Raw genomic sequence first — 67,020 nt, forward strand, 5'->3', positions numbered from 1 at the left:
TTCGACAGGGGTCCTATTCTCAGTTCAGTGGTTTGCTGCTGGCATTCACCTCTGTATTTGCTGTATTCTGACTGTGTCTCTCAGGAGAGATCTACATCCGGCTCCTGTCGCCCTGCACTTCTTTGCTTCATCCATCTTGTCTAATTGGGTGGCTGTATATGTATGGGCCACAGGTGGGGCAGGCTCTGAATGGGTGTTCCTTCTGTCTGTTTTAATCTTTGCCTCTCTATTCCCTGCCAAGGGTATTCTTGTTCCCCTTTTAAAGAAGGAGTGAAGCATTTACGTTTTAGTGATACTTCATGAGTTTCATGTGTTCTATGCATCTAGGGTAATTCAAGCATTTGGGCTAATAGCCACTTATCAATGAGTGCATACCATGTATGTCTTTCTGTGATTGGGTTAGCTCACTCAGGATGATATTTTCCAGTTCCAACCATTTGCCTACGAATTTCATAAAGTCATTGTTTTTGATAACTGAGTAATATTCCATTGTGTAAATGTACCACATTTTCTGTATCCATTCCTCTGTTGAAGGGCATCTGGGTTCTTTCCAGTTTCTGGCTATTATAAATAAGGCTGCAATGAACATAGTGGAGCACGTGTCTCTTTTATATGTTGAGGCATCTTTTGGGTATATGCCCAAGAGAGGTATAGCTGGATCCTCAGGCAGTTCAATGTTCAATTTTCTGAGGAACCTCCAGACTGATTTCCAGAATGGTTTTACCAGTCTGCAATCCCACCAACAATGGAGGAGTGTTCCTCTTTCTCCACATCCTCGCCAGCATCTGCTGTCACCTGAGTTTTTGATCTTAGCCATTCTCACTGGTGTGAGGTGAAATCTCAGGGTTGTTTTGATTTGCATTTCCCTTATGACTAAAGATGTTGAACTTTTCTTTGGGTGTTTCTCAGCCATTCGGCATTCCTCAGCTGTGAATTCTTTGTTTACTTCTGAACCCCATTTTTTAATAGGGTTATTTGTTTCCCTGCGGTCTAACTTCTTGAGTTCTTTGTAGATTTTGGATATAAGGCCTCTATCTGTTGTAGGATTGGTAAAGATCTTTTCCCAATCTGTTGGTTGCCGTTTTGTCCTAACCACAGTGTCCTTTGCCTTACAGAAGCTTTGCAGCTTTATGAGATCCCATTTGTCGATTCTTGATCTTAGAGCATAAGCCATTGGTGTTTTGTTCAGGAAATGTTTTCCAGTGCCCATGTGTTCCAGATGCTTCCCTAGTTTTTCTTCTATTAGTTTGAGTGTGTCTGGTTCGATGTGGAGGTCCTTGATCCACTTGGACTTAAGCTTTGTACAGGGTGATAAGCATGGATCGATCTGCATTCTTCTACATGTTGCCCTCCAGTTGAACCAGCACCATTTGCTGAAAATGCTATCTTTTTTCCATTGGATGGTTTTGGCTCCTTTGTCAAAAATCAAGTGACCATAGGTGTGTGGGTTCATTTCTGGGTCTTCAATTCTGTTCCATTGGTCTATCTGTCTGTCTCTGTACCAATACCATGCAGTTTTTATCACTATTGCTCTGTAATACTGCTTGAGTTCAGGGATAGTGATTCCCCCTGAAGTCCTTTTATTGTTGAGAATAGTTTTAGCTATGCTGGGTTTTTTGTTATTCCCGATGAATTTGCAAATTGTTCTGTCTAACTCTTTGAAGAATTGGATTGGTATTTTGATGGGGATTGCATTGAATCTGTAGATTGCTTTTGGTAGAATGGCCATTTTTACTATTAATCCTGCTAATCCGTGAGCATGGGAGATCTTTCCATCTTCTGAGGTCTTCTTCAATTTCTTTCTTCAGAGTCTTGAAGTTCTTATTGTACAGATCTTTTACTTGCTTGGTTAAAGTCACACCGAGGTACTTTATATTGTTTGGGTCTATTAAAAACATGACTTTCCTTATTGACATTCTTCAGAATATCAGTTACCAGACATTGCGAGTGATTCCCTTCTAAGGAGTAGTGGACTCATTGGACTGATAGGGAATCTCTTCCTGTGGGAAGAATCTCTTCCCTGGGGACTTAGGGTATTATTCTTGAGTATGGAAAGGGCAAAGTCACAAGGAAAACAAGTGATGGGAGCTAGAAAGAAAGGGAAGGTTTGAGCCATGAATGTTTCAGATATATTTGTGTCATGGAAGTTTGCTGACACCAAGCTGAAAGTCTTCCTGTCACATCAAGATAAAATTGGAGCTAGGGTGTTAGGAAGTGTGTGGACTCATGCATGCCTGTCTGAGATAAGCACTTTTCACAAAGGCTTCAAAGAGAGCTTGTCTCCACCCACCCCATGCTGAACACACCTCCCACACATGCACAGCCTTCTATACCAAAGTTTATCTTTAGAATTCTGTAAGACTGCAACAATTCAGACACGATTCTGAGCAGAACACTTGCCCAGCAACAGCCCTTACCACTCCTGCATTGGGTTTCAAAGACCAATGAACTTTGTATTAAGGTAGCTTATGTAATTTCCTTCTGTTTTGCCTTTGAAACTTTCCTCCATTTAAATCTCCTAAAAAAAAGACCCATCATTTATAATGGTTTTCAAGTTTCTCTTCCAATTCTCCCATTATCAAATAAATGGTATTATTCTTTGGATGATATCTCACTGGTTGTTTAGATTGGCCATGTACAGGATAAAATCACAAGCATCCCTTAGTTCCTAGAGAATGGAGGTTGACCTAAAATCCAAGAGACACATGACTGTACAGCACTTGATAAAAGGTTGACATTTTTAGATGTCTAGCTGGCATTTGTTTCCTCTTGTTTTCCTAGATTCCTGTATCAAGAATATGGTTTGCAACACTCTGGATCTATGATGAATGTCAACAGTTAAGTCTAAGACTTTCACAACTAAAGTTGTCTTTGCATCTGTAGGTACCTGGAGACAAAGCACTACCTGGAAGTAAAGGGTTGTACTATCCAAACCAATTTCCATCCTTATACTCACTACAACACCCAGAGGCATGTGTACAAGAAAGCTCAGAGAAACACTGGGAAAATAGCATGGCTCTTCTCTGAAGTCAGTATGCTATTATTTATTGAATGTTGAAACTGTTACTGCATAGAAAGACACAAGACAGCTGACTGAGAAGAAGATAAAAAACCCAAACTATGCTTAGAAAGACCTATGAATGGAGCCATGAGCAGAAACAATATCACAGGCATATGTGTACCAGACTCAGAGGCTCGGAGCTCTCAGCTTTGCCCCTACAGAACTGAAAGTCTCATATGGTCATGTGGATATTGGATCTGCTTTTGAAATTTAACTTTAAGTGTACAAAACCTTACTACAGGAGCTATACACACCAAAAATAAAATGGACTGAAAATGAGATTCCTTCTCTAAGGTATTTTAAGAGTCTGTTTTCCTCTGCTTGACTACCCTTTGTGTCTTCAGAAGAGGTGGCAGCCAAAACCCTTGGAAAAAAATTCAGAATATACAACTGCTGAACTTCCTTTTCTCCATACATGGGTATGCTAACCACCATACTGACGCTGCATAGGCCCAATACCATCCTTGTTCAGACCCTTTGAAAACAGATGATGGAGGATAGAGAGAACAGACATCCCTATAGCAACATCTCCAAGCAATAGCACAAGCTGGAACCATGCAGACAAGATAGTGGAATACCTCATGGTGAAGATTTGTTATAGCCTCCAAGCTGATCAACTTCTGTTAGTTGGTCTCACTCTGTAAACAGACCATGGCTTCCCTGAAAAAGGGGCTCAACAGGGTCTCCCCAAACAAAAAGCAGACTGAGCTGAGCCATCTCTGCTTTTTAAACTATTGCCTAGGTTCGTAATCATCTTTTCAAACAAATCCAGCTTCCCTACAGTGACAAGAGCTGTTATTATTGTTCCTCTCATAAAGGGCTCCATCTGTAAAGCTGTGTGAATCAAACTAGTAGTGGTAACAAACTATTAATTACTTATCATGCGAACTGTGAGGAAACCGACACCACTTTCCCATTTTTATTGTCCTGTTAGAGTGTTAAGGTAACAAGATCTGACTCCTCTGAAAGTAACATTTTGAAACATCTTTTAGAAACGTCATTGAAAGCCAAGAGATATCTTAATAAAATTTTGAGGACCAATAACCACATGAAAGTGTGGAGATTAATAAATTAGTAGTGAATATTTTAACCCTTTAAGATTAATTAAAGATTGCTAATTGAATTGGTGTCTGTCAGAGGCAGAATTTGTTCTCTTGCTGTTATGAATCAATTCAAATTGCTTTTGGGATAACAATTTATTATTTCCTTCATTCAGCCTCAAATAACTAGTGCTCCTTTGAAAGCATAAATAGGGACAGGTGAATTCAGGAACAAGATCAGAAATAAGACCTCTCTGATGGTGGGTGGAAGGCAGCATTTAGATCTCTGATGTGAGGTGGAATTGAAACATCTAGGTGGCAAGAGCCAACTGTCAATGTGAAAAAGGAAAGAATGAACTAAATGGGACCATGGCTGCATGGGACAGCCAAGTGGTGTGCTCAGAATCAACATGTGTTAAAATTAAACCACAGTTTTACATTGCTTTGAATTCCATGCCATTCCATATTCATCTTCTAGCATTTCCTACAATAGCAGTACCTTACTTCCATCCTCCAAACGTTATCAGCTGATAGAGAATAGAATGACACACCTCAAACTCTGATAGACTAGGCTGATTATTAGTCCCAAGGCTCATTAATGTCACTGTGAGAACAGCCACATGGACAAAATGGATACCTCTTCTACTCTCTACTGCTCACAGTGACGCAGATCTAAGAAGTTGCCATCCTCTGCTGATCCTGCTGTGGATACCAGGCTCTTCTGATATGTGGTCATTTGTTTCCTGGGGACAGGTGAGTCCTCAGAAGATCATCTGTCTGTCTCTCTGTCTCTGTCTTTGTCTCCCTGTCTCTCTGTTTCGCCCCCCCCCCTCTGTGTGTATGTGTTAAATATATATACTTCCAGTCTCCTACTCATCACCAAAAAGTGACAGGATATATATTTCAGGTGTGATCCAATTTTAGGACACTCGTCTTTACTGGTATTGATAGATCTTGGGGCAGAGCCAGAGTTTCTGACTTGTTTCCAGAATGAAGCTGCACTAGACAAATCAGGGTTGCCTGGTCATAACTTCTCTGTAGAGCGGTCTGAAGGCTCCTACTCTGTTCTGAAGATACAGCCTGAGAAGCAGGAGGACTCAGCAGAGCACCTCTCTTTCAGTAGCTTAGCCACAGCGTACATAGCACAGTCACCCTCTGTTCCCAAACCCCAGATGCTCAGCCTTCCTCATTGCTGTCTTAAATTCTGAACAAGTGAGGTGGCTGTTCCTCTTCAAAGGGAGGAAATAATAGTGACAAACAGATGCTTTCTTACAAACCTGTGAATTTGGATTGTATTTACACACAATCCTGCTCTCAGTCTCACTACCTCGGTCTGTACTATGTTAAGCAGTAGCCTAGCCAGAGCAAAGTAATGTCAAGGTCAGCCTTAAAAAAATATCATGAACTGTCTCTGAGTCTGTTGTATGATACATGATATAATAAGTATATGATATGCAACATATGACATCTGTCATGTGACATATATTTATTATATGGTATATAGTATATAATATACAATGCTGTGTGAGAAGTCTTTTTTAAATTAGTTCCTCTAAACATTTGCTTTCTTATCTCCACCTAGTTCCAGAAGCTTTAGATTGCCAACACTACACTTCAAGTCTATAGTTCATGCCACATGAAAGAGTTTGAGGTGTGTCATTCTATCCTGTATCAATTAATAAAGTTTGCAGGATAGAAGTAAAGTACTGTTATGTAATTATGTATAATATATAAATGACATATAAATGATATATAATTTATGACATGAAATATTATATAAAATATATTATATATTAAATGTGTTATATTTTATATATATGTATATATATATATATATATATATATATATATTGCAAAGACAAGCAAATATCTGCCAAGATTTTCCCCGATTTTAATTTTTCAGTGAATTGAGCACATTACAGAATAAAGCTATGTATAAGTGTACTCATGAGAAAACTATGGCATCTAGCAACACAAAACATGAATATACCATTTGGTATCTAAAGGAAGATTACAGCTATGCAGAGTAGGAAAAATGGGAGCTTATTACTAGGATAAAAATCAATCACAAGAAACCAACCTATCTTTTTGACAAATTGTTTGACAATGCCATTACAGTGTAACTGCGACACATACCTTCACCAATTTACTGAAATGAGGGAGATAGTTGAAACCAAAGTTCCAGAAGTAAAAGTTGCAGTCTCTATTATGAGAAATAGTTGACTATAACAGTAGCTTGGTGCTTTAGAGGGAAAGGTTGATGAATTTCAAGATGGTTTTCATGAGGAAACACAGAAAATGAGAGCAAGGAATAAGTGAGACAAGGATAACTGAAATAGTCAAAAATGCAATCTGAGCTTCTAACAAAAATTTTAATATATAAACTTGAAACCTAACTAGGTGTCTACAACAATAATTTCAACCTTCTACAGGGCTAATCCTTCCAAAGGCACCTGACACCTAGTGACTAGTGTCAGGTCTAATTCCTGCAGCACTGTGACAGGAATTAGAAATTATTCCTTCTTAAATGAGCTTCTCGCTCACTGGCACAGATAATATTTTTCCTGTTTATAACAGATCCCTGACTTGGAGAGCTTCTGGCCTCTACAACTAACTGTCTTTAGAGGTACAGCCCAGTGATTGCACAGCTGGTCACTAAGGGGCTCTGAAGAACCCACTAGGGAGCTTCTGGCATTGCATCAGAAGGTGAATGCGGGCAGAGCTTTCGTTTGGGGGCACAGTAGGGTATTAGCTGTGGAACCAGAAACAGTGCTGGTTCAGGAGGCACAGTGCTGGGAGGGGTAGTCAATCATTTTTACACACACACACTGTATACCACTATAGGGAGCATGAACTGTAGACTTGAGCTGTATGTAGTTTTGGCAATCCAAAGCCTCTGGAACTAGGTGGAGATAGGAAAGCAAGTGTTTAGAGGAACTAGACTTCTCACACAGCATTATTTATTAAACACAGCCATCTCCCTTCCATTAAGCATGATAGACCTAAAGGGGGAAGGGCTTAGCTAGCAGAGTATGCCCAAGTGAGACTGTGGAATTCAACAAAATTACTGATCTCAGAACCTGACATTACAGGCAATGAGATGAAAGGAGGAGCTAACTCCTGCTTTCTCACAGAGGGGACCAGCGTCCTGAAAAGAAGCAGTTCTAACTGCCCTCCCTGACTTTGCCTGGAGCCACACCCTGCTCTTTTGGGTTGCTATCTTTCTCCCGGGAACAAGAAAGTCCTGAGGGCAGATAGGACTACTCCTGAGCTCCTTCACTGCTGCTGGTAGTTCACAGATCTACTCTTTCTCTAGATGCTCACTTCTGTCTCCTTTCTCCCCAGAGTCAGCAAATTCTGACGTTGTATAGTTTCCAAGATGCATAATCAAAAAAGGGAGAAAGTCCCATTCTAAAATGCATTCCCATCTCTGCACATAGCAATGTGATCTGGTACCAACAGACTTTGTGGCAGGAACTAACATTCCTCATTCAGCATTAGAAAAAATAAATGGAGGAAGAAAAAGAAAATCTGCCAACTGATTCTGAGTCCAGCAGTTCGGTGACAGTCACTCTGAGATGAACATGAGTGCCTTGGAGCTGAAGGACTCTGCTGTGTCCTTTTGTGCTAGCCCTCTCCACAGCCTTACAGAGCTATTGTCATACGGAGTCCTGCCTCTCTGCTTGGGATGCCAGTCTGATAGGCATGCAGGGCAAAGGCTGAAATTGGGACTCCACAGTGGTTCCCATTCTCTTCTCTGGTTACTCAGGCACCAATGGTGTACTGCGCGAGGTAATCAGGAACGAGGTATCTCAGGCCTACCTTTTTCTCTCCTAGTACTTGTATGCCAAGATGAGAGGGGGCTGCAGAGCCAGGGATGAGTGGAATCCCATCTTATTCGAAGTTAGTGCTGAGAGTACTGGAGGGGATGGAGAGGAAAAGCATTCATGGAGTCTTTGGAGCAGTTTTTCAGTCTGAGGCCTTTCCAGCTGCAATCCTCAATGAAGCAGCCCCCTGAGACATGTCCTGCCTCTTCCTATTTGTTTATTTGATGGTAGATGTGAATGCATACACTTCATTTGGGGTGAGTCAGGGATTATATACCTCTTACAGGAAGGGATGTACAGAAAGCAAAGGTCATTGACTGAAGGCTCAAGGCTATTTTGATGTCTCAGTAGCATGGAGAAGAGCTCCGGGTGTTAAAATTTGTCCAAGTATGGGAACAGGTAGGGAATGGCTGCACTTCTGCTGGTCTCGGATCTCTGAGATTCCCAGGGTCTGAGTTCACTCAACCTTGCTGGTTCTTATGCCTGTCTGGTGGCACGGTCCACTTGCCCTACACATTACTTGCCTTTTGTATTTTAATTTTCCTGTTCCAAGTGGTGATGTACTATAGAGCTGTAGGTAGATGCATTACAGCCTTAGCCAAGGCCTAAGAACTCTTTACCAATCCCCTCAATGATTAGCTGAGCTCACACAGAATGCTTCTATACACTGAGTTGGGCCCCAAGCCCTCCAGATATTCTCAGAAATCTGCCAGTACCTTCAGGCTCATAAGCAGTACTGAGAAACCTAACCTGTCATGGGTTATAGACATAGGCAACATGTTTTAATACAAGAGTAGACATTAAGATATCCATTTTCTCAGTGAGGATTTACATGCATCGCTTCAATAGGAATCAGTAACTTATGAAATTTCCCAACATTTCATGTTCAAGTATATCAGCCCTAGGATTGAGACCTACATCTCCTCACCTTCTAAGTCAAAGCTCTGAGTTTTTCTGATGTTCCTCGCTTAGTTAAAAAAAAAGTGTGGCCACTCCCTGACTCTTGTATTATAAGTTTAGCTGAGATTAGTGTGAATGAATGCATGTATCTGAGTGGGGGATTGTGTGACAGATTATAGATGAATAATATCAAGCCAGATAGTGTTGGTGTTCTCATAGTTTCAACATGAGCTTTACATTTTCAACCGAAGAAAATTTGCTACTCAACAATTAAAAACGCAATTCAAAGGGAATGGAAAGGAGTTATTTAAACGGATTTTTCTTTCTCCAAAGAAATCAGAGTATTGATCAGAAGACTAACATCATACATTATTTTGAAATGGTCCTAAGACCTATGAAATTTCATGTTTCCCACTCCTGCCATTTAAGTCTAAAATAGAAAGTACCTCCTTTTTGGTCTGATCCAACTGTGAGCAATGGTCTCATTTGTTGATGGGTCTTGGTCTCAGGTGAAGTAGCCAAGCTTTGGCCATACAGGACAATGTCTTTTCTGGTACAACCAGCCCCTATTGCCATCTTCTTCATATGAGAGCTCTGCTGATCCCCTTTGTCTCTGCTTCTGCTTGTGAGTCCTTTCTCAGCAGGGCAGAATTATAGAAAGTTTCTATCAAGATCCCATTAGGATGTGTGGCCACAGAAAGGAGGCTTCATCCTGAGATATTATCTGTGTAGGGAGTAACTGAGCTATTCTTCACTTAGAAAGGAACCTTTAGTGTTATTGAGTAGAGGTAAGAATTTCATGTTAGCCAAATTATGAAAAAGGTGATACAAGAGTTTGGGATGATTTTGGTACAATTCCCTGGGTCCCTTGAAGCACCAGCGTTCACATTACTAGGCAAACTACTTGCGCACATTGCTGAAGGGGATTTCCTCTTTACAGAAAGCACAGCAACAAAAACAGCTCCACCATCCAAAGTGTCATATGGAACAAATAGAGAATTTGTATCTATAAGAACACACTGAGGGCTGAGTCTAGAATACAGAGGCTGTGTCCCTGGATAGGCTAAAGAGTTCTTAAAACAATTGTTCAATTTGTAATGCCTTTAACCTTCATGTTTCATAAGCTCTCTGGCTGTCAATCTATCTTTGTAATCATAGATAGCACTGAAGTTTTTCTTCAAGTATTTAGACAAAGTACAGAATTAGAGGAGACCTCCTAGAACTCAGCATGTTGTGAGACTGCAGCTGAGATTACAGAAATGGTAAAAAAAGAACCATGTAAAATGAGCAATAGAATTATGGTAGAAATAAAATAATATGCTAACTACAATCAGAGAAATGGCACATGCATATAGCAATAAACAAAGCAGGCGTGCTTTCATGAATAATTTTCATATGTTTACTATAACTGTTATATAATGCAGCTTTGAGACTATGCTTGAAAAGTGGTTTGCTTATATAGAGAAGCAGTGGAGTGTGCTAACTGTGCAGCTAAAGTATTTGAAACAGTGGCATCAGTAAGTCACTGAAAGCCCCAGCTCTAATTTCCCAAACAGGGCTAGAACAAATGAGTGACTGCCTTGATCCTGATTTGGGTTCGAGGTTCTTGTTTATGGTCTCCAGTCTCCTGTGTTCAAGTGAGTGGTGGTCAGGCTAAGGGTCCTTCTCTTCCCAGAATTCCCAGGTCTCTTTGCTAAGATGACATCATCAGGCTTTGTCTTTATTACAGAACACATGGAGGCTGAAGTCACCCAAAGCCCAAGAAATGAGGTGGCGGTAATAGGAGGAGAGGGGACGTTGAGCTGTCACCAGACTAAGAACCACGACTACATGTATTGGTATCAACAGTACATGGGACACAGACTGAGGCTGATCCATTGCTCTTATGGTGCTGACAGCACTGAGAAAGATGTCCCTGATGGACATAAGGTCTCCAGACCAAGCCAAGAGGACATCTTCCTCATTCTGGAGTTGTCTGTCTGTCTCTCCGATAGCTGTATACTTCTGTGTCACAGTGGTGTGCAGCAATACATGGCCACTTAGGAAAATAAGTGGCCTGTGTGCCCCAGGAAGTCCTTGCCTATGTTAGAGTCACTGAGTTCTAATGGGCTAGGGACCTTACAACATGGATGTCTGCCTGACAGCCACTCTAACAGATTTTCAAGGATGTTTGTCTCATTTCCAGCATTTGTTTATGCTTTCAGAAAGGAAAGTGAATTTTTAGTTGACGTTCATGATGACTCCGTTAGTGCTCTCATAGCTGCCATGACCTTACCAGTGGCCTTTAGTGACTTTGTTAACCACTTTGCCTCCATCTGAGTCACTCATATGATATCTTCCCTGACTACATTTATTCTACAAGTCATAGCCCATCATGTGGTATGACATTGTCCTGGGTTCTTTTCTCTCCAGGTAAAAGTATCTGCATTCAGTTACTTCCTCATGTTTGCTGTGTTGTTTTCAGCTCCGGAGAGATTTTTCCCAGGACATTTCTTATTTTCTGAAGATGCCTTTCCAGCTTGTGCCTGGATCTCCTCTTCACATAAAAATATATTTCCAGTTAGGATTAGTTCTCTTTTATGGTTTTAAGATTTTATTTATTTTTGTTCTTCTCTTGAATATTATATCTGGACCACCATTTCTCCACAGGACTTTCTCTTTCCTCCCCTCCCCTCCCCTTTACTTTCCCTCTTCCCACCCAACTCTCCACTCCCTCAGATTCCCTCCAACACAGCCTCCCTTCAGAAAAGAAAGGCCTTGCTCGCTTCTTCCAGCCCCTCCTATGCTTCTCTCTGCTTTCAATTTCAGGTCCTCTTATTCTTCATTTTCTTATTTTTGATCTGTTTTTTATTTGTGTGGTATGAACAAATAAATAAATCCATGCAACCTGCTGAATCTGTTTAGCGTTACTTGTATATTTTTAGGGCTGCTTGCTTGTGACTGGACAACCATGTAGGGGATGGGTACGAGGGAAGACTCACAACCCCTCTCTCAGCAATCTTCAACTGCCTTGAAAATTTCTGGAGGAATTACCAGGCCAGATTTTAAAATATATTACTCTTTTCCCACGTTTTGATGAATTTACAAATAAAAGTGTCATATTCTCTTGTCATAATATGTAAGTCTTGGTTCAGTGGAAGCTAATTGGGTGGACAGCTGCACGAAGCTCCCAGGCCACACTGAATTTTGTAGAATGGGCAATAAAATGGAGTCATCCTTGTTTTTGAAGATTCATGTCATAGTCACCTTTCTTGAATCATGACAGATTTGAGAAAAATCTGAGAAAAGGAAGAAGGCATATTTTGGATTTTGGCTCAGTGTTTCTTAAAGATTTGGTCTATGATTAATTAGACCTGTTATTTTTGGCCCTTTGGTATGGCAGAACAGACTGGCAAGAAAAATGTGGCAGAGCTCAGCTGCCTGCCTCATGACTGTGAAGGAAGTGAAAAGAAGAAAGGGGGGAGGGGGAGGAAGGAGGAGGGGGAGAGAGGAGGGGGAGAGGGAGAGGAAGGAGGAAAGGGAGAGGGAGAAGGAGAGGGAGAGGGAGAGGGAGGGGGAGAGGGAGAGGGAGAGGGAGAGGGAGAGGGAGAGGGAGAGAACAAGCCTTTAACTGCATGATTCTGGTGACCTAAATCCTCCTAAGAGGCCCTGCCTTCAGCAGTTGTTTCCACACTCAATGCTTCCTCTACCATTAGTCTTTCCATAGATTAGCCATCAGTGCAGGGTCTCATATTTCTCAATTTTCCTCAGTGCACAGTATAGACAAGTAAGCCTTTGGTATGTTTATCTTTGGGAAATGCTTTCTGTCTAAACCAAATAAGCATAAGTTTGCTTTGTAATATAGCAAACCTTACCTAATATAATTCTTACCCCAAATGAAAAATGATTTATTTATTTTGTTAATGGAAAATAGATTCTTTCCTTATACAGTACATCCCAACCAGTTTTCTTTCCCTCTCTCCTCTTCTCCTATCTCCCTTCACATCCCTTCTCTCCCAGATCCACTCCCTCTCTCTTTTCTCTTCCAAAAAATAACTCATGTCCAAGAAACTACAGCCAAATAGGGACAACTGAGAGAATAATTATAACAAAAATTAAAACTTGGTAAATGCTCTCATACTGGGGCTGGACAAGGTAACCCAATAGGAGGAAAGGAGTCTCAAAAGCAGGCAAAGGAGTCAGATATGTAAGTGTTCCCACTGTGAGGAGTCCCACAAAACACCAAGCTGACATAACATACATGCAGAGAACCTGGTACAGGTTAATCAGGCACCATGTGTGTTGTTTCAGTCTCTGTGAGGCCATGTGAACCATGCTTAATTGATTTGGTGAATTACGTTTTCCTGGTGTCCCCCATCCCCTTTGTCTCTGCCAGTGTTCCTTTCCCCTCTTCCGCAGAGTTCCCCAGTCTCCAAGGGGAGGGATCTGAGGGAGACATCCAGTTTAGATGATTTCTCCACATAAAATCTGACTGCGGGTCTCTGCACCTGCTCCATCTGCTTCTGGAAGAAGCCTCTCTGATGATTTGTGTATCCGATCTATGAGTATAGCAGGGTAGTATTAGTAATAATTTCATTGAATTTTTACATTAATGAATATTACCCCATAAACACATCAATACTCCTCCTAAATTGTCAGGCCATGCAAGAGTAAGCAGAATAAGCACAAACATTACCTATTTTTCATATTTAGACATAATCACAGCGGAAGTGAGGAGACTTGACTTTCAACTCACCAGAGAGGAACACTTTCTAATGAATTACAGTAGAGAATGTCATGGAACTGTGGTCTGCTATGAACTGTGTTACACCACAGAAGAAAACTACAGTCATCGCAGAAACCCCTTCATGGAATGTTTTTTGATAAACACTACTCTTTTAGTTACCAATGTACCTTAATTACTTGGGTTCTTTTTCTTTAAGTACCCCTTAGAGGTTTCAGCTACTAATACTCATATTTATTAACTTTTCTCATTTTGAAAATAGTCTCTCTCTTTCTCCCTCCCTTTCCTACTTTCCCTCTCTCCCACTCTCTTCCTCCCTCCCTTCCTTCCTATCCCTATGAGCATTCATTCACCTCTGTATTCATCATGCTTAGGCAGAGCCTTTCAGGAGACAGCTATATTAGGCTTCTGTCAGCATGCACTTCTTGTCATCAGCAATATTGCCTGGGCGTGGTAGCTGTATGTATATGAGCTGTATCTCCAGGTGGAGCAGTTTCTGAATGGCCATTCCTTCAATATCTGCTCTAAACTTTGTCTTCATATCTCCTCCTATGAATATTTTTGTTCTCCCTTTTAAGAAGGAAAGAAGCATCCACACTTTGGTCAACCTTCCTGAGCTTCATGTGGTCTGTCGAATGTATCTTGGGTAATCCAAGCTTTTAGGCTAATATGCACTAGTCATTGAGTGCATACCGTGTGTATTTTTATGATTGGATTACCTCATTCAGGATGATATTTTCTAATTCTATCCATTTACCTATATGAATTTCATTAAGTTGTTTTTAATAGCTGATTAGTACTCTCAATTGTGCAAAAGTACCACATTTTCTTTCTGTTGAAGGACATCTGGGTTATTTCTAGCTTCTGGCTACTATAAATAATGGAGCATGTGTCCTTGTTATATGTTGGAGCATCATTTGTGTATGTGCCCCGGATAGGTATATCTGGGTCTTCAGGTAGTAATATGTCCACTTTTCTGAGGAACTTCCAAACTGATTTCCAGAGTAGTTATACCAGCTTGCAATCCTACCAACAATGGAGGAGTATTCCTCTTTCTCCACATCCTCACTAGCATCTGTTGTCACCTGAGATTTTGATCTTAGCCATTCTGACTGGTGTGAGGTAGAATCTCAGGGTTGTTTTGATTTGCATTTCCCTGATGACTAAGGATATTTGTTGAACATTTCTTTAGGCACTTCTTAGCCATTCGATATTCTTCAGCTGAGAATTCTTTGTTTAGCTCTGTACCCCATTTTAATAGGGTTATTTGATTCTCTGAAGTCTAACTTCTCGAGTTCTTTGTATATATTGGATATTAGCCCTCTATCTGATGTAAGATTAGTAAAAATCTTTTCCCAATCTGTTGGTTGCCATTTTGCCCTAATGTCAGTGTCCTTTGCTTTACAGGAGCTTTTCAATTTTATGAGGTTCCATTTGTCAATTCTTGATCTTAAAACCAAAGTCAATGGTGTTTTGTTCAGGAAATTTTCCCCAGTGCCCACGTGTTTGAGGCTCTTCCTCACTTTTTAGGGAGCCGTATTGGATTTGGGTCTGGCCGTTTTGTGACTGCATGGCTCAAAGTGGCTTGGTGACTCTGGGCTGTTTGGCCACAGATATTCACCCCTAAGATGACTGCCATAAAGTCTTGAGATTGTTGGACAAAAGCCTCTCCCATGAATTTACGGCACAGGAAGATAACATTCAAGGGATGCCTCAGCTCGAGCAGATACCAGTTATCTCCTGAGTCAACACCCGGTGTCTCCACCGCCTGACCTCATCGTCTACCGCCTGACCTCTTTGCCTCTGCTATCACTGCCTATACCCTCATCCCTCCATCCTTCGTGTTTCACAAAGGACACTCCCCCTACCTGAAAGTCTTAAAAGCTGTAACGTTCACCCCAATAAATGAGACCTTGACAACAGAACTTTTGTTTGATCTCCTTTTTCTCTTCACCCCCCATTTGGCCCACAGGTAGAAAGCCTCTTCAGGACGCTGAATAACTGGGTCCCCGCTGGCGGGGACATCAGTTTTTCTTCTATTAGTTTGAGTGTATGTAGTTTTATGTGGAATTCCTTGATTCACCTGGACTTGAGCTTTGTAAAGAGTGATAAGAATGGATCGATTTGCATTCTTCTACATGCTGGCCTCCAGTTCAACCAGCACCATTTGTTTAAAATGCTATCTTTTCCACTGGATGGTTTTAGCTCCTTTGTCAATGATCAAGTGACTATAGATGTATGGGTTTATTTCTGGGTCTTCGATTCTATTCCATTGATCTACCTGCCTGTCTCTATACCAATACCTACAGTTTTTATCACTATTGTTCTATAATACAGCTTGAGGTAAAGGATGGTGATTCCCACAGAAGTTCTGTTATTTTTAAGGATAGTTTTCGCTTTTCTTGTTTTTTTGTTATTCCAAATGAATTTGCAAATTCTTCTTTCTATCTTTATGAAGACTTGGGTTGGAATTTTGATGGGGATTGCATTGAATCTGTGGATTGCTTTTGGCAAAATGGCATTTTTACACTACTAATCCTGCCAATCCATGAGCGTGGGAGATCTTTCCGTCCTCTGAGATCTTCTTCATTTTCTTTCTTCAGAGACTTGAAGTTCTTGTCATGCAGTTCTTTCACTTGCTTGGTTAGAGTCACCTTTATTCAACAAATCTAGAAAATCTGGATGAAATGGACAATTTTCTAGACAGATGCTAGCTACCCAAGTTAAATCAGGATCAGATAAACCATCTAAACAGTCACATAACTCCTAAAGAAATAGAAGCAGTTATTAAAAGTCTCTCAACCAATAAAAGCCCAGAACCAGATGGGTTTCAGTATAGATTTCTAGACCTTCATAGAACACCTAATACCAATACTGTTGTTGTAAAATTATTTTTAAAAATTGCTTTCTTTTGCCCTGCTAGATGTGGCACCACAGTGCCCCAAGATTTCTGCTAGACATCTTGCCAGAAGCACACATCCCAACTCTATGATGGCCCAGTGTCTCTGTCACCACACACTCTCCCAATTCAATTCTCCACAAGAAAGAACACGCAACCCAATAACCTTTGATCCAATTGATAAGATATAACTGCCTACGTAAACATAGAAAGCCCTGTACACATCTATCCCTTAAGAACACTCATAACAACCGGTAAATGTACAGTGTGGAATCTTAATGTCAGCCTCCATGTTCTCTCCACAGCTTCTCCACAGCCTTCTCCTGTCTCTTCCTCCTTTCCATTCCAGTCTCCTCCCTTCCCTCAAACTTTTCTCCCACCCATCCTTTTTTCTTGTCCAATGACAGGCTTCGTTCTATCCTGTATCTGCCTCACCTGTATGATCATCCCACACAATACTTTCCAAACTATTACACAAAATAGAAACAGAAGAAATTTTCATTTTTTTCACCTTTTTAAATAGGAAGTATTCTTCCTTCATAGTCTTCATCTTGTCTATTTTAGGAAGTGTATGTTCAGAATTACAATTTTTTTTCTTTGTGCCTCATTTCTTCCAGTTCACATAATATTTCTTTTATTTGTCATGTGTATAAAAACTAGATTTATGTCAGTACATTGTATTAAAGCTGTACAGTTTTCTATCTCACAATCACTTTACAGAGTTTTAAAATATCACCATATCTATGTTTTATATCTATTTTCCCAAAGCCTACAAGAAACATTAACAATCTGCTAAAAATGTCTCTGACTTTTGTTTCTCCGTGACATAGGGCACACTGCAGAATAAATGTATGAATGTATTAATAAGACCATGATGTCCCACATCCTCAAACATAAGATATACAGTTTGGCATCTAACAAAAATCTAAGCTTTGCAAAGAAGGAAGTAAATAGGACTCATCACTAGGAGAAAAATTAATCACTAGAAACCAGCCTGTTTCTAAATCAGCTGACTGTGACATTAAATAGTGTAACTGTGGCATTTACCTCAACCTGTCTGCAGAAATGAGGAGACATGCAAAGAACCAAACCAAACTTCCAGAGTAGAAACTGCAGTGTCCGTGGTGAGAAATAGCTCCCGTAAGTAACAGTAGACTGGATGTTCCAGAAGGAAGGATTAATGAAGTTGAAGATGATGTTGAAAAGGAAACACAGAGAAAATGAGAATAAGCTATAAATGAAGTGAAGATACACAAATAGTCAAATATGCAATCAGGGATTGCAACATAATTTTTTTCCATCTTTATTAACTTGGGTATTTCTTATTTACATTTCGATTGTTATTCCCTTTCCCAGATTCCGGGCCAACATCCCCCTAACCTCTTCCCCTCCCCTTCTACATGGGTGTTCCCCTCCCCATCTTCCCCCCATTACCACCCTTTCCTCTAACAATCATGTTCACTGGGGGTTCAGTCTTGGCAGGGACAAGGGGTTCCCCTTCCACTCGTGCTCTTACTAGGCTATTCATTACTACCTATGCGGTTCCCTAAAGGATAGCTAGCTGTCTGCAACAACAATTTCAAACTTCTACCTTCCTAGCTTTCTCTATTGTAGGTTGGTTTGTGTTTCCAAATGCCCATAGGCTTCTCCACTGACAGCATCCAACATCAGGCATTCTGGGTATTTGCTTTTACCAGGTCCTACTACTTCCAGGGGCAGCGGATATCTAATGATTAGTTTATGCCCACAGGCAAAATTTGAGATTTCAGCAAGTACCTGGTACTGTCAACAACTCTGTGATGTTTTCTGAACCACCACTGATGCTTGATTTGGAGAGCTTCCTTCCTCTCAGCCTGTGGAGGTACAGTAGGGTGACTGCACAACTGGTCACTAGAGGGAGCTGTGGACTCACTGAGGAAGCTGCTGCCATTTCCTCAGAAAGTGAACGCAGAGAGCTCTGATTTGGAGTTCACAGTAGGGTATTAGCTGTGGAACCAGATATAGTGTTGGCTCAGGAGACTCAGAACAGGGCAGGCATGGTCAGTCATATCTGCAAGCCCACTTTGCATCAGCACAGGCAGCTTAAACTATAGTCTTGGCAATCTAAAACCATTTAAAGCTAGGAGAAGGGAGGAAAGCAACTGCCTCAGAGAAAAGCATGAAGGGAATTTCCCACGCACCGCCCTATTTATTCAGGACAGACATCTCTCCTTCCACTAAGCAGGCTGAGGATAAAGGCAGAAGGGGGCAGACAGCAGTGTATACTCAGGAGGACAGAGAGCCTGTGGGAGTAAGCAATCACTGACCTCTCAGAACCTGACATCACAGGTAATGAGATGAAAGGAGGAAAGAGAAAGGAGGAGCTGCTTCTTGTTTTCTCACCAAGGGCCCCAGCATCTTGAGAAGAAGGATGTGTAACATTGCATTCCCTGACTCTGCCTGGGGCCCCACCCTGCTCTCTTGGGTTGCTGTCTTTCTCCTGGGAACAAGTAAGTACTGGGTGCTGGCAGGATTGATCCTGAACTCCTCTGCTTCGGCTGCTGCTGTGGCTGCTGTTGCATAGACCTACTCTTTCTCTAGCTGCTCACCCCTGTCTCCTTCCTCCACAGATCCAGCAAATTCTGGGGTGGTCCAGTCTCCAAGACACATAATTAAAGAAAAGGGAGGAAGGTCCATTCTGAAATGCATTCCCATCTCTGGACATAGAAGTGTGGCCTGGTACCAACAGACTCAGGGACAGGAACTAACGTTCCTCATCCAGAAATATGAACAAATGGACAGAGGGAAAGGAAACCTGCCCAGCAGATTCTCAGTCCAGCAGTTCAGTGACTATCACTCTGAGATGAACATGAGTGCCTTGGAGCTGGAGGACTCTGCTGTGTATTTCTGTGCTAGCTCTCTCCACAGCCTTACAGAGCTACTGGCTTTCTGTAATGTAATCTTCCCTTCACAGCTGGTGACACACTAGAGAGGGGTTGGGCAATGCCATGAAGGCCTGAACATGGCCCAGAAATGATTTTACTTCTATTCTAATTTCCATATGGTCTACTGGAGCCAAAATAGGTAATTCTAAACACTGAGATTGGCCTCAACCCCACCAGATGTTCATTCCTCTCTGACAATATGCTTCAGCTCCTTGACAGTTGTAGAAAACCATATTCTGTGCTGGGTGTTACCCTAAGCCACATTTTTTATGACAAGGATAGACATTAACATGCCCATTTGGGAGATGAAGATTTCTTTGAATTTCAGTAGAATTCTGAATTGAAACATACACCTCTTTGCCTTCAAAGTCATAGTTCTGAATATCCTTTGTGCTCCTCAATTTGGGTAAAAAATAAAAATGGAGCAGCTTGGTCTCTTGTATTACAGTACCTACACAGTTTAGTTTGTGAGTGGTGGGATCCTGACAGCTTATAAATATATTATATTAAGCCAGATAATATTTTCTTGAAAATCAAGATGAGGCTTACATTTTCAACAAAAGGAAATTTGCTATTCGACAATTAAACTATAAATTAAAAAGGAATGCAAAGGACAGTTTTATGCAGATGTTTCTATGTCCAATGAAATCAGGGTAATGAGAAAACTCTCATTAGTGGTAGATCAGCCCTTATTTTTGAAATGTTTCTGAGACCTATGAAATTTTATGTCCCACTTTCCAACCAAGTCTAAAATAGAAATCGCCATTTTCTTGACCTGTCTCAACCATGGCAATGGCCTCATTTGCTGATGGCTCCTGGTTTCTGGAGATCAGCCATGTTTTGGACATGGAGAACAATGTCCTTTTTGGAATGGTCAGACCCTGTTGCCACCTTCTTCATATGGGAGCTCTGCTGATCCATTTTATCTCTGTTTCTGGGTGTGAGTCCTTCCTCACCAGGGCAGGGTTATAAAAAGTTTCCATCAAAACCCCAACAGGATGCATGGACAAGAAAAGAAAGTTATTTCTGAGATATTAGCTATGAAGGGAGTAACTGAGAAATGCTTTATCTAGGAAGGACCCTGTACTGCCTTTGAGTAGTGGTAAGTATTGTAGTTTGGTAAAGTAATGACAAAAGTGATACAAGAGCTCTTGGACTATGATAAAATTCCTTGGGACACTAAACACACAATTTGTACTACTAGGCAAACCACTTACTCACATGACTGACTTGGATTTTCTCTTGAGAGAAAACACAGGAAAAAAGACTTGGACCCACTATCCATAGCCTACCTGAAACAAAGGGAGAATTTCTATGAATGAGGACAAAATATAGGTTGAGCCTAGACTATGGAGCTTGTGTCCCTGAAGTGGTGTGAGAGATCTTAAAGCAAGTGTGCACATTGCAATGAACTCTACCTGGATGCTTTATAAACTTTTGGGATGTCACATGGTTCTTGTAGCCTTAGGCTGGACCGAAAGTTTTATTCAAGAATTTAGGCAAAATGAAGAATCAGAACAAGCCTCATAGAATGCAGCATTTTGTGAGGATGCAATCGAGATTACAGTATCAAAAATTAAGCCACATAAACTAAGGAATTGTATCCTATTAGGAATAAAATAAGCCCAATATGTTGACTGAAATCATAGAAAGAGAATATGAAAGTATAAATACAATACAAACCATAAATTCTTCATGTTCTGAGCTGACAATTTGTGTGTTTACACTACAAATATTGTTGTATGGTTTAACTATGTGATTATAATTAATAGTAGAATTGTTTCTGTAGAGAAGGGGAGTGGCATGTTAACTGTGCAGCTTGAACATTTGTTGGAGACAATGATATCACTAAGTCACTGAAAGCCACAGCTCTAGTGTCCCAAACAGGGCTGGCACACAGACGTGACTGCATTGATCCTGAGATGGGCTCCAGGACCTTCTTTGTGGTCATGAGCCTCCTCTATGCGAGTGAGTGATGGTCAGGCCAAGTGTGCTCCTTTCCCCTGAATGCCTAAGTCTCTTTGCTAAGATGCCATCATCAGGCTTTGACTTTCTCTATTACAGAACACACGGAGGCTGCAGTCACCCAAAGCCCAAGAAACAAGGTGACAGTTAAAGGAAAAAATGTGACGTTCAACTGTCACCAGACTGATAACCACAACTACATGTACTGGTATCGGCAGGACATGGGGCATGGTCTGAGGCTGATCCATTACTCATATGGTTCTGGCAGCTTTGAAAATGGAGATATCCCTGAGGGGTACAAGGTCTCCAGACCAAACCAAGAAAATTTCTTCCTCACGCTGGAGTCGGCTTCCTCCTCTCAGACATCTGTGTACTTCTGTGCCAGCAGTGAGGCACAGCAGTGCATGGCCTCCTCCCCTCTGCACAGAAAGGAAATTAGGAAAACAACTTGCGTGTGTGCCTCAGGAAGTCCCTGCCTCTATAAGAGTTGCTGAGCTCTGACAAACTAGGACTCTTCCAGCATGGCTTTCTAGCTACCCTCAGATCATTCTAACACCTTTTCGTGGATGGTTGTCTTAGCTCAACTTCTTGTTTCTGCTTTCAAAGACAAAAATGAAATTTTAAGAAGACAGTATTCTTTTTTTATAACAGTCCTGCCTGGCCTGGAACTAGTATTGTAGACCAAGCTGGCCTAGTATTTAGAAGCTTGTGCAATCATGCCTGGTAGAAAATGAATCTTTCATTGAAGTTCCTAATGATGCATTTATAACCTCACAGCCATCATTTCAGTCCCACTGGCCTGCATTCAACTCTTCAGCCATCTTACTAGCCAACTGAGTCACTTAGATGATCTCTTTCCAGACCATGTTTTCGCTATAGGTCAGCAGTCTCTTTTGTATAGAACAAGAACTCATAATGTTGCGTGTCATTTTCCTTCACTCGTTGGTGTCATTAGCCTTTAACCAGCATCCCCTGATGTTTTCTTAATCAACAAAATTTATCTACATTCATGTTCTTCTACATATATGCAGTGGTATTTTCTAGTCTGGAGATTTTTTTCCCTAGGACATTTCTTCTGCATGGAAGACATACCTTTCCCTCTTGTTTCTAGATTCCTTCTCCCAGTGAAACTACATTTCAGGTTTTATTACTTTTCTTTTACCTTCTGAAGATTTCAATTATTAACATTGTTTCCTCATTCAGTTCTTCCTCTCACATGTTTTGTTCTCCTTTCATATTTGTGACTTCTTTTTCTTTAATTATTATTATTTCTTTGCTTTTTGTATGCATGGTGTGATTGAATGAATGAATGAATAAATAAACAATAAATAAATAAATAAATAAATAAATAAATAAATAAATAAATTCAATCTACACACTCTGTAGGGCTCTATATTTTTAGGGCTGCCCACTTGTGATTGGACAACAATGTAGAGGATTCATCTTGGGGAAGACTAATAGACCCTATTTCAGTAATATTTAATTGCAAAAAAGAAACTGGCAGAATTGCCATGCCAGATTTATATATATATATATATATATATATATATATATAATTCTTTTGCTCTAATATTTGAGTATCTTGTGCCAGTCGGTGGTAATTGGAAAACTCCTTCTCATCACACTGCATTTTACATAATGAGAAACAAAACAGAGTCAGCATGGATTTTGGAGATTTGTGTGATGGTTTTCTTTCTGATGTCATGACAAACCTAAGAACATAAATGAAGGAGGTATATTTTAATTTTTACCTCAGTGTTTCAAAGGTTTTGGACTATGCATACATGGACCCATTGCTTGGCCCTGTGGCGTGGTACAACAGATCAGGAAGAAAAATGTGGCAGAGCTGAGCTGCCCATCTCATGACCATTAAGGAGAAAGAGGAGTAAGGATAGATAGATAGATAGATAGATAGATAGATAGATAGATAGAGAGATAGAGAGATAGAGAGATAGATGATAAATAGATAGGTAGGTAGGTAGTTGGATGGATGGATGATGGATAGATAGATAGATAGATGATAGATAGATAAATAGGTAGATGGATGGATAATAGATAAGTAGGTAGATAGATAGATAGAGAGATAGATAGATAGATAGATAGGTAGATAGATAGATAGGTAGATAGATAGATAGATAGATAGATAGATAGATAGATAGATAGATAGATAGGTAGGTAGGTAGGTAGATAGATAGATAGATAGATAGATAGATAGATAGATAGATAGATAGATGGATAGGTAGAGCTTTTAACTGCATTCCTCTAGTGACCTAAGACATTTTTGCATCTAAGGAAAGATCGCCCCTTTGCAAAGATGGAAGGAAATATGACTTATTACTGGGAGAAAAATTAATCACTAGAAACCGACCTGTTTCTGAGACGTGAGCTATGACGTTAAACGTGTGACTGCAGCATGTACCTCAACCAATTTGTAGAAATGAGGAGATATGCGAAGATTCAAATCAAGCTTCCAGAGTAGAAACTGCAGTGTCGGTGATGAGAACTCTCTCACTGTACGTAACAGCAGATTGGATGCTCCAGGAGGAAAGGTTAATACATTTGAAAATAACATTCAAAAGGAAGCAACAAAAAATGAGAACAAAATATGAGCTGAGGAAATGGAAATGCTCAAATATTCAGTTGAATATTGCAACACAGAATTTTAATATTTAAATTTCTTCAAAGGCTAACTAACTGTTTAGAACAAAATTTCCAAAATTCTACCTTCTCAGCCTATCCTTTTTTTTTAGCTTGGTTTATTTTTAAAACTGTTCAGTCTTCTCCATTGACAACATCCACCCTCAGGCTTTTCTGGATCTTTCCTTTGAATTAGGACTATATTTTCCAGGTCCAACCCCTTCCAAGGGCAGCTGAAATATACTAATTAGTGTATATTTACCTGCAACACTGAAACAACAGATTTTTTTTCTGTTGTGGTTTTCTTTGGGTTTTGTCTGTTTGTTTTTGAAAAGTGGTGGTCCTTTCAAACTGTTCTGTTTACCATAGGCAAAAATTGATATTTAGGTAGATAAACAGGTACTGGCAAACTCTGTGAAATTTTCTGACCTATCCCAGGTGCCTGATTTTGAGAGTTCCCACCTCTCTTCAGTCAGTAGAGGTACAATCCAGTGACCACACAACTGTCATTAGGGGGCACTGCTGATCCACTGTGTGAAATGTGGGCAGTGGTAAACAAGATGGTTATGAGTTTTGCTCTGTAGCCTACAGAAAGGTGTTAGCTGTGGAACCAGAAAGAGTTTTGGCTCAGGAAGCACCTGGCTGGGAGATGTGGTCAATCATCTATGCACACACACACACTGTGGGTCACCATAGGGAGCGTGAATTGAAGATTTGAACTGTAGCTTTGGCAATCCAAAGGCCTCTGAAGTTAGAAGAGAAGAAAGCACGGCTCAGAGAAAAGCACGGCTTCCTCATACCCAGCCCTATTTATTCTCATCAGCCATCTTCCCTTCTACTGAGCAGGCGGAGACTAAAAAGGAAAGGCTTGAGACTAGGTGCACTAGTACAGAGAGCCTATGGGAGTAACCATATAACAGGTCACTGACCTCAGAACCTGACATCACAGGCAATGAGATAAAAGGAGGCAAGAGAAAGGAGGAGCTGACTCCTGCTCTCTCCCCAAGGAGATCAGTATCCTGAGAAGAAGGATGTCAAACACTGCCCTCTCTAACTCTGCCTGGATTACCAGCCTGCTGTCTTGGGTTGCCGTCTTTCTCCTGGGAACAAGTAAGTCCTGAGTGCTGGCAGGGCTGATCCTGAGCTCCATTGTTGCTGCTGCTGCTTCTGCATGGATCTACTCTTTCTCTAGACCCTTACTCGGTGTCCTTCTTCCCCAGGTTCAGCACATTCTGGGGTTGTCCAGTCTCCAAGACACATAATTAAAGAAAAGGGAGGAAGGTCCATTCTGAAATGTATTCCCATCTCTGAACATAACAATGTGGCCTGGTACCAACAGACTCATGGGCAGGAACTAAAGTTCCTCATCCGGCATTATGAAAAATCTGAGAGAGAGAAAGGAAACCTGCCCAGCAGATTCTCAGTCCAGCAGTTCGATGACTATCACTCTGAGATGAACATGAGTGCCTTGGAGCTGGAGGACTCTGCTGTGTACTTCTGTGCCAGCTCTCTCCACAGCCATACAGAGCTACTGGCTTTCTGTAACTTAATCTTTCTCTTCCAGCTTGTGATATATCAAAGAGGGGTTGGCTGGTGCCACAAAACCATACCCAAGGCCCAGAAATGCTTCTAGCTTGTACTAATCATCTGACTGCCTAGCTGAGCTCACACAGACTGTTTCTACACACTGGGCTAGGCCCATGCCCTCCAGCCTTTCTCAGATCTCTGCTAATACCTTCCACCCCCTAGACAATGGTAAAAAACTGCTCTGTTATGGGTTATGGCCATAGGCAAGATGTTTTAAGACAAATTTAGAAATTATCATATCCATTTTCCATTCCATTAGGATTTACTTACGTCATTTCAGTGAGAATCAATAGCTTATGAAATTTTCCTACATGTTTTTGTTTAAGAACATAAACACTAAATGGGGGGAGGATGGGAAGGGGAACACCCATATAGAAAGGGAGAGGGAGGGGTTAGGGGGATGTTGGCCTGGAAACCAGGAAAAGTAATAACAATTGAAATGTAAATAAGAACGGGGTTGGGAATTTAGCTCAGTGGTTGAGCACTTGCCTAGCAAGGGAAAGGCCCTGGGTTCGGTCCCCAACTCCGGAAAAAAAAAAAGAAATGTAAATAAGATATACCCAAATTTAATAAAGATGGAGAAAAAAAATAAAAACAGAAAAAAAAAAGAACATAAACACTAGGATTGAAAGGCAGATCTCTGTGCTGTCTAAGTCAAAGTGCTGAAGTTTTTGGGTGTTTCTTGGTGTTCGGTTTGTATAAACAATGAAGCAGCTCACTATTTTCTTGTATTCTAAGATCAGCTGGGCTCAGTGTATGTGTGTGTGGGGGGGTGTGATAGATTTTACATGTATAATATTAAGATAATGTTTGTTTTTTTCATAGATTCAAGATGAGATTTACATTTTCAACAAAAAAAATTGCTACTAAACAGCCAATGGAAAAGGAATAAAAAAGAGATATTTACACAAATTCCATTATCTCCAATGAAATAAGAGCATTTTTTAGAAGATGAACATTATTGGTAGATCATTTCCTTATTTTGACATGATCCTACGAGCTTTAAAATTTAATGTTCACTACTCTAAACATCTAAGTCTTAAATAGAAAGTGCCTTTTCCATAGACTTACTCTGCCACGGGTAATAGCCTCCTATTTGGTGGTTCTTGGTCTCTGGGAACTAGCCAAGCTTTGAGCATAGAAGGCAATATTCTTTCTGGGAAGGACAGATCCTGTTTCCACCTTCTTCATATGAACTCCGTTCTGAACATCCTACTTTGTCTTTGCTTCTGTTTTTGAGTCCTTCCTCACCAGGGCAGGGTTATAGAAAGTTTCCATCAAAATCCCACCAGGATGTGTGGCCACAGAAAGGAGGCTTCATACTGAGATATTACATGCTTAGGGAGTAACTCAGATAGTAACTGAGTAGGAAGGAACGTTTACTGCCATTCAGTAGAGGTTAAGAGTTTCACGTCAGCAAAGTTAAGACTTAGGGGACATGAGAACTTCTGAATGATTTTGGTACACCTCTGTGAGACCCTATAGGCACCAGACCTGTACATTACCTGAAAGACAGCTCACTCACACTGAGGAAGGGGTTTCCTCTTGACAAAGAATACAGTGGGAAAGTCTGAGGTCTAACAGCCACAGTGTGACCTGAAACAAAGGCAAAATTTCTATCACTGAGGATAGACTGAGGGTTGAACTTACAATGTACAGCATGTGTTCTTGAATAGGTTGGAGAGATCTTAAAACAATTGTTCAAATTTTAATGACCTCAGCCTTCGGGCCTCATTAGCTTTCTGTTTGTCAAGCAGTCCTTGTAGCCACAGATAACACTGAAAGTTTTCCTCAGGTAAATGGCAATGTGAAGAGTTAGTTGAAACCTCATAGAAAGCATAGAGCATGTTGTGAGGGTGGACGTGAGATCACAGAAGTAGCAAAAAATGAGAACAATGCAATATAAGGAATTGTATCCTATTAGGAATAAGCCTAATATGTTGATTAAAATCAGAGAAAGAGTACATGCATGTGTAAACACAAAACAAGCCATACATTATTTCATTTCTGAACTGATGCTTTGTGTGTATACACTACAAATATTGTTGTATAGTCCAGCTATGAGATTATAATCGATAGTAGATTTGTTAGTGTAAAGAGTTATGTAGTGTGATAACTGTGCAGCTCCAGAATTTGTTATAGACAGTGGCATCACTAAATCACTGAAATCCCCAGTTCTAGCTTCCCAAATGGGGCTGGAACATAAGAAAGCCTGCCTTGGTCCTGAGATGGGCTCCAGGTTCCTCTTAGTGGTTTTGAGTTTCCTGTGTGCAAGTGAGTATTGGTCAGGCCACAGGTATGCTTCTCTCCCCAGAATTCCCAGGTCTTTTTGCTAAGATGACATCATCAGGTTTTGTCTTTCTCTATTACAGAACACATGGAAGCTGCAGTCACACAAAGCCCAAGCAACAAGGTGACAGTAAAAGGAGGAAAGGTGACACTGAGTTGTAAGCAGAATAATAATCACAACAACATGTACTGGTATCGGCAGGACATGGGGCATGGTCTGAGGCTGATCCATTACTCATATGATGTTAACAGTACTGAAAAAGGAGATGTCCCCGATGGGTACAAAGTCTCCAGACCAAGCCAAGGGGATTTCTTCCTCACGCTGGAGTCAGCTTCCCCCTCTCAGACATCTGTGTACTTCTGTGCCAGCAGTGAGGCACAGCAGTGCATGGCCTCCTCCCCTCTGCACAGAAAGGAAATTAGGAAAACAACTTGCATGTGTGCCTCAGGAAGTCCCTGCCTCTATAAGAATTGCTGAGCTCTGACAAACTAGGACTCTTCCAGCATTGCTTTCTAGCTACCCTCAGGTCATTCTAACACCTTTTCGTGGATGGTTGTCTTAGCTCAACTTCTTGTTTCTGCTTTCAAAGACAAAAATGAATTTTTAAGAAGACAGTATTCTTTTTTATAACATTCCTGGCTGGCCTGGAACTAGTATTGTAGACCAAGCTGGCCTAGTATTTAGAAGCTTGTGCAATCCTGTCTGGCTGAAAATGAATCTTTCATTGAAGTTCCTAATGATGCATTTATAACCTCACAGCCATCATTTCAGTCCCACTGGCCTGCATTCAACTCTTCAGCCATCTTACTAGCCAACTGAGTCACTTAGATGATGTCTTTCCAGACCATGTTTTCGCTGTAGGTCAGCAGTCTCTTTTGTATAGAACAAGAACTCATAATGTTGCGTGTCATTTTTCTTCACTCCTTGGTGTCATTAGCCTTTAACCAGCATCCCCTGATGTTTTCTTAATCAGCAAAATTTATCTACATTCATGTTCTTCTTCATATATGCTGTGGTATTTTCTAGTCTGGAGATTTTTTTCCCTAGGACATTTCTTCTGCATGGAAGACATACCTTTCCCTCTTGTTTCTAGATTCCTTCTCCCAGTGAAACTACATTTCAGGTTTTATTACTTTTCTTTTACCTTCTGAAGATTTTAATTTATTAACATTGTTTCCTCATTCAGTTCTTCCTCTCGCATGTTTTGTTCTCCTTTCATATTTGTGACTTCTTTTTCTTTAATTATTATTACTTCTTTGCTTTTTATATGGATGGTGTGATTGATTGAATGAATGAATGAATAAATAAATAAATAATAAATAAATAAATAAATTCAATCTACAAACTCTGTAGGGCTATATATTTTTAGGGCTGCCCACTTGTGATTGGACAACAATGTAGAGGATTCATCTTGGGAAAGACTAATAGACCCTATTTCAGTAATACTTAATTGCAAAAAAGAAACTGGCACAATTGCCATGCCAGATTTCAAGATATATATATATCATTCTTTTGCTCTAATGTTTGAGTATCTTGTGCCATTCGGTGGTAATTGGAAAACTCCTGTTCATCACACTGCATTTTACATAATGAGAAACAAAACAGAGTCAGCATGGATTTTGGAGATTTGTGTGATGGCTATCTTTCTGATGTCATGACAAATCTAAGAACATAAAGGAAGGAGGTATATTTTAATTTTTACCTCAGTGTTTCAAAGGTTTTGGACTACGCATACCTGGACCCATTGCTTGGCCCTGTGGCGTGGTACAGCAGACCGGGAAGAAAATTGTGGCAGAGCTGAGCTGCCCATCTCATGACCATTAAGGAGAAAGAGGAGTAAGGATAGATAGATAGATAGATAGATAGATAGATAGATAGATAGATAGATAGATAGATAGAGCTTTTAACTGCATTCCTCTAGTGACCTAAGACATTTTTGCATCTAAGAAAAGATCGCACCTTTGCAAAGATGGAAGGAAATATGACTTATTACTAGGAGAAAAATTAATCACTAGAAACCAACCTGTTTCTGAGACGTGAGCTATGACGTTAAACTGTGTGACTGCAGAATGTACCTCAATTAATTTGTAGAAATGATGAGACATGCGAAGATTCAAATCAAGCTTCCAGAGTAGAAACTGCAGTGTCGGTGATGAGAAGTATCTCACTGTACGTAACAGCCGATTGGATGCCCCAGGAGGAAAGGTTAATACATTTGAAAATAACATTCAAAAGGAAGCACACAAAAAATGAACAAGTTGTGAGCTGAAGAAATAAATGGTCAAATATTCAATTGAATATTGCAACACAGAATTTTAATATTTAAATTTCTTCAAAGGCTAACTAACTGTTTAGAACAAAATTTCCAAAATTCTACCTTCTCAGCCTATCCTTTTTTTTTTTTTAGCTTGGTTTATTTTTAAAACTGTTCAGTCTTCTCCATTGACAACATCCACCCTCAGGCTTTTCTGGATCTTTCCTTTGAATTAGGACTATATTTTCTAGGTCCAACCCCTTCCAAGGGCAGCTGAAATATACTAATTAGTGTATATTTACCTGCAACACTGAAATGACAGATTTTTTCTGTTGTGGTTTTCTTTGGGTTTTGTCTGTTTGTTTTTGAAAAGTGGTGGTCCTTTCAAACTGTTCTGTTTACCATAGGCAAAAATTGATATTTAGGTAGATAAACAGGTACTGGCAAACTCTGTGAAGTTTTCTGACCTATCCCAGGTGCCTGATTTTGAGATTTCCCACCTCTCTTCAGTCAGTAGAGGTACAATCCAGTGACCACACAACTGTCATTAGGGGGCACTGCTGATCCACTGTGTGAAATGTGGGCAGTGGTAAACAAGATGGTTATGAGTTTTGCTCTGTAGCCTACAGAAAGGTGTTAGCTGTGGAACCAGAAAGAGTTTTGGCTCAGGAAGCACCTGGCTGGGAGATGTGGTCAATCATCTATGCACACACACACTGTGGGTCAGCATAGGGAGCGTGAATTGAAGATTTGAACTGTAGCTTTGGCAATCCAAAGGCCTCTGAAGTTAGAAGAGAAGAAAGCACGGCTCAGAGAAAAGCACGGCTTCCCCATACCCAGCCCTATTTATTCTCATCAGCCATCTTCCCTTCTACTGAGCAGGCGGAGACTAAAAAGGAAAGGCTTGAGACTAGGTGCACTAGTACAGAGAGCCTATGGGAGTAGCCACATAACAGGTCACTGACCTCACAACCTGACATCACAGGCAATGAGATAAAAGGAGGCAAGAGAAAGGAGGAGCTGACTCCTGCTCTCTCCCCAAAGAGATCAGTATCCTGAGAAGGATGTCAAACACTGCCCTCTCTAACTCTGCCTGGAGTACCACCCTGCTCTCTTGGGTTGCTGTCTTTCTCCTGGGTACAAGTAAGTCCTGAGTGCTGGCAGGGCTGATCCTGAGCTCCATTGTTGCTGCTGCTGCTTCTGCATGGATCTACTCTTTCTCTAGACCCTTACTCGGTGTCCTTCTTCCCCAGGTTCAGCACATTCTGGGGTTGTCCAGTCTCCAAGACACATAATTAAAGAAAAGGGAGGAAGGTCCATTCTGAAATGTATTCCCATCTCTGAACATAACAATGTGGCCTGGTACCAACAGACTCATGGGCAGGAACTAAAGTTCCTCATCCGGCATTATGAAAAATCTGAGAGAGAGAAAGGAAACCTGCCCAGCAGATTCTCAGTCCAGCAGTTCGATGACTATCACTCTGAGATGAACATGAGTGCCTTGGAGCTGGAGGACTCTGCTGTGTACTTCTGTGCCAGCTCTCTCCACAGCCTTACAGAGCTACTGGCTTTCTGTAACTTAATCTTTCTCTTCCAGCTTGTGATATATCAAAGAGGGGTTGGCTGGTGCCACAAAACCATACCCAAGGCCCAGAAATGCTTCTAGCTTGTACTAATCATCTGACTGCCTAGCTGAGCTCACACAGACTGTTTCTACACACTGGGCTAGGCCCATGCCCTCCAGCCTTTCTCAGATCTCTGCTAATACCTTCCACCCCCTAGACAATGGTAAAAAACTGCTTTGTTATGGGTTATGGCCATAGGCAAGATGTTTTAAGACAAATTTAGATATTATCATATCCATTTTCCATTCCATTAGGATTTACTTACATCACTTCAGTGAGAATCAGTAGCTTATGAAATTTTCCTACATGTTTTTGTTTAAGAACATAAACACTAAATGGGGGGAGGATGGGAAGGGGAACACCCATATTGAAGGGGAGAGGGAGGGGTTAGGGGGATGTTGGCCTTGAAACCAGGAAAGGTAATAACAATTGGAATGTAAATAAGATATACCCAAATTTAATAAAGATGGAGAAAAAAAGAATAAAAACAGAAAAAAAAAAGAACATAAACACTAGGATTGAAAGGCAGATCTCTGTGCTGTCTAAGTCAAAGTGCTGAAGTTTTTGGGTGTTTCTTGGTGTTCGGTTTGTATAAACAATGAAGCAGCTCACTATTTTCTTGTATTCTAAGATCAGCTGGGCTCAGTGTATGTGTGTGTGTGGGGGTGTGATAGATTTTACATGTATAATATTAAGATAATGTTTGTTTTTTTCATAGATTCAAGATGAGATTTACATTTTCAACAAAAAAATTTGCTACTAAACAGTCAATTGAAAAGGAATAAAAAAGAGATATTTACACAAATTCCATTATCTCCAATGAAATAAGAGTATTTTTCAGAATATTAACATTATTTGTAGATCATTTCCTTATTTTGAAATGATCCTACGGGCTTTAAAATTTAATGTTCACTACTCTAAACATCTAAGTCTTAAATAGAAAGTGCCTTTTCCATAGACTTACTCTGCCACGGGTAATAGCCTTCTATTTGGTGGTTCTTGGTCTCTGGGAACTAGCCAAGCTTTGGGCATAGAAGGCAATATTCTTTCTGGGAAGGACAGATCCTGTTTCCACCTTCTTAATATGAACTCTGTTCTGAACATCCTACTTTGTCTTTGCTTCTGCTTTTGAGTCCTTCCTCACCAGGGCAGGGTTATAGAAAGTTTCCATCAAAATCCCACCAGGATGTGTGGCCACAGAAAGGAGGCTTCATACTGAGATATTACATGCTTAGGGAGTAACTCAGATAGTAACTGAGTAGGAAGGAACGTTTACTGCCATTCAGTAGAGGTTAAGAGTTTCACGTCAGCAAAGTTAAGACTTAGGGGACATGAGAACTTCTGAATGATTTTGGTACACCTCTGTGAGACCCTATAGGCACCAGACCTGTACGTTACCTGAAAGACAGCTCACTCACACTGAGGAAGGGGTTTCCTCTTGACAAAGAATACAGTGGGAAAGTCTGAGGTCTAACAGCCACAGTGTGACCTGAAACAAAGGCAAAATTTCTATCACTGAGGATAGACTGAGGGTTGAACTTACAACGTACAGCTTGTGTTCTTGAATAGGTTGGAGAGATCTTAAAACAATTGTTCAAATTTTAATGACCTCAGCCTTCGTGCCTCATTAGCTTTCTGTTTGTCAAGCAGTCCTTGTAGCCACAGATAACACTGAAAGTTTTCCTCAGGTAAATGGCAATGTGAAGAGTTAGTTGAAACCTCATAGAAAGCATAGAGCATGTTGTGAGGGTGGACGTGAGATCACAGAAGTAGCAAAAAATGAGAACAATGCAATATAAGGAATTGTATCCTATTAGGAATAAGCCTAATATGTTGACTAAAATCAGAGAAAGAGTACATGCAAGTGTAAACACAAAACAAGCCATACATTATTTCATTTCTGAACTGATGCTTTGTGTATATACACTACAAATATTGTTGTATAGTCCAGCTATGAGATTATAATCGATAGTAGATTTGTTAGTGTAAAGAGTTATGTAGTGTGCTAACTGTGCAGCTCCAGAATTTGTTATAGACAGTGGCATCACTAAGTCACTGAAATCCCCAGTTCTAGCTTCCCAAATGGGGCTGGAACATAAGAAAGCCTGCCTTGGTCCTGAGATGGGCTCCAGGTTCCTCTTAGTGGTTTTTGAGTTTCCTGAGTGCAAGTGAGTATTGGTCAGGCCACAGGTATGCTTCTCTCCCCAGAATTCCCAGGTCTTTTTGCTAAGATGACATCATCAGGTTTTGTCTTTCTCTATTACAGAACACATGGAAGCTGCAGTCACACAAAGCCCAAGAAACAAGGTGACAGTAAAAGGAGGAAAGGTGACACTGAGTTGTAAGCAGAATAATAATCACAACAACATGTACTGGTATCGGCAGGACATGGGGCATGGTCTGAGGCTGATCCATTACTCATATGGTGCTAACAGTACTGAGAAAGGAGATGTCCCCAATGGGTACAAGGTCTCCAGACCAAACAAAGAAAATTTCTTCCTCACGCTGGAGTCGGCTTCCCCCTCTCAGACATCTGTGTACTTCTGTGCCAGCAGTGATGCACAGTAGTGCATTGCCTCCTCCTCTCTGCACAGAAAGGAAATTGGGGGAACAAAGTGCTTGTGGGCCCTAGGAAGTCCCTGCCTCTAAAAGAGTCACTGAGGTCTGACAAACTAGGAACCTCACAACATAGGTCTCATACTGACTGGAGGCCACTCTGACACCAATTCTCTGGATTTTTTCAGAGAGTAAAATCATTCTTTATTTGGAGTTCATGATGACCCGTTTAATGATCTCATAGCCACCATATCTGTACCTGTGGCCTCCAATGATCACTTCCACCCCTTTCCACCAACTGAGTCAATTATGTGAGTCTTTTCTGGCTATATTACACCTATAGGTCATTAGCTTCTGTTTTTTTTAATAGAACAAATAGCCATAAGGTCCTATGTCACCAGTCGTTTTTATCACCAACCTTTACCCTTCCCTGGTTCTTTCCACTTAAGTTTATCTGCAGTCAGTACTTAGTCATACGTGTTGTTCTGTTTTTGACTTGGAGATATCTTTCCTAGGACAATTCTTGTGTAGTAAATACATACCTCTCCCTCTTACTTCTGGAACTCCTTTTCCCTTTAAAATATACTTCAGAGAGAATTATTTTTCTTTATCCTTTTTAAGATGTTAGTTTAGCTACATTGTTTCCTCCCCTACTTCTCCTTCCATTTACCTGCTTCCCCCACTTTAAAATCCATGGTCTCTTATTCTTTAGTTATTCTTTTGATTTTTTGTGTTTGTGGTGTGGTGAATATATGAACGCACCCTACTGTGTCTGTTTAGTGTTGTTTGTTAGTATATTTTTTTTGCCTGATCACTTGAAAGCCTTTTAAGGGACTCATTCTATGAAGGACTAATTTCTTAAGTCTCAGAAAAAAAATGCTGGCATTCTTACCATTCCCTTTTCACAAGTTACTGAATTTTCAAATTTAAGTATCATATCCTCTTATTAAAATCTATCAGTAACTTGACTTGATGGGTAGTAATTGGGTAGACCGACAGTAGTAGGAAGATGCTTATTCTGCACCGAATTTTACACTGCAATCATGACTGGACTAAGAAAATAAAACAAAAAGGTTTGTTTTGCCTCAGTGTTTCAAAATTTTGGTCTATTATTATTTGGACTGTATGTTGCTGGGCCTATCATGTGACAGAACAGTCTAGCAGGAAGAAAATAGCAGAACTGGGCTGCCTATCTCATGAGAGTTAGGAAGGAAAGAGAGAGCAAAGGAGGGAGGGAGGGAGGGAGAGAGAGGTGTACAGTGGCCTACATCTTCCAACTGGTCTCTTCTTTCTAAAGTTGACTCCATGATTCAATGCCCTTCCTAATATAAACCTATCTATAGATTAGCCATTAGTGATATCAAAGTCTTTCATGATCTAATCTTTCTTGAAGATCTATCTGAACACTCTGTAGAAACTCAACCTTTAATATATGGAATTTTAGGGAATAAATAAATAAATATGCACTATTTTGCATTGTAATATGGCACAATGCCCCTAAATATAATTCTTATCTAAAATAATACTTTTATTAACATTAAAAGTAACTCAGGAAATACAGCAATGCTCCATCTAAATTGTTAAGTCACAGAAGTATAAATAAAAATTATCATAAAACATTAATTTTTAATTGTTACTTAGAAATAAAGCAGCAGCAGATGAAGTGTTGAGATCTGAATTCAAGATTACCAGATATGAAGAATTTCTAAAGAATTACAATACAGAATGTATGTGGAACTCTGGGTGGTCAGGAACTGTGTTATACCAGAGAAGAAAATTACAGTGACAACAAAAATCCATTTCCAGGATACTTCGTGACAAACGCCATTTCTGTGTTACTGATGCATCTGATTTAAATACATTCTTTTCTTTTAAGTTTCTCCCTGGAGGATTCATCTTCTTTTGTCATTTTGAAGTTAATCTTTCTTTGTCCCCTTTTAGGATTGTAATGAAATACATGATACCAAAAAGTTCATTTTGATGCTTGTGCATGAGGTATATTTGTTTACTCTATGCCTTGTGTCTATGAAATAAGTTTGCAGATTAACAGGCAAAATGACTATGCAAAGTGGTCGTGTGTCTGGGAATATCAAAAAGAAAGAAAAATATTTAAACACTTACACATATGCTGAAATTTGTATTCTCTCTTCACAGGCTGAGTGCAGGTTAATATGGACAAACTGAGGAGGAACAAAATATTTGGTGGAAAGCTGGGTGTGCCCTTAGGAGACTGATGATAGACTGAGAAATCTCTGTGGACAAAGTATGGGTATCCAGTGTCTCCTCCTGTAGCACAACTCAATCCTCTGTGGTTGGTGGGACTCCCATTGAGGGTCACACATGTATCTTTTGGAGTATTGTGTATGTTCTATCATGGGAAGATTCTTATGATCCTATAGAAATAATTTTTCTATACTTGCTTTTGCAGCTTTACTTCAAAAGAAATAAAAACCAAATTAGCATACTGAACTGTCATTTTATAAACTCCATCACTGTTTTATATTTATACCTTTGTGGTGGTTTACATATTATCATTGTGTTGTTCAACCACCATTTTACTTCCTAAAACGTTTTCATTTGCAGCCCATTAAACTGCAACTATGTCTTCATGAGGACTCCAATCTTGCCTATTTTATCAAATCTATATTAAGAATTATAATATTTTCTTTTTGTGTCTTAATTTTCACTTAGCATATGAACTGTGTATAAGAACTTTACTTATTTTAATATTTCATTGTATTAAATAGTACATTTTCTACCTTTTCATAAGTTGAAAGACTTTTATGTTGTGTTCATCTCTAAGTTATATATCTTACATTTTTTAATGTAGGCCCAGCCTTTAATTGATAAGCCATCCTTCAGTCCTCTAAGTTATATATCCATCTTTGCCAAAGCCTAAAAAGAGCAACAATTATCTGCTAGGAATCGGTCTGATTTCTATTTCTCAATGACTTAAGCACATTGGAGAATAAAGCTATAAATGGATTAACAAGAAAGGTATGGAATCTAGAACACCAAAGCATAAAATACACTGTTCAGCATCTAATAAAAATTATACAGCTTTTCAAAGAAGCAGGAAAATAGGACTTACCATTAGGAGAAAAATGAGACACTGGAAATCAACCTCTTTCTAATTAATTGACTGGCAGTGACATTGGACCGTGTAACTGCAGTACACAACAGTTTGTAGAAATGAGGGAGACATGAACAAATCCTGACTCAACTCCTAAAAGTGAAATTGTAGTGATTGTAATAAAAATGCCCTGAATGTAAGTAATAGTATATTGGAGGCCCCAGAAGGAAGAATCAATGAATTTGGAAATGATATTCGTAAGGAAACACTGAGAAAATGAGAAAAAAAGTAAAGGTTAACTGAGTATAACTGGAAGGAGTAAAAAATGCAACCTGAATTCACTAAAACATTTAATATATAAACTTTGAGGCTTGCTTGGTGCCTAAAACAGTAATTCCAAAGTTTTACCCTTCCAGGCTTTCTCTTCCTTAGACTAGTTTATTTTTCAAAGTGCTTAGAAGATGTCTCCATTGACAAAATTCATAGTGCATCATAACATTTCACTTGGACTAAAGATTGGTTTGCCCAGGTTCACTGCTTCCAAAGGCATCTGATAGTGTTAAAACTAATCTGTTTCCCTGCAGCACTCTGATAGGAATTAGAGATTCCTAGATGCGTTTCCTTTAGGTCTCTTTCCCTGGCATAGATAGTTGAGATTTTAGTGGGAAAACTGTGCCTGGCAACAACTCTGTGCTGTGTTCAGGCTCACCGCAGATGCCTGATTTTGAGAGCTTCCAGCCTCAACTATACCTTGTAGGGTATAGCCTGTAAGTCCACACTGGTCACTAGGGGGCACTGAGGAACCGTCTAGTGAGTTTCTGGTATCTCTTTAGATGGTGGATGTAAACAGAGATCAGGTTTGGAGGCACAGTAGGATGTTAGCTGTGGAAGCAGAAGCGGTGCTGGCTCAGGAGGCTCAGAGCAGAGCAGGGGTGGTTAGTCCATGTGCACATTAACTGTGTTTCCGGGCAGGCAGCATGAACTGTAGACTTGAACCGTAGTACTGGTAATCCAAGGTCTCTGAAGCCAGATGGAGAGAAGGAAGCCACTGGCTCAGAGAAAAGTGTGAAATTGACTTCCCCATACCCAAACATATTGATTAAACACAGCCAGATCTCCTTCCACTAAGCAGGCTGGACCGAAAGGGGGAATGGCTTAGCTAGTAGAGTATGCCCAAGTATAGAGGAAGCCCATGGGAGTGAACAAGTTCACTGACCTCAGAACCTGACATCACAGGCAATGAGATGAAAAGAGGAGAGAGAAAGGAGGAGCTGACACTTGATCACTCACCAAGGGGACCAGAATTCTGAGAAGAAGCATGTGTAACACTGACCTCCCTGATTCTGCCTGGGGCACCACCCTGCTCTCTTGGGTTACTCTCTTTCTCCTGGGAACAAGTAAGTCCTGAGGGCAGATGGGACTACTCCTGAGCTCTTTAACTGCTGCTGCTGCTATTGCTTCTGCTCCATAGACCTACTCTTTCTTTAGATGCTCACTCTTGTCTCCTTCCTCCCCAGGTTCAGCACACTCTGAGGTTGCCCAGTCTCCAAGGCACATAATCAAATTAAAAGGAGAAAAATTCATTCTGAAATGTATTCCCACCTCTGGACATAGCAATGTGGTTTGGTACCAACAGACTTTAGGGCAGGAACTATAACTCTTCTCTTAGCATTATTAAAAAAGGAGGGAAAGAAAGGAAACATGCCCAGTTGATTTTCAGTCCAGCAGTTCAATGACTATTACTCTAAGACTAGCCCAAGTGCCCTGGAGCTGGAAGATTCTGCTGTCTACTTCCATGGTAGCTCGCAGTAGCCTACAGTGCTACTGGCTTTCTGTGTCTTCATCTTCCTGTCCCAGATGATGATGTACAAGATAGGGGTTGGGAGATGCCACATAGTCTTATCTAAGGCCCAGAAATGCTCCTAGTTCTATAATAATCCCTCATCATCTAGATAAACCCACACTAGTGCTCCTAAACACTGGGGTTTTGCTCCTAGCTCTCCAGATGTTCTCATATCTCTGCCAATACTTTCTAGCCTTCAGCTAGTGGTAGGAATCTTACTCTGTGCTGGGGAATAGGCATAAACTGCATATTTTAAAACAAGGGTATAAATTAGTGCAGCCATTTGCAGATGAAGATTTCTATGTATTGCTTTATAGGTAGGTATCAATAGCTCATGAAAATTTGCAACATTTACTAATTAATAATATTAACACTAGGATCGAAATCTAGAACTCTTTCCCTTCAATATCCAAGTATGACTTTCTATAGTGTCCTTTACTTTTGGTCAAAAATGTAGCTGCTCACTGTCTGTTTACCAGCTGAGTGTTTTGTATGTGAGTGTGTGAGTGTGTGTGTGTGTGTGTGTGTGTGTGTGTGTGTGTGTTTTGTCTGAATGGGGTAGGGTGGCATGTTCAAGTTCTAGGTGTATAATTTTAAGTTAGATGATGTTTGTCCTGTCACAGTTTGAAGATGCTATATACGTTTTCATCAACAGGAAATTTGCTATGCAATAATTAAAAATCAATTGTACAGGTGCCAAAAATAGGTACGCAAACCACACTCTCTCCAAAAAAATGAAAATGTTGTTCAGAAGACCACCATTACTGGTAGAACATGCTTTAGTTTGAAATGGGCATCAGAGCCATGAAATTTTATGTTCCCTACTCCAAATATCTAAGGGCTTCTTTCTTGGCCTGACTCAACCATGGGCAATGGCTGCCTATGTTGGTGGCTCTTGCTCTCTGGAGACCAGCCAAGTTTTAGGTATGGAGCACAATGTCCTTTCTGGTACAGCCAGCCCCTACTGCCATCTTTTTCATATGGGAAATTGACGACCCCCTTTTCCTCTGCTTCTGCTTGTGAGTCCCATCTCACCAGGGCAGGGTTATAGAAAGTTTCCATCAAGATCCTATCAAGATGTCTAGCCATAGAAAGGAGGCTTCATACTGAGATATTATCTGTGTAGGGAGTAACTGATGCTTCACCTAGGAAGGAACCTTCAGTGTCATTGAGTAGAGATAAGTGTATCTTGTTAGCAAAGTTATGAGAAAGGCGATACAAGAGCTTTGGATGATTTGGTACAATTTCCTGGGACCCTAGAGACACCAGACCTGCATATTACCTATCAAATAGCTCTCTCACATTGCTGAAGGAGTTTCTTCTTGACAGAAAGCATAGTGACAAAACTTATATTGGCTATTCACAACCTCTCCTAAAACAAATAGAGGAGCATGGAGAGCTGATCCTGATGTTAGATCTTGTGTCCGTGAATAGGTTGGAGAGAACTTAAAACCATTGTTTGAATTGTGATGACTTCAACCATGGTGCTTTATAAACTTTCTGTGTCGAGCAGTCTTTGTAGCCACAGACAGCACTGAAGTTTTTCTTCATATATTAAGACAAAGTAAAGTATCAGAGGAGACCTCATAAAACTCAGCATGTTGTGAGGCTGCAGCTAAGAATATAGAAATGGTAAAAATTGAAACAGCGTAAAATGAGCAGTAGAATCATAGTAGAAATAAAATTATATGCTGACTAAAATCAGAAAAAGAGCACATGCATCTAGATATAAAAAACAAAGCACAAATCCTCTCTTATCTGTAATTATTTAAAATTGTTGTATAATACAACTATGACACCATGCTTGAAAATTTCCTTGCTTATATAGAGAAGCAGTAGTGTGTCTTAACTGTGCAGCGTTAGCATTTGTTATAGACAGTGACATTACTAAGTCACTGAAAGCCCCAACTCTAGTTTCTCAAGCAGGGCTGAAACATATGAGGGCCTTCGTTGATCCAGAGATGGGCTCTGGGCTCTTCTTGGTGGTTTTGAGTCTCCTGTGTGCAAGTGAGTGCTGGTCAGGCCACTTCTTTCTCAGAGTTCCCAGGGCTCTTCGCTAAGATGACATCATCAGGTTTTGTCTTTCTCTATTACAGAACACATGGAGGCTGCAGTCACCCAAAGCCCAAGAAACAGGGTGGCAGTAACAGGAGGAGAGGTGACATTGAGCTGTCGCCAGACTAATAACCACGACTACATGTACTGGTATCGACAGAACATGGGGGATGAACTGAGGCTGATCCATTACTCATATGATGTTAACCGCACTGAGAAAGGAGATGTCTCCAGTGGGTACAAGGCCTCAAGACCAAGCCAAGAGGACTTCTCTCTCATTCTGGAGTCAGCTTCTCTCTCTCAGACGGCTGTGTACTTCTGTGCCAGCAGTGATGCACAGCAGTGCATGGCCTCCTCCCCTCTGCACATAAAGCAAATAGGGAAAACTAGTTGCCTGTGTGCCCTAGGAAGTCCCTGCCTCTCTAAGAGTCACTGAGTTCTGACAAACTAGGAACCTCACAGAATGAGTCTCAACCTTACTAAAGTTTATTTTGACAAATTTTTATGGATATTTCTTATATATCCAGAACTTGCTTCTGTTTTCAGAGAGTGAAATGAACCTTTAGTTGGAGGTCATGATCACCCTTTTGATATTCCCCCAGCCGTTATATCCCAGCCTGTGGTTTTCAGTGACCACTTCAATCACTTTACTACCCAACTGAAAAACTTACAAGGTCTCTTTCCTGGATGCTTTTACTCTATCAGTCAGTAGCCCCTTTGTCCTTCAGGACAATAACCTTTAAGTTCCTTCGTCGTTTTTCTTCACCCATCTGAATCATTACCGTTTACCCAGCATTCCATGGTTCTTTCATTTCTAGCTAAAGTTGTCTACATTCAGTTAGTTCCTCATTTGTATGTGCTGTTTTCAATTTTGAATATATTTTTTCCCTGGACATTTCTTCTGTATTGTAGACATGCTTTTCCCTTTTGTTTCTATATCTATTCTTCATATATATATATATATATATATATATATATATATATATATATAATTTTTCTTTTACCTTTTTAAACCTAAATTTCATTTCCCTGTTTCTATCAACCCTCTTTTGCTTCCCACCCCTAACATGCTCTTCTCTTCTTTCAAGCTATTTTCAAATTTGTTTATGTGTGTGTATAAATGTACTCTGTGAATAAATATGTAAATGCAACCTGCTAAGTAGGTTTAGTGTTACTTCTATTTATGTTCTTTACGTCTGAGTGCTTAAGATTGGATAACAATATAAAGGACTCATCTACATGAAGACTAATTCTCCTTCTTTCTGCAGTATTTGATTTCCTCTAGAAAAAAAAAGTGCTGGATGTATTGTTGTGCAGATTATATGATATATTCTTTTTCTGACTTTTGAGGAATTTAGAAATAAATATAACTGATTTTTTTGTTTCAACATGTAAAAAACTGTGGCCCAGTGGGTGGCAATTGGCATTTTACAGAATGAGTAATAAAGCCGAGTTACCATTGAGTGTGGAGATATGCACAGTGGTCACCTTTCTAGTATTGTGCCAGGTCTGAGAAAATAAAGGAAAAGGTATATTTTGGTTTTTGTCTCAGTGTTTCAAAAGTTTTGGTCTATGATTAATTTTACCCATTATTTTCTTCTCACTAGGCCCTGCTTTCTGAATTTGTCTCTGTCACTCAATGTCCTTTCTAATATAAACCTATTGATGGATTAGCCATTGGTGATATCCAAGCTTTCATCATCTAATATACCTGGAAGCTCTTCCTCTGAATACCCAAGCCTTTAATAGATGTAACTTTTGGGGAACAAGTAACATCTAAATCAAATAAGCACTATTGTTCATTGCAAATATAGTACAACATGCCTAAATATAATTATCCCCAAAAGATGAAGAATGTTGTTATTAACAAGAAATGTAAGCCAGGAAATACAGCAATGTTCACTTCATTTTTCAAGTCATGGAAGAGTAAATGGAAATTACCACAAAACATTGATTTTTTAACTGCTACTTAGAAATAAAGCATCAGCAGCTGAAGTGATGAGACTTAATTTCAAGCTCACCAGATAGGAACATTTTCTAAAGACTTAGAATACAGAATGTGCACGGAACTGTGAACTGCCAGGAACTGTGTTATACCATAGAAGAAAATTACAGCCATACCAGGAAACCCTTCAGAGCATGCTTTCTGACAAACACCACTTCTCCTAGCTACCAATGCCTCTGACTAACTTGCATTCTTTCCCTTTAAGTACCTCCACAGGAGGAGTTAGCTATTGATATTACCTGCATTTTCTTTTGTCATTTTGACATAGTCTTCATCTCCATTTTTACTTTTTAAGGATCATAATGAAAACAGGGTCACATAAAAATTTTACCTTTATGGTTGTACCGGAGAATATATTTGTTTACTCTCTCATTTGATTGTGTGAAATAAATTCACAGATCAACAGGCCAAAAGCTATGCAAGCTAATTGCTCACCTGGGGTCATCAAATGGACAGAAAATGAAATCTAACACTTGCTGGTATCTAGAAACTTCTATTCTTTCTTCTCTGGCTGAGAGGCAGCTAGATTCAGGCAAGTTGGGGGAAGAATAAATTATTTTGAGTAAAGCTGAACTTGTCCTTGTGAGAATGGCTGATAGACTCTGAGAAGTCTGCCTGAACACTGGATGGACTTTTCCAGTCTTCTCCTGTTGTGGTGCAGCTTAATCCTCCTGGGTTGGGGGCACTCTCAGGGAGGCCCTCACATGTTTCTTTTAGAGAACTTGCATTTAGTCTACCAAGGAAAACAGAGAAAAAAATTTTTTTTCTGCTTTGGTTTAGCCACAAGTTCAGAAGAAGCAGAAACCAAGGTAGCATAGTTGACCATCTTTTCTGAACCCCATCACTGTTTTTATATCTGTAACTTAGTCATTTTACTCATATTCTTTGCGTTGTAGTCCAATCATTGCCATGTGTTTCCCCAAATGTTTTATCTGTAACCCATTAGGCAGTAACTATTCTTCCGTCTGACCCATGACCTTGCTTATTGTGGGAAGTGTATGTTTGGAAGTATGTTTCCTTCGCTGTGTGTCTGACATCTCCCACATAGCATAAGTATCACATTTTTAATTTGTATCACAGCTTGACTTGTTTTAATGTTTCATTATATTAAAACTGTACATTTCCTAACCCCCATTACTTTATGGATTTTTAAGTTGCTTCCATCTCTCAGTTATTCTTAACAATACTCAACTGAAATTGAACTTTAATTCTCTGTTTCCTCCTAGTCTTCAGTTTTTTTGGAGTGTACACAAGATTACAGAGTCATGCAATAATTCTGTTTGATATTTTCAGTAACTGTCAAAGTGTTGTTAAGGGAGCAGTACCATTTAACATTCCAAACATCAGTGTATGAGAGTTCAAGCTTTTTTCACTGTCTTTCCACTATTTTCACACATTGTGGCTGTCTGTGTGAGAAGTGATACCTCACCGTGTCCCTTTGAACTAAATGTAAACCAATAAGGTCAATCATCTACTTATCGTTTATGGCAGACTTGCATGTTTTCTTTGGGGGAATATTGTTTATCGTCATATGTGTTGTAAAGATTATTGTGGCCCTTAGATTATTAACAGGTTTAGTATGATAAGGGTAGGTAGAAGAAAAAATATATTTCTTCAGATTTTATACAACATCACTCCAGTTTGTTGGCTGAGACTAGAAGACTTTCTCCTGGGAAGGGACCACATGACATAGGTGACTTTTCCAGAGCCTGGTACTATATTCATCTTATAGGGCATGGGTCTATCATCACTCTACTTACTTAACAGAACATGGGGACTGGAAAGGTGGCTCAGCAGTTGAGAACACTGACTGCTTTTCCAGAGGACATGGGTTCAATTTTGAGCACCCACATGGCAGCTAAAAACTGTCTGTACAAAAATCAAATTAAATAAATTATTAAAAATTTATTTAAAAATTTCTAAATTACTAATGTATAGAAAATAGATGTAAATAAACTATTCAAAAAATTCAAAGCCAACTGTTGGCATTGCTTCAAGCACAGAATTTTAGTAATTCTGATTTATACTTAAGAGTCATAAAAATCAATACCTCAGTGGGGAGGGAGCTGGTAACTTAAAGCATGCAGCTGCCCTATGTATTTGTGTTTAGGACCAACAAGTAGGGATTCAGTAATCTACTGAGAGGTTAATCTCTTATCAGCCTGTAGCGCGCATGCGTGTGTGTGTGTGTGTGTGTGTGTGTGTGTGTCTGTGTGTGTGTAAAATAATAACAGAAGAGAAATAATTTCATTTGTGTTACCATAATAATTAAGATGATGTCATGAATTCAAGGAGGATTTGGAGAAAACATGGCAGGGGGTTAGGGAGGTAAGGAAATGATGAGGTGTGGAAATAGAATACTCACATAAAATGTTCTCGAAATAATAAGGATATTAAAAATGCAGCTATCGGTAGAAGCTTACCACTCCTTGTGGGATTTCAAAAAATCCTTTTATTTATTATGATGAACTTTGACAAGCCACTCTTTGTCCACTTGGAGCTATACAAGTCTAGAAGATGTTAACTGTACATCTCCATGGTTGGTTATAAACTGTATCTCTAAGAATCTGGCTAAGTATAAACAAGAGAAGAGCAGTGTTCATCCTAAGTTGTGGTCTAACTAAATGGACAGTAGAGGCAAGTTTAGCTTTGACTTCAATGTTTGCAGAACAGAAGTGGTGCCAGCATCCTTATGCCATAGAGAGGAAATCTCTGTCTAATGATTCTGGAACTGCGGCTGATCAAGAGGCTCTGGAGTTGGGTGAAGGCCCACATGGTCCCCCAGTGAGGAAGAGTGTGACTTCATTCTAGCAGCTAGTGGTTTGGGGATACTAAGAATAGGCAGTAATACATGAAATACCACCCCGACTTTTTTCTTCCAATGATATAGGTTGCCTCTGCCCTTGGAAAGATGGAATTGTAGTGAATCATTAGGAGAAGAATGTTTTCATGTTGCCCAGTACGTGAATGGTGGACAAGTCAGGCTGAGCATCTGGAGACCCATCTCTATACAAAGGGAAGGGATACTCAGGAGCACATCAGAGTAACATTAGCTATGCACCTATAATGTTCATTTAACCCCATTGGCCAAAGTGAGGAATGACATAGCATTGCAGAAGAATAAATAAAAACAAATATTTCTTGATATTTCTAGATAGGCTTGTTTGACATTTTGGGCAATAACACAGTAAGCATCCTTAATATAAATCAGATTTCTCAGAAACAAAGGTTATCCTACTCTGAGCCTAACATGGATTTTTATCATCTATTTTGTTAGTTGTTTTACTTTGGAAGTAGGGGATGCATTGAACACAAATGCAATTTCCTCAATATCCTTGAAATGTTTCAATTTCTGGCATGTTACAGATCGTCTGAGAAGCAATATAATATTGTCTGGGCCGTACAGTCTAATATTGTCTGAGGAGCACAGTCTCCAACATTGTCTGGTGGGTAGTCTTTAATACTGTCTGAGAAGCACAGACTCTAACATTGTCTGAGGAGCACAGTGTCTAACACGCTACATGTTCCTATCATCCAACACAATGGTCATAAGAATGAAACATACACCATGCTCTTGCTATACGGAGACCTTGTATCACTACGTTATTAGCTGACATGTCTTAAGTTTACCTTCTACCCACAGCTTTTCTATACTGTTAATGGAGACCAAATAAACAAAACCAGTGAGTGTGTTAATTATATACCTCAGAACTTTACCTGGTGGTACAGGCATGTGTTTCCTAAATTCGGGACATGCGGTAGATGATCTCCATCACCTATCTACGCCATTTCATGTCTCTGAGCACATATCTTACTTTGGTCCTCATATCATGTCTTTGTACCCAGTGTTTACCTCATCAGGGAAGAGCAACAGTCAAATACTAACCAGTGTAGTTTATTTCTAAGTTGTAGCTAAGGTGTCCATTTTGAAAGGGTTAAGATTGGTAAAAAGCTATTTAAAATCACATTTCATCTATAATACAATGATGATTTATAGGCCAAGAAAGAGCTTTGCTTTTGTTAGGGACAAGTATAGCATTTATTCATTGGTGTCCTAGAAGTGCAGGCGTTACTTTACCCCTCTCAGAATATATCAGCTAGTTTAATGTGATGCCTGGAATATACTGTGCCAGAACCTGATGAAAGAGATTTGCCCAAAGTGAAGGAAAATGGTAAGAAAGTTAAAGAAGTCACCACCCAATAATGTTGTCTTCTAGTAGTCTTTGTGATAGTTAATGTCAAACACCAATCAGAGCCTTAGAAGAAGGGCCTCAAGTTGTAGAAGGTTGTGTCCTCTAAAGCCCAGGCTTTGTGTGAGGACACTGGATGAATTCACATGTAGTCTGAGCATAAGCTAAACCATTTACACCAAGAGGCACTGTGCTAAGACTGATTCTCTGAAGGGACAGTGAAGTCATCATGGGAAGTGTCACGTGGTAACCAGTAATGCAACTGTCAAGACCTTGATGTGGTGAGCCTTCCTCTTCCCTCAATCTGCCATGGGCACCGGGCTCCTTGGTTGGGCAGTGCTCTGTCTCCTTGACACAGGTAAGTTTTAGAAAAAAAGTCTCCATTCTGCATTTCTCTGGGGAATTGTTTCAATCATTCCCATTTTGAAACACTATCTTCTTTTTCCACAGTTCTGTCTGAAACTGGAGTCACCCAGTCCCCCAGATATGCAATCATACAGGAAAGTCAGACTGTTTCCTTTTGGTGTGACCCTGTTTCTGGACATGAGAGACTTTACTGGTATCAGCAACACAGAGCCCAGGGGCCCCGGCTTCTAGTTTACTTTCAGAATGAGGTTGATATAGATAAGTCACAGTTACCCAAGGATCGTTTTTTTTGCTGTGAGGACTGAAGGAGTCAACTCCACTCTCAAGATCCAGTCTGCAAAGCAGAGTGACTCAGCCACCTATCTCTGTGCCAGCAGTTTAGCCACAGCAATGCAGAGACACATTCCTGCTGTGCACAAAGCTGATGGTTTTCTTCACGCCATTGTTCAGCAGAGACTTGTCACTACTTCTTAGACTCTATGGACAGAGTTGGTCTTTTGACACAGGCCATGCTGCATATAACCGTAGATCACAAATTCTTTGTTGAAACACAAGGACTGCAAGTGCTTGAAAATAATATCCCAGAAACTCCCAGTATTTCTTCAGTAACAATTCAAGAACCCCAAACCGAAAGTGACTTTTCACAGACTCTGTCATCTGAATCTGGGGATAACTGTTCTCTGAACTATGCAATCGGGAAATCCACCTAAAAGCCAGTAGTATAGATAGAGGTTATCTGTGAGTAACAGGCAATAGGCTTTCCCACTAGAGATGGAGCATCTGAACATTTAGTATGGTATCCTTGGTGACATCTTTATATTGTGCTTCTATGCCTTTGTACTAGAACTTTCTAAAGAACAAATTCTCTACAGTATATTATTGTTTAAAGGGATTATTTCTACTCTTGCTTTTATGGAAATGCATTAATAATAATTACATTTATTATTATTATTAATCTTAAATAATTTTAACAATATTTTGTCTTCAAAGAAATACATAAAATGGAAATCCTGGCAGGAGTTACAGACTTCTTAAAAGAAAACTTCTGAATTCCCATAAAGTCCTGTTCTTCTAGCCCATATCTCCCAAACCTTGGGGTATACACCGTGTTCAGTCCAAATCTCCACTCAGAGTACTGCAACTTTCTAATGCCCCTCGCACAGCACAAAACTAATTCAGGCTTGATCTAGATATATCAGAGACTGCCAGACACATTTCATCTGTCTGCCTTTGTCTACTAAAATACTTCCTTGGCATGTTAAAATGTCAAGTTTTTCTTCTTGTTAAGAACCTTGAAAGCAACCCAGGGCCCCTTTGTTACCCTTGATGATACCCTTTTTTTGTCTGTCTTTTTACCTCTACTAACTTCTTCCTGATATTCTAAGATAGTAAGAGAAATTGGTCTGAACTGTTGGGAGTTCTTGGAAAACAGCAGGATAGGGAGGGGGTAGTTCTGCATGCACCTGCACTCTCAGACCTTCGCAGCATAACATCCTTCCCTACTGAGTCTAAGTGCAGTTCACAAAGTTTGTTCATTTTCCCTCACTGCATATCCTCCCATCTATTTAGCCACAAGATCCAGTTGTGTGGTAAGTGATGGCCACTCATGTACAGAGTTTACAAATTAGACCAAAGTAAGACTAAGACTGATTCGCCACTCTTTAACACTGAACCATTACAAAATCTCACATCTCTTATATGAAATGAAGGAAATTACAGCTCCATTTGTGTTGCTGTTTGTCACTGGCCACTAGAAAGCACTGTGGCTTCACTGTTAGCTAGAATCTGTATAAAGGCTTAGCAAAATATAGTTAGATGACATCCACCCTAGGTTTCTTGTTTAGTTTTGTTTTGGTGTTTGGATTTGTTTTCATTTGTTTTTTTTGTGACAAGGTGTATCCCTGGCCTAGAGTTAGCCAAGAAGGCTAATCTGGCGAGTGAGCCCCAGTGGTCTGCTTGTAATGTTTGTCCAGCATGGAATAACAATCTCACAGTATCATGGCCAACTTTTCTTTTTTCTTTTTTCTTTTTTTATTCCCCCTCCATGGTCAACTTTTAAAATGTAGTTTTTAAGAACAAAACTCAGGTTTTCTTCCTTCCTTCCTTCCTTCCTTCCTTCCTTCCTTCCTTCCTTCCTCCCTCCCTCCCTCCCTCTCACCCTCCTCTCTCTCTCTCTTCTTTCTTTCTTTCTTTCTTTCTTTCTTTCTTTCTTTATTTCTTTCTTTCTTTCTTTCTTTCACCATTTCCCCCTTTTAAAAGAAATAGATTATTTTCTCACACAATATATTCTGATTACAGATTCCTTTCCCTCTACTCCTCCCAGTTTCCCTCCCCTTCAGTTCCACTCTCTTTCTGTCTCATTGGAAAAGAACGGGCCTCTGAGAGATAACAAAATAAAATATTGTAAGATAAAATAAAAGTGACCACATGGTGCCTGGAGAAGGCAAGTCAAAAGAAGAAAAGATCACCCCAAAGCAGGCACAAGAATCAGAGACTCACTTGTTTGCATACTCAGGAACCCAAGACAAATACTAAGCTGAAAGCTGTAATACATACACAGAGGACCTGGTGCAGCTCCTTGTAGACCCTGTGCTTGCTGCTTCAGTCTGTGAGAAGCTTGTTCTCCTGGTGTCCTCCCTCTGGCTCTTACACGTTTTCTGTCTCTGCTTCCATGGGGTTCACTGAGCTACGAGGGGCATGAATTTGGTAGAGGCATCTCATTTAGATGAGTGTTTCCAAAGGTCTCTCTCTCTCTCTCTCTCTCTCTCTCTCTCTCTCTCTCTCTCTCTCTCTCTCATCCCCCTCTGCATAATACCTGTTTTTTGCGGTGATGGCTGAATAAGACACTGATATATGACTACAGCAAATTGCCATTAGGAGCCATTTCATTGATTTCTTTTTTTAAACCATTAGTATTTGGTTTTACCCTAGGTCTCTGGGCTACTATCTAGTGTCTGGTTCTTGGTTACCTAACCAACATGAGGTGAGTATGGGTTTTTATCTTGTAGAGTGGGCCTTAAGTCAAATGAAACATTGATTGGTTACTCCCACATGTTTAGTCTGACCACTACCCTAGCACATCTTGCAGGTAGGACAGAATGGCGATCAAAGATTTGGGGTCTAGGTTGGTGTTTAATTTTATCTTTTGGTAGTCTGCAGAGTACCTTCACACCAAAGATACTAGAATGTAAGGATAAAGGTTCTATGTAGACACTGGCTTGCTTTCTCCACATTCACTGTGAACTCAGGTATTTATGATTGCAAAGCAAACATTTTGCTGCCCGAAATATCTCTCCAGCCCTAATTTCAGGATTTCAGACGTGATTCTCTTAGCTGCTATAGTATAGTACTTTCCAATAGCTGGTATAACAGATTCCAACTAACTTGCCATATTACAGTAATGCAAATTTACCGTCTCACAGTTTTACATGAATGTATTGCTCACAGCACATTCCCTTCAGAGGCTCTAGAGGAGAGTCTAGTTTCTCATCTTTTTTCATCTTCTGGAGGCCACAAGCAACTTGGCTCATGGTCCCTTCAATTATCAAAAACAAACAAACAAACAAACAAACAAACAAGAAACAAAAACAAAACAATAACAGGCTGATATTTTCCTTTGTTGCTCTTTTCTGACTCTTATTTTTCTTGTCTTTCACATTGTAAGACCCCTGTGATTGTCTACTTGGAATTTGAAGATCATCTCTTTGTCAAGGCAAGGTCAACTGGTTAACCACCTTACTTCCATTGGGCGCTTAATTCTCTCTGGCCATGCCATTTATCATATTCACAGGATCCAGGGATTAGGCATGCTTGTCTTTGAAGATCACTCTTTCTCCTGCACTTCGATACCAGGTAACAGGGAGGAACAATACTTTCTTTGAAAGCAGAACATTCATTCTGCCCTATCTGGTTTATATGGTTTATATCATGGGCCTGACATGTTGCAAGAGAATGTCTTCAAGAGAAAGAAGCACTGTAGATAACATCAATGAGTTTGTAAGTTATTTAAAAGTTGCTACTTAAAAATAGGTACCCTCAAGTTCATAGAATTTGGCAGTGTGTTTCTATGTCAAAAATAAAAAAAAATCAAACTATCCCATCTTTATCAATTAGGAACTTAATAGACTGACCCAAAAACACAAAACTTTCTCTCATTTCTCCACAGTTGCCATACTGATGGGATGTAGGAGAGCCATAGGTCAGGTGAAAGACCAGGAATTAATGATGAACAAGCATGGTGATTTTTCAGGAAAGAAGAATACATAGCAGGTAAATTCTGCAGTATTTTATTTGCAAATCTTTTTGAACAGGATAACTTCTGCTTGTTTCATTGTAGGGATATAGGGGAGGTGGTATTGTGGAGTTGGAATATTTGACAAAAATATGATAATAATAATATATCACAGAAGTCTTTTACCACACAGAGCTTTCCAATGTATTCTCCTCTCCAAGAATCACCTCTTGTCTTGTTATTCTAACAGAGCTGGCATCATTCCTGTGGAATTTAAAGGACAAATTCTTAATTGACCAATGAGTAATTTGAGTCCATGATAGTGGAACAATTGTGCCACCAATGAGGGATTATGGTGATTTTCAGAGAAAAGAGCTTGTGAAAAGGCAGTGAATTCATTTTTAACTACTTGCAATTTGAAGAGCAAGAGCAAGTGGAAATAGCAGGTTCTTACAAAAGCGAGGGTATAGGGAAGCCATCAAGAATTGATAGACCAAACCAAGCTACCAGGAGCATCAAATGAGAAAAATCTTCATCTTACTTCACTTGCAGTTGCATCCAGCCCTATCTGATTCATCTCTAGAGCTTCCTCCTCCTCTCAAAACAGCTTTAACACTGCAGCTGGGGTTGGAAGTGTTTGTGACTTATCTGATGATGTCACTGACCAATAGATGTCACTTATGCGAATAAAGTGTTCTCAAAGTCACTTCTCTGCTCATGTAAAGCCCTAGTCTGGATGTTTCACACCAGTGCTCATTCCACTATGGGCATCCAGACCCTCTGTTGTATGATCATTTGTGTTCTGATAACAAGTAAGTCCTGAGGATACTTAATATCATCACACTGGTTTTCTGTGTTCGTGACTCTACAGAGTTTTCTCATTCTGTCTCCCACTTTGTCTTTTTAAGTATAGATAACGCAGATGCTGGAGTCACCCAGACACCCAGACATGAGGTAGCAGAGAAAGGACAAACAATAATTCTCACGTGTGAGCCAGTTTCAGGCCACAATGATCTTTTCTGGTACAGACAGACTAAGATAAAGGGGCTAGAGTTGCTGAGCTACTTCCGCAACAAGTCTCCTATGGAGGATGCAGGGGCACTCAAGGATCGATTCACAGCTGAGATTCAAGATTCATCCATCTCCACGCTGAAGATTCAACCTACAGAACCCCAGGACTCAGCTGTGTATCTGTGTGCCAGCAGTTTAGCCACAGAACTACACAAGGATGTCCTCCCAGTACAAAAACACTTGTATCCTCCTCTCCCTCCAGTCCCTACCAGTTCTGAAGATTTCTATGCTCCTTCAAACAAAACAAACAAAGAAACAAAAACAAAAAAAGGGATAGAGGCATGACAAAGACAGAAAAAAAATACAGTATTAGCAAAGTTTGGGTGGAAGTTCAGAGATTTCTCACATATGGTTGTGGGCTGAAAGCTTATGTCACAGAACTGTAAGTACCGATGGTTAAGAATTTGCTTTTCATCCTCCCTATCTGATAAGAGCAGTGTCCTGGAGGGTCCCAGACACCAGGGAAACAAGAGGCCTTCAGGACCCAACAGGGAAGACTTTAGCCAAAATGTCCACAGATGGGGGAGACAGAACCTGTGGAGACTACCTCCAGCAGATTAGGCACTGCTCCCAGTCAAGGGATGGGGGCACCCACTCATCTCAAAGTTTTTAATCCAGAAATGTTCCTGTCCAAAGGAAGAACAGGGACAAAAAAAGGGAACAGAGGCTGAGCGAAGGGCTATCCGGGGACTGAGCCACCTGGGGATCCATCCTGTCTGCAAACCCCAAACCCGACACTATTGCTGTGGTCCAGAGGTGCTTGTTGACAGAACCCTAGTGTGGCAGATCCATGGGATGTCGGGCCAACAGCTGATCAATGCAGATGTGGAGGCTTGGTGTCAACCATGAAACTGAGCTCAGGGACCCTGGTCGGGGGGCTGGAGGAAGGACTAGAGGAGCAGAGCAGAATTTTGCAGCCCCATAGGAAGAACAACATCGGCTGGACAAATCACCCAGCGCTCCCAGAGACTAGACCATGAACCAAGGAGTGTGCAGGAAGGGATCCATGGCTCCAGATACATATGTAGCAGAGGATGGCCTTACCTGACAGGAATGGGAAGGGAGGCCATTAATCCTGTGGAGATTTGATGTTCCAGTATAGGGGAATTCTGGAGGGGTGGGGTGGGAGAGGGTAGGTGGGTGGGGAAGCACCCTCACAGAGGCAAAGGGGAGGGAGAAAAGGTGGGTGGGATGGGGGGATTGTGGAGGGGTAACTGGGAAGTGGAATGTCATGTGAGTTGTAAACGAATGGAATGATAATTTATTTTTAAAGAGCAATGTCCTGTGAATTATCCTGGCCGTTCATTCTCTTTTCATTCTAAGTTGTGAAGACATTATTTTAATGTTATTTTCAATGTAGTGTTTCCATAGGATTTTTATTTCTTACCACACATATGTGTAGAGCCTCATATCAACGCTAATCTCTTGTAGTTTCAGAATGCTTCTGGTTACAATGATGAACTTAGGCCTAGCCAGCCCCAGTATGGGAATACCATAAACCATTCCAGTTTCTCCTGTCTTGTTTGTCCTCTCCTTAATGATTAAAGAGACTCCTTAATAAGTCTCCTGAAGACACATGTCCTTATGTCCCTTCTGATTTGAGATCTATCTATCTATTATCTATCTATCTATCTATCTATCTATCTATCTATCTATCTATCATTTATTTATCTATCTCTATATATAATTTCCCCTCAGTAGTGGGAATGGGTCTCAGCAGTTTTACTGAACTCTTCTACTGTCTTATTTCATACTGATGAATTCCTACCAAATGAACTAGTGCGAAAGATGACTATATTTGAGCCACCAAGGCAATTAGATTGACCCAAGTAAATTCTGCCTTATAGTCAAATTCCTTCTCTCTTTGAGTAAGCTTTATCACTCAAGTCCTAACATTTGATATGAAAACAATACAGAATACCATACAGAAGTTATCATGTGCACCAAGAGGCATACATGACATCTTTACATGTGGCTTATCCTGGCTCCTTGCTCCTTCCAGACTATTTCTTTCTCCTATACTATAAGCTCATCTCACTTACACACAGGATACCTCTTCTAGTTAATCCTCCTGCCCTACACTCACCCTGATGCCATCATCAAATGAAAAATTAACACATTGTTTTTAATCTCCATTTTTTGACCTCATTACTCTGGAGAAATCTATTTTCAAATGTTTTCAAACTTAGTTTCATGATTGTGGTACATGCATGTTGAACAGATGAATGCTTTTTTTTAAGCCTTAAGCATTCAGAGAGCAGATTTTGTCTAATGTCTCCATAATAACACTAAAGGAGGTTAGAAATACATGTATTTTGGAGAACTCTGAGTTTGAACAGAAAAAAATATGTCAGGCAAAGTTGTTTAGACCCTGCTGGTCTGTAGCACACAACATACTCAGTATTCCCACAGACAGTCTACTTAATGACGTGCCAGCCAGTTTAGAAAATACGTTTGCAGATGTCCCAACTTATTTTTTGTCTCCCAGCAACCACAAGTGCTACTTCACCTTTGTGAGTACTTTAAAATGCTTTAATATCCTACTCGAGTGACACAATGTCTTGAGAGACTCTCTAACTCTTCTTCCTTCAGTGGTTGTCTAGAAAGAACAGGATCACAGCCCCATTGAGGATGGCAGCTGATGCCTCATACTGTTTATGTGTTCAAGTAGTCAAATATACTTCATCTCTTTGCAAAATGGTCTTACACAGTTTAACATGTCGATGTGCGTTTGCTTTGCTAGATTCTACTCCCACCTCTACACTTTCCAGCTTTCTAATCACTTACTATGCTGTTGGATGCTTCCATGGGAATTAGAAAACAACTGTACTCAACTCCCTTTTCACAGTAGGGTGTAACAAAATCCGTTTTCTGGAAGAACAGCATGTAGGTAGGTCCAGATCCTTTAGACTGGTTAAAATTTGTACTTTGGGAACTCAAAAATGCCCCTCAGCTCTGAGTTTCTATTTAAACGTACAGTGTTTACTATTTAGAATCATTCAAAACAGCATTCATTCATTAAAAAGAAAAGACATTGTTCTTTGAAAGAACCTATTAAGACGATTAAAACAAAGCTACAAAATATAGTGTTTGCAGATTTCCCCATCAAAGTACTTAACATTTAAAATACTAAGTTGAAAGTCATAGAAGCAACCCTCTACCCCATAGATTCAAGAGTGTAAATAAATGGTTGTTGCTCTTCTTTTTTATTGGATTTTTTTTTACTTGCATTTCAAATGTTATCCTCTGTTCCGATTTCCCCTCTGGAATCCCCCTATCTCTCCTCCCTCCCCCTGTCTCTGTGAGAGTGTTCCCTCACCCACCCATCCACTCCCTCCCATGTCCCCACCTTGGCATTCCCCTACAAGGGGCATTGAGCCTTGACAAGGCCAAGGTCCTCTCCTCTCACTGATGCCCAATAAGGCCATCCTCTGCTATACATGTGGCCAGAGCCATGGGTCTCTCTATGTGTACTCTTTGGTTGGTGGTTTAGTCTCTGGAAGTTCCAGGGGGATCTGGTTGGTTGATGTTGTTCTTCCTATGGGGTTGCAAACCCCTTTAGCTCCTTCAGTCCTTTCTCTAACTCCTCCATTGGGGGCCCATTTTCAGTCCAATGGTTGGTTGAGAGCATGTGACTCTGTATTTCTCAGGCTCTGGCAGAGCCTCTCAGGAGAGACAGCTCTAACAGGTTACTGTCAGCATGCACTTCTTGGCATGCACAATATTGTCTGGATTTGGTAACAGTATGTGGGATAGATCCCCGGGTTGAGCAAACTCTAGATACCTTTCCCTCAGTCTCTGCTCAACAAGTTGTTTCTCTTAACTAGTGGATTTGTGGAGAGCTTTGTTCCACAGCATTACCCCGCTAGGTATCATGCCTTAGAAAGCATCACTGCTGTCTCTAAGTGACTCAAGAGTGGTCACAAGCATTTATTGAGGCTGATTCTCTGATCCTTGTTGTTCTTTTACATATAAATAGAAATTCAATAAAGTTCCTTCCAAAAAATATAAAACAGGGGCAGGGGAATGGGGTGGAGAAGTGACTCACCACTTAATACTTGCTGATCTTAGAAAACCTGAAATCAATTCCTGGCTTCCAAGGAGAACTCCTCACAATTTCTTGTAATTCCAGCTCTAGGAGATCTGGTGCCTTCTGGTCTCCTCAGGAACCTGCACGCACTTGACGCATATCTACATACACTTGGTGCATATGTTCACACACACACACACACACACACACACACACACACACACACAAATATACCTTAAAAGGTCTAGTTGGTCTAGTTGAGAGAAGAACTTAAAAGAAGGAAAAATATTAAAAAATATTTTAGAGAAAAAGTCCAATCACTTCACCTACAGAAAGGACATATTATATGTAGTTTTGTACTAGGTTACTCCGATTATGTGCTGATAAAATACAAAGGGCGTACTTGGGATTAATAATAGTGTCACTAACAGCTCACTTGCTCATTTCAAATGCAGAATATATAATTTGAATGTTATTGCAGGGTTTTGGCTTCTCTACAACACACAAAAGTATTCAAAATGGCCACTAATGTTGTCTGAATACTTTTTGAAATGAAAGATGACTACAAATTCTTTCTTCAGTGGTAAGAGATGTAAAAAATCACTTCTGTGATCCTCTCTGATATTCAGGTTTTCCTGACAGTGAAAAATTTCTCATTGAAATGGACTCATCAGCTGGATTACTGCTGGAGAACTACTATTTCTAAAAGTCTCTGCAAAGTCAAGGAGATAAACTATTCATATCCGTGAGCTCCCAGACAGAAATAATTTAGAGTCTGTGATAGTCAGCACAACTGGTCAGACTCTTCTTGATGAAGAAAATGTGCTTAAGAGGACTCTCAAGGCAAAGGAAATTAGACAACGTATACAAGAAAATCCAAAATCAATCAACACAATTATTGCAAAAGCTTAAAGGATAATTAAAGGAACACCTGCAGTTGATGAAATATGCCAAAGGGAATTTGCATTTCCTTCAAAAAGAGATGAGATAACACACTGGCTCAAATTTGTTTCTGTAAGGCAACAAAGGATGCTTACAATAGAAAGATGCTGCAGGTTCCTACTACTTCTTGAAGACCTCAGGGAATGCTGGAAACACTGAACCAGTGTACATATTGGGTAGGATGAAACTAAAAGAGAGTGTATATTGTTTTGTTTTTCTCAATGTTGCATCTGATAAATTCAGGCTAACCAAAACCATATACATTAGAACATTAAGAACTTAAATTTTAAAAAAAATTTACAAATCATTACAAAAAATCAAAATGTGGATTGATTTAGAAAATTATTTCTGTGTGAGGAAAAGCAGCATCTTAGAAAATATACACTCTCATGTGGTTGAAAGGAGGATATGGAGTCAGGAGGGTTGGATTCTTAAAGGGAAGAGGGAAAAGGCTTAGGTCTCATGGCTCTCTGGAGAGAAAAGAAAGAGAAGTTTATTTTAGGTTTTACTAAGGCAGACAAGGCAATCAGAAAGTCCCATTAGGGCGAAAATTCAAGACCTTAGAAGCAAACTGGAATGGTTCCCAAAGGAAGAGACAGGATCCAGAAGCCTGTCAAGAAATGGCTCTGAAAATTGCAAATATGGAGAGTTTTGAGAGAGATGCTTGGGTAGATTAAGGAACATATTTAAGTTATATGACCTTTAGGAACCTTCTGGATTAATTGTTAAAATCACAGATCTTAGGAAAGTGTGGTATAAATGAAAGGGAAAGAAAGCAAAATGTAAGGAAAGAAATGTAGCTAGAAGATCATGTGAAAGAAGAAAGGAGGTATTAAATATTTATTTTAATAGGTCTTCTTCAAGAGATTTTAGACTTTATAAGTTTAATATCTCTTACCAGGGAAGATCATAGAGATAAAGTCTAGCATAATATATTTGAAATTCTAATGCCGTGGGCCCAGATACAGGCATAAAGTTACTGAAGGTGTTCTATGCCAGTGAATACTACTTGTTGGATTAGAGTTATTTTAAAAATTCAAAAGAAGCCATTTTAAACATTGAGAAATTCAATTTAATCTTTCTTGAAGGGTTGAGAAATAGCACAGTGAGAGAAAAATGATAAAATGTGTGTTAGAGTAGAGCAAATAAAAGGAATTATAATAGAAAAACCATTACAGTCTGGAACCCAGCATAACTGAGAAGAGTCATTGAATTGATAATAAAAAGATTAGTTTTACCTAAGATACTACAAAAATTTTTTTAAATGTGTGTGTGTGTGTGTCTGTGTGTGTGTCTGTGTGTGTGTGTGTGTTTGCGACAGTTTATGTGTACCACATGTACATAGGTGCCCATGGAATTCAGAGTGTGTTGGCTTATTGGATTTCCCTGGAACAGGAGTTACATTTAGTTGATAGCTTCCTAATGTTGGTTCTGAGAAGGAAGCCATGGTCTCCTGCAATAACAGTAAATATTCTTAACAGTTGAGACATTTCCCTAGTTCATATACAATATTTAAAGAAAATTAATTCCTATCATATCCAAATTTTCGAACAACTCTTAGTATTGTTGTCATGTTATGGGTGGTTCATTTTGATGCAATTGAAGCTTGCCATTGGGTCTTTTTGTTTGTACTAGGAGATAAAACAGTATATAGACTAGCAAAGGAGGAATAGAAAATTAATTCCTAGCCTGGAGTTGGCAACAAAACTCTTAGTTCTTCAAGTATCTTGAAAAGTATTCCTCAAGACTGTTGGAATGAGCCTTCAAAGGACCAAGAGATTCTCCTCCCATCCTCTGCTACATATATGGCTGGAGCCATGGGTACCTCAATGCATACTCATGGGTTGGTGGTTGAGTCTCTGGGAGCTCTGGTGGGGTATGGTTGGTTGATATTGTTCTTCTTCCTATGGGTTGCAAACCCCTTCAGCAACTTCAGTCTTTTCTCTTGGGTCCCCTTGTTCAGTCCAATGGTTAGCTACAAGCATCCTCATCTGTATCAGAAGGGCTCTCACTGAGCCAGTGAAGGACCACTGTACTCTATTTGTATGGATTTAAGCTGGCCAACATTGTTGGGTAGTTTGGTCTTTTCATCACAAGAGCAACATTGACATTTTGGCTTTTGTTTTGCATTCTTCACTTTCTCATTCCCAGGTGTTTTTTCCATGTCAGGTGACAAAGGGAAGTATTTTTTTTAGAATCTGTACAATTCACACACTGTAATTTGCATTGCTCATAGCCATTGTAACAGCGTCCTCCACACTGGCCAGAGAGATCATTTTTAGAGCACCTGCCCAAGTGGCCACCAGCAGGCACTGTGGTGGCTCTAAAATAGCTATTGCAGTGGCTCTCAAACTACATGAGGATTGCATGTCATATATTTAAACTATGAGTCATAACAGTAGTAAAATTGCAGTTATGAAGTAGAAATGAAATACTTTTATGGTGGGTGTCACCCACAATATGAAGAACTATATTAAAGGGTATCAGCACTGGGAAGATTGAAAGCCACTGAGCTAGAGGCATGTGAGGTAGTGGGGATATTGAAGAAAATGTTCAGACTCAGGCTTTGAAACCTGAAAGGATGGGCCCAAAGGCTTCTGCTCTTATGTATATTAGTTAAAAATAAGAGTGATTATGTGTTTCAGGATAAGTCTGGGATATTTGTCAAAGTTACCATTAACATACTTTAACTGCAATAGAGTCCAATTTTAAGTACTGTTTTACGAAGTGGTTTGGTGAGAAAAATCACAAACAAGTACACATGGTTGTTCCCACGGGGAACTTTGTCCTTTCCACAGAGAACTTTGGTGAAGGGTCATTGAGATTGGCTATAAGGGTCATGATCCATCCTGCAATTCTGAGATAGAAAAACTTCTGTGGGGCACTCAGACTGGGCAGCAAGATGTATCTTTGTGACAGTGAAATCACTCTTGCAGAGGACTGTCCATGATTTAAAAACACACAGAAGACAGGCACATTCCAGACCAACTTGCCTATGCCCTGTGACCACCTCTATCCCTCTACCTCTGAGTCTGTTGTACAGATATGTCCCCTGATGCAAGAAAAGTAAAGAAGCCATGTCAGGGATATCAGAGCAGCTGTGGGAAAAGGTTTTCTGTAATGTTGTCCAGGGTTTCCCTAGCTCTGTGATAGAAAATTCAAAGCAGGGCTCTGAGAAACGCAGTGACACCACTAGAAGCAAAGGGGCCTCTACCTTTGGAATTCCACAAGAATAATATCAACATAAGAATTTATAAGGCATTTTGGGATCCAAGAATGTGACATTTTTCCTATAGTAAACATAAATAAGTAAAAGGGCAAATAAAATTTTAGAAAGCATCACCCAACCGTGTATTAAATTTCTTTCTGAAAGTACTATCTATCTGCACAGAACACATGAAACTCAAGACGGATGATCAAAATGTGAATGCTTCACTCCTTCTTTAAAAGGGGAACACGAATACCCTTGGCAGGGAATAGAGAGGCAAAGATTAAAACAGACACAGAAGGAACACCCATTCAGAGCCTGCCCCACATGTGGCCCATACATATACAGCCACCCAATTAGACAAGATGGATGAAGCAAAGAAGTGCAGGCCGACAAGAACCGGATGTAGATCTCTCCTGAGAGACACAGCCAGAATACAGCAAATACATAGGTGAATGCCAGCAGCAAACTGAACTGAGAAAAGGACCCCCGTTGAAGGAATCAGAGAAAGAACTGGAATAGCTTGAAGGGCTCGAGACCCCATATGAACAACAATGCCAAGCAACCAGAGCTTCCAGGGACTAAGCCACTACCCAAAGACTATACATGGACTGACCCTGGACTCTAACCTCATAGGTAGCAATGAATATCCTAGTAAGAGCACCAGTGGAAGGGGAAGCCCTTGGTCCTGCTAAGGCTGAACTCCCAGTGAACGTGATTGTTGGGGGGAGGGCGGTAATGGGGGGAGGATGGGGAGGGGAACACCCATAAAGAAGGGGAGATGTTGGCCCGGAAACCGGGAAAGGGAATAACATTCGAAATGTAAGTCAGAAATACTCAAGTTTATAAAAAAAATGAAAAAAATTACAAAAATACTATCTGTCTATCCTATCTATCTATCTATCTATCTACTTACTTATCTATTTATCTATCTAGTTTAATTTATTTATTTTATGTGTATGAGTGTTTTACCTGCTTGCCTATGCAACATGCATATGCCAGGGGCCTGCAGAGACCAGAAAAGTATATTGGTTGCCCAGGGATTGTGGCCTCTTTTTCTTGTTACACATATATGAACACAACCTGCTGAATTCACTTAGCGTTGAAAAAATATACATATACATATATATATATATATATGGCATTAATTCTGGCCACTTTATGTTTGAGAAATAGTTAGGGGTTCATTTCTAGTGACTAATTATCCCTCTCTCAGCTGTTATTAACTTCTGTAGTTCTTTAGGGGACAGGGCTACTTAAGAAAAGTATCCTCATCAGTGTTGAATGTTGTCATAGTGTTACCATTGTTCAGATACTGTTTATACAGTCATATTTTTGATATTTCCCTGGTGTAACTCCTGTCTTATCGAAAAATCAATCTTGCAGCTGCCTTCCTGGTTTTAACATCTTTCCGTCCCCTCTACCATGATATTCCCTGGCCTTAGGTATACTCATTAGTTTTTAAGTCTGTTGTCAGTTGTTCTCTGAATTTTGCCAACTGTGGCTTTCTTTAATGTTCTCTATCTGCAGCAAAAGAAGTTCCTTTGATGAGAGATGAGATCTACATTTATGTGTATATTAGGATCAGAATTTAGAACACAGGTGGGAATTATGCCAGTCTGGAAAGTTGGGGTAATATGTTTTCCTCTGCCTTGGGTGGTCAGTGGTGCCTCCTGTACTGTGATTCCTCTCCCGCTGAGTAGGCCTTATGTTCAATTGTATAGCTGTTAGTTATTGCCAAGGTAGAAGTGTCTTATTGCACCATTTTGGTCATCTTGCCATGCTGGCCATTACTGTGGTTCTTAGATTTTACAGCCAGGTAGGATTATTAATTGCTTTCCTTCCTTGGTGGCTTACTTGGCACCTTCTGCCACCATGAAAAATAGTTCTCAGGGAGGAGGTTTTTGGGTCAGATCTAGCTAGATCCTTCTGCATCCTTCATCCAAAGTCTGTGTTTCCCTCAACAAAAATGACTTGACTTCATCTTCTGAGAGAAAATTAAGAACAGGTACAATAGCTCACATTGTTTTGGGAGTCTTTTAGACTCTCCTGATTAACAACTTGAAAGAAGGTTTCTCATGCCTGGTATGGGAGTTTTTATTAGATAGTCTATGGCTGTTGAGGGTAGCATTATTGCCCCAAGTGATATAAATTCATTTTAAACACACACACACACACACACACACACACACACACACACACACACTAAATTTTAAGTAAATATAAAATAAGATGACTCCCTAGAGCTTTTCAAATATCCTTAAAATATCCTTAGTGTTATTTATTCCTTCTCTGTCTTTTTTCTTTGTGTTCATAGCTTATTTTATAACTCTTTATACACTAGGGTAGGACAAAGGAACATCTCAGTATATTGTGGCCTGATTCTGAGTGTTTTCTAAGTGTTTGTATTTTATCTTCCTGCCTACATTCTATAGTCAGCTTCTGCCTTTGGGTCTCAGGATCCTTCAGCCCATCGAGATACATCATAAGAACAGTAGTATAAAAAATACAGAAGATATATCATGCACATTTATATGTTTACCCACACCCACATACCCACAACAGTCACATATACACATACACACAGAGACAAATATATAGAAAGACACAAAATACACATACACACAGACACATACATGTACACACACACACACACACACACACACATGCTTCCATACATACAAATGCATACTGATGCTAATAATAGAGAGGGAGGAGTGAGTGTTTCTGATATTCTACCATTCAGAATCTCTGTTCAAAGCTTCCAAGTCTACCTGTATTTATCTCATTCTGTTGTCTTGATACAACAGAAATCATGTTACTCTCTTATGCTCCAGTAGGTGCACCACTGCCTCTGCCAATGGTCTGTTCTAATGAACTCATGGAGATAACAACAACAGCAACAACAGTAGTAACAGTAAAGGAGGGTATGATGTTACTAGGAAAAACAGTGAGCAGGTCTTGGGGATCTAACATTGGACATAATGGTGAGTGTGAATAAGACCAAAATACATTGAACACAAATATAAAAATTGAAAGAAAAAGTAAAAATTATTGCTAAAAGAAGGGTTCAGTAGGTAATTTGCTATGTAATATTTGAAGGAAAATAGAATATAGGGTGCAGAAGCTGGGCTAATCACTGAAGAATAAAGGCTTTAGGAAATAAATATTTGCAAAGGGGCTTTGAGTCTTTGGAGCAACCACCCATACATGTAGCAGAACAATTATTCATTTCAGTGTTTTGTTTGTTTCTATAGATGATTACTGCTCACTTTTGAAAGGGGATCCTTTGAGCTGTGACGGAGACAGTGATGTCATCACAAGGCCACTCTCCACCTTAGAGATACAGAGCTCCTGGAGACTTCAGCCTGAGTTTCTCAAGCTTGTGTGGATTTTCTATGAGTAAAGCCACTGCTTCATCTTGCCATGGCCACCAGGTTCCTTTGCTACCTGGTCCTTTGTTTCTTGAGAGCAGGTGAGTTTCCAGAGATAAAGAATCTTCAGCTTTTGATCATTGCTTGTCATGGTTACAATTACGTTCTTTATTCTCTATTCTGTTTCTTTTTAGAACCAACAAATGCTGGTGTCATCCAAACACCTAGACACAAGGTGACAGGGAAGGGACAAGAAGTAACTCTGAGATGTGAGCCAATTTCAGGACATTCTGCTGTTTTCTGGTACAGACAGAGCACTGTGAAGGGACTGGAACTCCTGATTTACTTTAACAACCAAGCTCCTATAGATGATTCAGGGATGCCCAAGGAACGATTCTCAGCTCAGATGCCCAATCAGAGGCTCTCCACTCTGAAGATCCAGACCACACAACCCCAGGACTCTGCAGTGTATCTTTGTGCCAGCAGCTTAGACACAGAGCTACAGACTCATATTCTGCCAAGACAGAAACCAAATTCTTCCTCTTCCAGGTCCACCTCCAAGAAGCTGTTCTTAACTGTGATCCTGAGGTTTTTTTCACAACAGGAAGTATATGGGTTTAATGCTGTTTCTGGCCCTAGACAAGACAGGAACAGATGGTAATGAGTATAACATTAAGAAGTCTTCTGGTAGAGAAAGGTATGTGGTGTATGACGGGCAGGCAAAACTGATTCATGGGATTCCTCATATGTTTTTCATAAAGGTGAGTGAGTCTATGACTAAGTGCACATGTCATTCAGTGGGCCTTTCATACAATTATGTGAGCTGAAGACTGAGTAGTCAGGCAGATATGGAAGAATGATCATCCCTGGTTGCTTTTCATTGCCGCTTAGACACCAGTTTTCATCTTCTTTAAAAAAAAGCCAGATTCCATGCCACAAGAGGTAGCTCATGCCTGTCACTGTCTGGATGTCCAGGAACCAGAAGCTGGATAGCCCAGAGACCTAGGATACACTAAACACGATTGGCAAAACAAAACTCAGTGAAATGATTCCTAATGATCTGTTATACTCATGTATTATTGCCTAACCCAATCGTCCTCAGAGAGTCTTCCTCCCACATCTGATCAGAATAGATGCAGGCATATGTCGTACAACTATTTCAAGCATATTCCTGACTACCTTACAAATACATAATATACAGACTATGGTTATTTTATTTGGTTTTGAGAATTACTGGGGGGTAACTCCTAACCTACTTGTCTAACCACTGGTCTGGGTACCTCCTCACTGGTGTTCCCCAAATACTTGCTGATTTTTCTGGCCACTGTCCATCTCGTTTTATGGCATCTTCCCCTCTCTCCTCTTTCTCTCCCTTATCCCCTGCTCAACCAGATAAGAAAAATCCCACTTACCTCCGCTGTTCCAGTAATTGGCTCTAGCCATTTTTATTTCATCAATACTTAAAAATTAATTAACAAGGCTTACACAACAAAGAAAGTAACTGTGAGAATTCACTTGTAGGCCTAGACCTTCAGGAACAGAATTTAGCATTATAATAAGTAGCAACAGATATTATTTTTGTTAAAACACTTTATATTTTTTGTTTGTTGGCTATATAGATACATCGTAAGGCTTTGAAAATTAGAAAAACATTACAAATATTATACATACATACATACATACACACACACACACACACACACACACACACACATCCTTTTTTTGAACCTGCTTCTTGTTAGGGTGTGTCTCAGCCCTTAGTACACACCTTTAATCCTTCTGGATGGAATACAGACGCATCCTTAGTACACATCTTTAATCCCTTCAGTGAGGGTAAAATTAGTTGTAGAAGAAAGCACCCGTGTTTGAAAGTGGTATCTAATTGAGCAGTAGAAAAGGTGACAAATCAGAGAAAGATTTGGCAAAATAGGATATGCCCAACTCTCATGAGAAGAGAGAGGAAAAGAAAGCTATTTACAGAAGAAACAGACAATACTGGAATACAGTGGTGCTCCTAGAGAGTTATACAGTAGAGTTGGGGGGGGGGTTAGAGCAACACAGAGAGGGAGAACGAGGCAGTTTTACCAGGAGAGTTTTACAGATAAAGACTGAAGAAAGAACAAGTTACACACAGATAAAGTCAGAATGAGCAAGCGAATGGGAAGGAGTCAGAAGATTAAAAAAGATTGCTAAAGTTAATTTGAAGCCAAGCAGAGCAATTCAGAGGCTGAAAGAAAAGAAGAGTTTGATCTAGAAGAGTTGAGTTGAACCAGCCAGAATTCAGAAAGAGGAAGAAAAGGTAAGCTTATTAAGCAGCTTGTCTCAGAGACTGAAAATATTCTAG

At 40.0% G+C, this 67,020-nt stretch overlaps 2 long non-coding RNA genes across 5 annotated transcripts; one reads left to right on the forward strand and one right to left on the reverse strand.

The window, feature by feature from the left end:
• Positions 1–29,526: 29,526 nt before the first annotated feature.
• Positions 29,527–52,671, reverse strand: LOC148006260 (uncharacterized). Of its 4 annotated transcripts, XR_015686514.1 has the most exons (5): positions 52,593–52,671; positions 52,238–52,315; positions 50,377–50,506; positions 33,120–33,221; positions 29,527–30,675 (listed from the first exon to the last, which is right to left on the reverse strand). It is a non-coding gene; the product is annotated as an uncharacterized LOC148006260 (long non-coding RNA). The 4 variants fall into 4 exon arrangements; XR_015686513.1 differs by lacking the exon at positions 52,238–52,315 and having other exon boundaries at positions 52,593–52,670; XR_015686512.1 differs by lacking the exons at positions 52,238–52,315; positions 52,593–52,671 and adding an exon at positions 50,636–50,796.
• LOC147994822 (uncharacterized) lies at positions 35,142–37,057 on the forward strand. The gene is made up of 2 exons (XR_015686510.1): positions 35,142–36,283; positions 36,443–37,057. It is a non-coding gene; the product is annotated as an uncharacterized LOC147994822 (long non-coding RNA).
• Positions 52,672–67,020: the final 14,349 nt, after the last annotated feature.

The sequence above is a fragment of the Rattus norvegicus genome, chromosome 4, assembly GCF_021556685.1.
Source record: "Rattus norvegicus strain SHRSP/BbbUtx chromosome 4, alternate assembly SHRSP_T2T, whole genome shotgun sequence".
NCBI classification, from domain to species: domain Eukaryota; kingdom Metazoa; phylum Chordata; class Mammalia; order Rodentia; family Muridae; genus Rattus; species Rattus norvegicus.